We start from the raw sequence: 72089 nt of genomic DNA on the forward strand, positions 1-72089 counted from the left end.
TTTGGATCTACGCATATCATAAATCAGCATAGTTTAGTATCAAGCTTGATTCTGGATGACATGTCCTCGTGTGGACTGCAGTTTAGCACCAAGGCGAAATGTATTCTTATGCTGATGATGCATGGAAGTAAGCGGAAATCCTGACAGTGCTGAAGCTAAGGGCAAAATTATTTGGCTTCAGTCTATATTCCAGTTACAAAAAGATGAATTTAATCTCCTGCTAACTTCTAGGGGCTTGGGGTGCACATCCCCAGAGAGCACTTACTTGCTCTTCCCTGCTGACCGCCAGTGACTTCTTTCTGATTTTATTATTTTCTCTCTGTCATAGCTTAACATCTTTATGATGCCGTCCCACTCTCCATCTGTCAAGCACCAAGGATCTCTCTTTGTGTCATTCAAGCCTCTCTTTGGAACAACTTTTCTCTGTGCAGACCTCTCCTAGTAAAACTGCTTTTGTCTGTGGTCTTATGTTCATACTTCTTTGGGAACGAGGAGAGATTGCATGTTTTATCTAGTGAGTGAGATGTGACAGTAATTTAGACCATGGAGTCTTGAGGCATAAGTCTTTATCTTGCCTCCTGTTGAAATATTAGATACAATTACACTTCTCTGCTTTTAGTTCTTATTTCTTTGATTTTCCATAAAAATGTGATACCCTCAAGTATCAAATAATGATTCAAATGAACACATAGTGAATAAAAATATTATTCCAAGAAGGGGTTGATTTCCATTGTATTCAAAGCCAATTTTTTGCATGTAGAATGGGCACAAATCAAGATTCAGTGCTTTTATGATTTATAACCTTTTTAATAGCAATAGATTATGTCAAAAATACCATTTCATCCTTTATAACATTTTTTGTTTTTTTTTTTTTCTTTACCAGTACATGATGAAGATTGCAATATTGAAAACAACGTAAGCATAAAACTGAAAAAAAATCACGCTTTTGCACAATTCCTTCACTGGTCTTTCCCCAGTCTATTTATGTAAGAGCCTTATTGACGCTGTTGAGCAGGATGGGAACAGAGAACTCCAGATCAGAAGGTTAAGAAAATGAACTCTCTCTTCATTTCAAATGCACCGCTCTATTTATAGGGAACATCGAGAAGACTAATTTCATTGGTCTTAGAGTAAAAACGTCACACCATTGGTGTACAGTGAATGACGCACGGTAGCAGAACATATCTATAAACAATGTGAATAACAAGATAGATTAGAGAATTATTTACATTCTTTCCAAACTGTTTCCCAGGCTCTTGCCTGGTTAGAAAACCTTTCTCTTTCTCTCTGACTGAGCTGAGAATACCCACACCTTATCCTTTATCCTAAGGCAAAAAAATTAGGTATTTGTTATAACATGTCGCAGAAGATATATGATCTGTTACATCATTGATGACCATGCAAATAACTATTTCTACTCTCTAAATTGGTCTTCTTGATTATGGTAGTTAGGAAAACATCTGTTTCCATTTTCACATGTTCACTGTTTGGTTTTTTTTAATGATGAAGACCACTATTAATGTATACCAGAATTTGATTAGGTAGTGCATTGATGAAAACAAATCAATTTGCATGCAGATAAGTCTCACTGGCACTTGTTGAGGACCAGGATTTATTATTATGATGAAGACAGGGGGTGGGTCTGTTAGGTGAACAGATGTGAGTACAGGAGACCCTAAAGCTTTGGTTTGGCTATTTATTATGATTTATGTAATTTCACCAATCTGTATTTTAACATAGTTTGTTAAACTATAGTATATTTTATGCAAGTTATGTAATATAAATGTAAGCACAGTTTAAAAGCTGCACTTCAATAACAGTTGATACTGGTAAGCAAAGGGACAAGTTAAAATGAAGAAAAGCATTGCAACTTGCACATACAGAAGTAAAGTGATTTGGTAAATGATCAAAGAAATTATGGACATTTTAGGAAAGGGCTGTTGCCAAAAGAAAATTTAAGCAAACCAATAGACTCCAATAGTCTCAAGCCTAGGACTGACAGGGGAACTGCAGATTGTCTTCAAGTTTTCTCTGACTGTCTCTGTCTTCTACAAGCTCCCATTGTCTTCTGTCCTTCCCACAAACTGGGAATTACTAAGCACAGTATTATCTCACCCAAGGGAGAAGCAACCTGACATTACCTAAAACGAAGAAGAGGGGAGCCTGAACGAATTAACAGCGATGAGCTGAAGGCATGGTGCTTGCAGATGAGTTTAACAGTTGGGCTGGATGTTATTTATAGCAATGCAGGTAGAGGCATGATCACCCAGGGATTTCATGGGGTTTAACTCAGAGAAGCTTGCTGTGACCACAGGTTGGTCTGGATCAAGCATTTGTTTTGCAGGTAATACAGACTGTCACAGGTAACTCATTAGAGTGACAATGACCAGGATTGCTAGTTGGAGATAAAGTTCAGAATATGGTGAAGTGTGTGAAGGGTACAAATTGGCCATACTCCCATCTCATGGTACCCATCTCCATGCTTTCTGGTACCTTGCTGTGCTCCACTTAATATCCAGGAAAAGGCTAGTAGCTGACCATTATAGCTAAAATTAATATGGGATGAGAATAAACAATACACTGTGGGACTCATTATTTGTCTTCCAGATGCAGGGGGTGAGGAAAATATGGGAGTTACTGTTTACCTTACAGTGCTCGTATTCTGATGGCCACAGTCCAGGCCCTGACTAATGGTTTTGAAATGCTGAGGACAGAAGTTAAACAGGCATCTACATCCCAGACCCCACTTGGGAAACCCTGATTAGTGTGCAGAGGGTGAGAAGCAAGGGAAGCGCTGGAACTTGAAGCCTGGCCAGGAGCATAAAACCCACAGGGCTTGTGGCTATTGCAGGTAATAACAAAGGGACAGTGTCCATGGGAGGGAAAGAGAGACGGTTCAGGGAAGGGCAAATCAAGAAGGCAGAAGGCTGAGGAGCCAGATGGTCTCTGCTGCAAGTTTCAGTCATGGCTTAAGGAAGGCACAGCAGCTGAGCAATGGATCTGCAGTGAGACGTGCCCACAGGGGCGACTCAGTCCCCGCTGCGCAGGACCGTGCACAGGAACGAGGGTCGGGGCAAATGGAAGCTCTGAAGAGCCTCAAGTGCCTGTTGAGAGAGATAATGGGTAAGAACATTAGGAAACCTGGCAAGCACTGCTGGCAGTTTGTTTTTATAGCTTCTTTGGAAGAAGTTTCACAGGTTTCCAGAATGCTGCACTCTTCTCATACTGTCTGATTTCTCCTTATGTTACATAGATTATCTGGGTCTTGGTGTAATTATTCTGTTCAAAAATGTCCTAGAAAAATGACATGCAGGAGTTTGGGACAAATGGAAGTCTAGGTTGCTTTAGTTTTTAGGTTTTCAAGAAACAAAGTATTGTAGCTGTACTGTCTGAGTAGTGAAAAGAAATTCAAAAAGAAAAGGTGGTAAACTTCAGAAATTGAAGCATTTTATTAGGCCATGAGCAAAGAATTATAGCCTGTGCTATGAGTATAGACAACTCACCTATTTAAGTCAAATGACTAAAAATATAATTTTCGACTTAGTGAGACCATGGTACTTTCTGTCAGAGTGCAGCTTGAGAAAATATCTCATCATCATCAAAAATCCTGGTGAGGAAGTTTCCTTGCTTTTCTTCTTGCAGAGATTTTACCGATTGTGTTATTTATGAGGGACCAACCAAAACCAGGCACATTTTGTTGGACACGATACAAGGGGTAGGGTAAGAGACAATCTTCCTGCCTTGGAGAGTAGTATAGGAATAGACAAAAGGGGGAGAACAGTAATACATAGCTATTAATGTTGTGATGATAAATAGCATGTTAATTCTCCCTTTTTGGCAGAAGAATATTGTTTAGGGATTAGAAAGACAAGGAATAGGGGAAATTTGTAGTAAACAATAGGGAAAGAGAAGAAGATAAGGGCTGTGGAGCACTGCAGACGTGGAGGGACTGAGATGAGATTGGAACAAGCTTGGATCAAGCATCAAGAATGGCTTAAGCCCAGCCTGAATAGAGAGAATGTTTTCAGTTCCTGCTTTAGCTTTTTCTACAGCTTCTCTGCTGGTGTCAGTGCCTGGTTGTTGACTCCACAAAGTTCCTTTTGCAAAGCTTCTTTGGCTTGAGTCAGAGGAAATCCTGTCTGAGGGGAACATTCTGCCCTTAACAGAGGGTGTCCAAGCCCCTGGCACAGCGTGCTGCAGGTGGGGAATGGGCTGTGGCACCAGGACTCCCCCCCTCTCCTTTCCTCCAGACCGAGCCCTTGAGAAGCTGCTCTCCCAACCTGAGTCAGGCTTTTAAGCATGCAGAGTGTATCTTCCACTTCAGTAAGAAGTGTGGCATGATATGCAGGGTTTATAAGTGTTACAAAAGTAAATGGACTCTTTTTATACCCAGGTTATTAGAAGTTTATCAATAAGATTTAAATTCAAGTTGCAATTCTGAAGCTATATATCTGCTAATGATGCAACAGATACAAGGGTTGCAACAGCAATGTAACAATTACAGCAGTCATAAGAAAAAAAAAATTTAATGTACATTATTGAAGAATTCAGCTTAAAAGCCAGGACAATTACTAAAAGGTTAATGTTTCTGTAAGTGTCACTTAATTCATCATCTTCAGTTATCTTATTTAAAATGCCCCCCATCTCAGGACTGGTATCTTAGGACTTATGAATACTATATTAAGTGTTTTGTCTCTGCAAAACACTTATTTTGTAGAAACAAGTACTGGAAAGTTTGTTTGTTTTCCTAGAATTGTAAATGCAATTAAATCATTATAACCATTTAAAATGTGATCTCATTCAAAGAAAAGATTAGTTCAACTTACTGCCTATACAGAAAAAAAAAAAAAAAACACAGTAGAAATCCAGCTCTTGAATTTTTTTCTATAATATTAAAGTAATTTAAAAGCTTAAGCCTTTTTTATTAAGCTCAAAATACATAAATTAAATTGTTGGATCTGTGTTTTTAAACTCTGTCTAAGAACATGCCTTGCTTTAGAACAGCTAATTAGTGCAAATATCTTTCTTCACCCTCTTTATTGTCTAGTATATTCCAAACCCATTTTTACATATTGTGTTAAAGTGGCTGTCTTTCACCAATCAAATCCATTTCCAAAATACTGTTTCCCAATTTGTGTCTCCAAATACAGACTTTTTGAATTCGTCCTTGGTTTTCCTAGCTCAGATGTGTTTGAAATACAACTAAAAGGTCTCTGAGGGACAAAACTAATACAAGTAGAACTACACTATTTTTTGTTAGAAACATGATGTCAGTGTTTGAAAATATTTAAAAGAGGTTGATTTTTTTTTTTAATTATATAGAAACATGGTCCTTAAGGCTTGTTTTTTTTTTTTCCTAATAAAACCACAGGTGCACATGGCTTCTTCCTTTCCTGAGGAGACCCCTCCCCATGTGCTGTGTGATGGCTGGGTTGTGTCACTTTTCTCATCCCAGGGTGGCGTGAGCTGATGGCTCAGCTCACATGGTCACAGCAGTGTGCAAGCAGCTCCCTTGAGAGGCACTTGTCAGGAGGAAAGCAGGAATGCACCTCTCCAGCTTATTTCCACCTTGGGTCTCATTAGAGCAAAACTGAGACTGCCAGTTGGACTGAAGCTGAGAACTCGATGTCTCTGGGAAGAGGTCCAAGACCAGTGACCACTGAGTGTGCAGAGCCTTCACCAGAACATCACCAGGACAAGGTGGAGCTCCTTGGGCATGGCTGGGCTCTGACCAGGGTGCTTCAGGTGAAGGGTTACAGGGTTTGAAACTGCCTACACAAAGTGCCCTGTTCTTATCACCCTCCTGCTCCCAGTCAGTTCCTCCACCTGCTCAGCTGGCCAAAGCCAGCACCTGTCCTCACTTCTCCAATCAGGCTGTTTTTAATTCACAGCCCTGAAGTCTCCCTTCCATCCGTCCAGGGTTAAGTTGCTGTATTTTCCAGGCAATAGATAAAAAAATAAGATTGACGAATGAGTTTAGCATATGACCATCATGCATCAGGTATTAAAAAGAAAGAATAGCTGGAAGGTCCATCTACAGCTTGTTTGCCTTGTCCATATGGGAAATGGAATTTAAATTACCACATTGCTTGAGGAGCAGTTTGTAATCCCAGTATAGTGAAGTCATGTTTTTCATGGGATGGGAACAGCAGATAGTAAGAGTTTCTGCAGTTGGCATGATATCAAGTGTGATGGCAAGATATTTTTAAAGTATTTTTTGTTGTAGATGGAAATGTTCAGATGCAGAACCAGCAATTCTACCTCCCTGGGAGAAGACACTGAGGAACGGCCATCAGCTTGCTTGTGTTTGCATCATGTCTTCCAGAATAGCCACAGCTTGATTCACGTTCTTACTGAAAAGCTTCCTAGAGCTTGTATTAGGATCGCCTTTATGCAGAGTATGAGGTTTTCCTTTCTTTTTTTTTTTTTTAACAATACGTTTCTTGCCTTTTTTGGTTTGAAAACTCCTAATTCTTTTTCACCTTACTGACAACAGGCATACTTCCTACTTTAAGGTTTCTGAACATGGTGGGGGTCATGAAACAACTTGAAAATTGTTGCAGTGTGAGGCAGGACAATGCTGCGTATTCATTTGGCTCTAAGAATGGTTTACAGAATAATCCCATTTGAAATTTGTAGTAAATGTATATATATATAGTAGTAAAAATAAGGACGGTAATAGACTTTTGTCTGTGAATTTTTATGCTCTTGTGCTAAGTGCTATACAAATACAGAAGAAAAATTCAGCCCAGCACCAAAGGGTTTAGACTTCAGAGAGGTGGCTGCAGAGTGGTGGAGGAATAAGTAAAAACAAAACAACAGGGCCATGCTGGTGGTTCAGCTGATGTCAAAGATGCCTGTGGATATCCTGGTGTCTACAGGGAGTGCCTTCCAGAAACAAGGGGTTAATGAGAAGCAAAACTCTGGCTGAAAATTTAATGATTAGTTTGTGAGGAGAGCATCATCAGGCAGAGCCAGGAGGGAGGGATGCTCAGGAGGGCATGATAGATGTCCCTTGAAGGTCAAGGCAGCACTGTACTCTGTTAGAGGTTTGAAGAACAGATCAAGAACCAGATGCAATGAGAGGCAGTTTATAAAATATTCATTAGGTGGGTGCAAAAACTGCACCATGCTAATGTGAGATATGGGTAGGTTAAAATATAGATAATGATAGATCTTCAACTATTGATCTTAGGCAGTATTTGACCCACTCTTCCTGCTGTGCATACACTGCTTAAACCTTTCCCTTCTATGCACAAAGGGTACAATTCACATTCTCTGTTCCTTACTCATCTGAAAGCCACAGGTGTGGTATGAACTCAGTGTTGAAGCTCTCCCTCTACTCAGTGGAGAAACAGAGGCAAGCACCAAGCACCAGGCAGTCTTCTACAGAAGACGGCTCTCACACGGGGCAGTTGAATTATTTTTTCACTGTCTCTTGTCTGTATGACCTTGTCATGACACTTCTGACGATTAAAATTTGCTGAAAGGAATCCTGTGCCAGGTCTTCTCTTTGGCTAAATCCTTTATTAAGTCCTGTACATTTTTAAGCCTTAAAAATAACATATTTAAAAATGTAGTAAAATCTTCTAGCAAACTAGAAAAATATTATTATTACTGTTATTATGTTGTTGTTGTTTTTGTTATTTTTATTGTTAATACATTATACAAAAGTCTTCTAGTAAACTTTTTCACTAAAGTTCCCAGGGATAATCCAAACTACTTTTTCTAGAGAAAATGTGTTTTCCAATTCTTATATCAAACAGAAGGGAAATTACAATTAATTTCTCATTGCTAATATTTCCCTGCTAAGAACTGGAGACCATTCCTGTGACTTAGGGAGGCATGGAGTCTACATTTCTTGCTATCATGTAAGGAAACTTTCTAAATGTCAGTGTTGTAGTGGGCTGTTTGTTTGTTGCAAAAAAAGATGCAATATCAACATTAAACACTTGGTTAAGGATAAAATCAAAAAATTGTTTGGCTTGGAAGGGACTTTAGAGATCATCTAGTTCCAACTCCACTGCCACAGGCAAGGACACGTCCATGAATTCTGGTTGACCAAAGCCCCATCCAAGCTGATATTGAACACCTTCAGGGATGGGGCATCTACAACTTCTCTGGGCAAACCATTCCAGTGCTTCACCACCCTCATAAGAAGGGCTTTCTTCCTAATATCTAAACTAAACCTGCCCTCTTTCAGTTTAAAGCCATTCTCCCTTGTCCTGTCACTACCTGTCCCTGTAAAAAGTCCCTCTCCAGCTTTCCTGTAGTCCCCCTTCAGGCACTGGAAGGTGCTGTAAGGTCTCCCCAGAGCCTTCTCTTCTCCAGGCTAAACAATTCCAGCTCTCTCAACCTGTCTGCCGAGGAGAGGTGCTCCAGCCCTCTGAGCATTTTCATGGCCTCCACTGGACTGACTCCAACAGGTCCATGTGCTTCTTATGTTGAGGCCCCAGAGCAGGAAGGAGTACTCAAAAGGAATTTTTATCTAGAGCTATTCAAAAATAAAAATCACTAATAAAAAAACCTGCTTACTGCCTCAAATGGAACCAGTAAAAGAGTAAAAAAAAATTTTTTCCATAGATTTTGCCACAAGTTCTAGTTCTGATGAGCTTTAAACTACAGTATTTGAGTGTTTCCACAGTTATTAATGTGTCAATGAAGTTGATTTGAGCTGTTGATCACTTCAGCAGTTTCTGTGCATGTTTCAATAGTCTCACCAATTTCCCTAGATTAATTGAAATGTGAGTGGCTAGATGTGTCTTCTTCACCCAGACAAAAAAAAAAAAAAAAATCCAATTTCAACCATATGGGGATAGAACAGATGTATTTAAACATGAAACAAGCCACCTTATATCTTAGTGATTTCAAAGTGAAATAACTTTGAGGGAAATATTATTTGATATCATGTGTGAGCTGTGCTTTAGGACAGTATTCTTGACTGTTTAAATGGGCTAAGTAGGTAAAATAAAGTATCTCATTATGCACATGAGTATTATGATGAGATACTGCTTCTTTTTAACATGAAGAATTTTTAATTATTGCATCAGGTTACCTTCTTTCCACCTCTCATTACTTTATAGCATTTCATCATCATCTTCACAGTAATTTTCTTTCTAAAAAGTCAATAAACCCTCAACCCTTGAACCAAACCTCTTTATTCCCCTCCATGAATCTTCTCCCGCAACTAATTTCTGTTCCTGTAATGTTGTTATTCCTGATCACTGAAGGGAGGGAAAAGTTGCTAAATCAGCCTCTATATACTCTAAGTGTTTGTATATCAGATATGTATTTAAGGAAACACTCAGAATGTACTGAAATAAACAGGAATTCTAGCATTTATTTCAAGCTGTTGCAGGCTTCAATTCACATTTCCCTGACAGTTTGTCTACTTGATTTTTTTAGTGCTCACTAGAAATTAGAAATGATCATTCAGTTCTGCTTACTTCTACATTCCATGCAATTACTTTGATTTAAATTCTGAAACTGGGTCAGAGGTGGAATAAACCTGAAACAGTCTGAAAATTAGAACAGTTTATCTTTTTTAAAAAATGCAGATATGTGAATGTATAATCAAAAATAAAATTCGATTTGAGCTCAGATGAAAACTAATTTCCTGTGTTGTTTTTAGGACATGTAAAATTGCTCTGATAACACAGCTGAGAAGCTCATTAAATATGTTTGGTCATGTAAAAATGAACTTCTTTGTCCAGATGGGAAAGGCAACACCAAGGAAGTTGACTCTTATTATAGGTAAGTAATTACAGCTTTTGTTAAAATGAATGCATGCAAAGCAACATTTCTTCATATAAGTGTCTTCCTGATTGCCTAATTAGAGAGATTGTCACTAATGATAGTAATGACTGTCAACACACAAGTTTAATGGACAGGTTTATGGCACCAGGATGGGAATTGCCTGTTTACAACCAAATATTTTCAATAAGTAATTTCCACATGGGTGAAATCCTGTTACTGTAAATGCTGACAGGTATACAGCAGTGCAATGATTAGTTAGTGAGGGGGGCATGAAGATTAGTTATTACATATATATTATATATTTATATAGTTATATATTTATATTTATTTTTATATTATATTATGTATAATATTACAGTCTTGGTGCCACTCTAGCATTCAGGTGAGTTATGCTGACACACTTCTTCACTTCTCTATTTTTGGTTTGAATCATTAATGCAGTCCCTGTACAATACAAGCTGAGTGCTGAATAATTGCACTCTGTCATGGGTGACTTTTAGTTTTCAGCATCAGATGTGGAAAGAAAATTTTTTAATTTGATCTTTTCTGCTTTTTGAGTATGTACTTTGTGCATTGCACAATATGGTATTCAATCACATAAGGATATATTTCTACGAGAGCTTCTAACATGGGAATCTCAACACGTTTCAGACTTGGTAATTGAATAAATATAAGGAATTCTGCATTCTGCTCAAAGTTTCTGAACATTTTGGGTCTGAGTTTTGAGCTGCAAATCTCATGGAAACAAGTTCTGTAATGGCACTTATTATTGTGAGATTCTAAATGTTGTCAGGCTGGAGACAGTATGATAATTGTATTTTGGCACTTTCACATCTGACTCTGCCAAAACGCAAAATCCAGAGATGCACAGAAATCAAAATTAATCTGATGAATTCATAAGTTTTGATACGTTTTGAGTTCTCACTGGAAGCTGTGGTAGCAGAGGGAAGGCCTCTTGCTCCAGAGTTATTTACAGCCATCCTGATGAATTTCTAATGAAATTTCTATTTCTATTCATCTAATGAAATTAATCTATGACATGTAGAATGTTCCCTCCATAAGCATTGATCTCCACACAGCTCCTGGAAGGAGCTTCCTTCCTGGAAGGAAGCTCCAGGATGAAGAGCACTGGCTTTCAAGTAATTAAAAAGTCTTTATAGCTTAATCCAATAGATCTCCAAATGTACAGTATTACCAGCTGTCAGTGTGCTGCATTGGTAAGGACAGTTATCACCCCCTTCTGAACTTCACAGAATAGTGAAATGTTTCTTGAAACAGAAGAGTTAACTGCCCTTTGACAGGACATACATTAGGATTTTCTTTTAAGCACTGTTGCAATATCCCAAATTGCTTAGATATTGACAAAAAGACATCGCCCAAAAAACTTTGAGGTGGATTTTTCTGAAGCTTTGGGTGGTCACTGGATTCATTAGAGTGCTGCATTCCGAAATTCCTGGCAAATTTCTTCCAGAACTCATTGTGTCATTCAGTACTTTCAGTGTATCTATATACTTTGATGTATATATTACCTTCATTAAGGAAAGAAACAATTCTTGTGAGCCCTACAATTAAAATTGTACTGAATAATTAAATGTCTAATACTTGATTTAACAAAAAAAAAAGTTTGCAAGTTTGGGTGAATATTGCTGAATAAGATACTCTCAGAAATATATAACTTATGAGGAATAGAAAATTGGAATAACCATACCATAGCAACCACACTGGTATACAATTCTGTTTTGTTAACTACTCTTCATCCAACTGATAACAGCAGTGGACAATTAGAGTACAAACTTTGCCAAAGACCCTAAAACTACTAATTGTGTCAAGAAATCTTTGTGTGTTAATGGCGTTTCTTCTTTTATTTCTAAATATTTTTTTTTTTTCCTAAAAAGGAAAGAAAAAAATTAAACAAAACCCACCCCTGTGCTTATTAAAATCTTAGTTTCCTCTAAAAGATTATTTCCTCTGCTTCAGGAAGTTGGCAGGCAGCAAACCACTTCTAAATCAAGCTGCAAGCTGGTACTGCAAAGAGCAGAGTTTATTGGTACCAGACATTTGTAAATAAGTAATTGACACTCATGCTATAACAATAAGCAATTAAAAAAAAAAAAAAAAAAAAAAAAAAAAACAACAAAAAAAAAAAAAAAAACAGGGAGCTGCCAGAACAAACAAATTTGCAATGAGCTCTATCCAATGCTATATATCCATCAGGGTCAGTGGTGGTCAAAATAATAGCTCCAGGACCAGCTGGAGCTCTGTAAAGAGCAGTTGTCTCCTGCTTTTGCCTCTTCCTTCCTTCTGCACAGACTTAAAGTGGAATCCCTAGGCTCAGGCAGACTCTGAGCTATAGCAGTGTTATCCAAACAATGTGCCTGAATCCAAAGCCTCTGTAATTCCCAGGATCTGGATACACAGAAGACCAAGGTGAGAGGCATACTACTTCCAGGGGAAATAGGCTCAACACTTTAGCTTTTGAGGGACCTGAGTCATGCCTCCACTCTTTGGATCAGTATTGCGGGGTCATGGCTCAGGAACCAAGAGAGGACATTTGCCTTTCCCTGCTCTTAATTATGGTGTGGGATACCATTAATGTTCACAGTGTTTGCAACAGCCTCTAACTACTTTTTGAGGTAGCTTGCCCCCTGTACCCAGCGTTTCAAGCTTTGGGCTGGCTCCCTCCCTTGCTACCTCCAGCTTTTTCAGTGGCTTCCCCTTACCTCCCACATTTCTGCCACAAAGCAGAGCTGTGTAAAGCTGGCAGAGCAGTGAGAGTGGGCTGCAGCAGACATCTAGGGCTTCTCAGTAACTCATAGAAGCCAGGTAAAGTTAAACATAAACAAATGGTAAGAATGGATACAGGGTCTGTGTTGTACTGTAAGCACTCTTTGGTAGTGATGAGTATGTGAAAAACCGTATTAGCTGATAAGGCACTTGAGCTGAAAGTCTTTATTTATTTCAGTGAAACATTGGGATTTAAATGAGGGAGCACAGACCTTGAAGCTAAGGCTGTTTCTTCACTCCTGTCTAATGCAGCAAAAGAGAGATATCATACCTCAGACTGGTAAGCAAGGTAAGAAACCATAAATTTATTATAAAACAAAATTAATGATTCCTTTGTGTACACTGTGCCCAGAGCAAAAGAAATACAAAACAACTGCTTTCCCTTTGTCAGGGACTACAGGTAAGGTTGCCTGGGTGAAGAGGAAGTGTTTGCTTTTACTCCACCACTGTGGGCAGTTATTTCCAGAACATGTGAGTGACAATCCAAAGAACAAGGTTTCTTTATTTTTTTATATACGTGGTCATGATATTACATAATTCTCCTAGCAATTAAGTTTTTGAAAGTTAGAGGATAGATCTCAAAACTTCTAAAAGCCTGAGCTTAGAGCCTCTGTTGTATGAGTTTCTGTGGGTTTGACCTTTGGGATCTCTTTATTAAATGGCTTTCCTAGAAGGAAAGCAAACTGGAAGGGATGAAAAATACAAATTTTCTTTGATAACACTTACTTTTTCTAGTGGGGGTGATGATGCAGAGCTCTAAAGTGAAAGCAGAGAGGGAAGGAATAGTTTAGGAATGTCTCTTCTCAGCCTCTGCCCAAGATATTTTATGGTGTTTGGTGAGGACTATTTTGCTGTTGCTGAGACAATGAGCTGGAAAGTCAGAATGTGCAGAAGATGGCTTAAATTTCAGTGAATTCTAATTTAGGTGGCAGATGCTGGATGTATGCTGTTGAAAGTGTTGTTATAGAAGCAGATAAATAATTTTAATTGTTTTCATTAAAAAATGTTTAAAATCATAAATACTATAGGTTGAAAACAAAATGATACAAAGCAAATAGTACAGTAATAGTTACACACCCACATTTATACTGTAAATCAAATATACGTAGTTATAAAGTAGAAATCCATTATTTTTAGGAAAGTTAGTAAGTATTTCCAAAGAGATGTTGCATTGCTGAGGCTATTCTAGGCTAATAGGGAAATTATTTGAATTGTTCAGCAATAACATCTTGTGTACTTCTGTCATGACAGCAGATTTCTGAAATGTTTCTGAACCAAACTCATTCTTAATTCCCATGATGAGTGACAGAGCGAGTGAGAGCAATTATCCCAAAATTTAGCTGTTCTTTTATTCTCAAACTGATGTATATTTCCACAAAACATTGACTGACTGTCTTCCAAACAACCAAAGTTCAGTCTTTTGAAACTGCTTGCATGCTACTCCATTCAGCTATGTGGCTCAGCATTTGTGGCATGCAAGGAACTGCCTGTGCCTATTGTTGTTGTTCCCAGATCAAATCTCTGAAGACTTTGGCAGTCTTTGTTGAAGTCATTGGGCACTGAAAATGCTCACAACTTTATTGTGTTGATGTTAAAAGTGTTGGAATTTTCAAAGGCCTACCAACCAAATATTGTAAATGACAGTAGCTAAACCTTTTCATTTTATACAATCAGCTGTGTGACTTGGAGATCGTTCCATCCCCCATTGCTGTTGGAGCAAACGGTTACCAGAAACAACTAACAGGGATATCAAGACCATTGCTCAATAACCACAGGCATTATTTTGCAATATTTATTGTCCTCGGCAGGAGTTTTCCTGGGATCAAAACCTGGCTGGTTTTATTAACGGTATTCACAGTTGTGTCACATGGATTGTTTCATGTTATTAGAGCTGATGTTGTAAGTTGGCATTTCAGAATTGCTTGTTATAGATTTTGCAGGAGTGCATTTGCACGCTCTAGCCTCTAACAAAATGCTATGTAATTTGAATACCACTTTTATCCAGCATGAGTCCCTCTGGTATGTATCACTATCCAGGAAATGTGTCTGGATACCTTTCCTACTTAACCTGGTTGATTCTACAATACACAACCAGGTGCATTATTTTCAAAATGCATTCTTGAGTGTTTAGGGTTAAAGCAACCCAAGAGAAGCATACAGGTAGTTGTCACTTAAACCAGTTTTGTAGAAATGATGTTTGGGGATTTTAAGATGACCTTCATGTTCTTTACCAGAACTCAGCCTACACACAGACACAAGTACAATCAGATGTTTTTACTTGCATAGCTAAGATACAAGATTGTTTTCTCAATTGATTTGCTTGTCTTTCTGTAAAGTACTATTCTTCTTAAGCAGCAAGTAAGGAAAAGAATATGGGTAACATACTTGGGGAGGAATGTGAAAAGAAATTTAATATATTTAATCTTATTATACATTTTTCTACATTAAATTCAACAGGCTGCAAATATATTTTGCTACAAAGCTTTGTGTAAGAAATATCTCTATAAGAAAATACATCTCATTAAACATTTCCTGTAAATAAATTATCCCAAATAACTGTGTTTTGCAAGAGCAAAATGGCGGGTAGGCCAATAAGAAGAGCTAAAAAATGCTGGGACTCCATTTCTGAAAACCACCTGCTCATTTTCTTTCATATGTAATGAGCACTTAAGCAATGAGGGCACTTGAGTTCCTCTTCTGAGTATGTGTTGCATCCGTGTAAATAAAACTTGTAAAATTGGTTTCTGGACTTTTTTAGTATTTTGCAGTTTCTGAGCCTTATTCCTGTTTCAGTGATATTGGAAAATGCTAGAGTAAGAAGAGTTGTTTCCAGTAGGGAAGGAGGTGTGTGAAATACTCTTCTGCTTTAGACTCTTGTGAAAGATAAGGGCACTGAAGATGAGGTCTGTGTTCTAATTAGGAAGGCTGAGTCAAGTAGTGTAGCTAAGCTAATGCTTTAAAGCTTCCCACTGGTGGAAAAATGTGTCAGGTAATGGCAATGTGGTCTTCAAAGTAAAACTACATACTGGCCTACCCATGTTGTGCAGAACTGAATAAACAGAAAAGTATCTTTTTATCTTTGTACCATAGAACATGAAAATGGGTAATTATAAATGGGTAATTACAACATAGCAGTAGGTCAATTATAGAATTAGACTTCTTTAAAGTAATATCAGTTTCTTTACCAAAGTTTATACAAAGGAATATTTGAAAATAAGTAAAATTTTTAAAGTTTGAAAAGACCTGTGAGACAAGACACAGGAGAGAGGCTGTCCTTTTTTTAACCAGTACACAAACAACGTAGGGTTGGCAGCTGTTTCCACAGTCTATATATTTCTGTCATTCCTGGCAGAACACTCCAGAGTGACAGGACATCAGTTTCAGGCTGAATACATGCTAGAGGCTGGTATGCTGTGACATCACATGATGTTTAACAAGTCATTTGTGGTCATGCCATCTTCTTACATCCTCTTCTGCAGGAGAGGAGATGCTCACAAGACTCAACTCCTCTTTCTCTGCTGTCTCGAGAACAAATCCATTATACTGCTGTAGAGTACCATAAGATGTAAAAATTTGAGTTTGTAGCAGTATGCTTGAAACACCTCAAAAAATGTTGAGGTGTTGAATATATTATATTATAACAGCAATAGAGAAACAACTTCAAAGCTCTTTGTGTTAAGCACTTCAACACTCTGCTATTTCTTTTGGAAATGTCTATAATGCAAGAATGCTTAGGCAAGTAAAGTATATTTAGGACTAATGAGGAACTGCCTGTATATAATTCTGGATTCAGCATGCACACATATTTGCTTCATCTGTTCAACCCAACGTATATTAGCAGTAAACTGAGAAAAATACAAGTAATTAAGTGCCTTACTATGACATTGAACTACATAAAGCATTTCAATTTACCCATGTATAGGAAACAAAACTCTTTTTAAATGCTTCCTCTTAGATAAACTGCTGCTCTCTTGAAATTTTGGGATGGCCAGTTTTCACCTTCATAAGGGCCTGCAAAACATAGCACTCTTGTCCTGCAGGAGTGCTTCCTTGCTGAATGTCAGCCCTGAATAACGAGGGCATGTAGACATTCACAGTAATTTTATTTCAATTTCTCACACCTGCAATGATGTGTTGACAGATGAGTCTTCCTGGCGTGCACTGCTTCCTATAGGAGTACAATGTATACAATTTCTGTAGAAAATGCTTACCACACTGTAGACCCACTGTAGCCCTAACACTGAACCCCTGAAACATCATGGGACAACACAGCAAGGTAAGTGACATTCATTTCCACTCTACTTGTTTGCATACTAGCATTTCCCACAAACTGTAGAATTATTTACAGGAAAACCACGTGGTAGGTGAACTCCAGCTACACTTGTGTTTACCACGAGCTCAAAAAGAAATGCATTTGGTGTGACTTGTACTCATACTCTGTTACTTTAGCCATTCCACTTTCATTTGCAGTCCCCTTTTTCTGCCATGCCATAATGCATTAAGCACATAAAGCCACAGTCACTTAACAATATCTTCCCAATCCTCACTCAGATCTTCTGGCACACATGAAGTCTTGATTTAGAAGAGGAGGTGGCATCTTTCCATACTTTACAAGACAAACCCTTGGCACAGTCACATCGTTGGAAAATCTCCAGTCCATGGGACCCTTTCTTGCGCTGTTTGGTGCACACCTCCCCCTGATGCAACACAGGCTTGCAAATTTTGGTCCAGAAGTGGCGAGCACAGCAGTGTCCCTCAATGCAGTCTGATGACCGTAGGCAGGGATCGCCTTCATGTCCTAAAAAGAGCAACCAAATTATTTTATTTCATGGAAAAATGTGAAAGTACAGATTCAGTGCAGACTTATGCAAATGGAACTGAGAAAAAGGAGAGGTGATATTTCCACCTGTGGCTATTTGAAGGATGTAAACACAAGAGAAATTCTTAATTAGGAAGGTTCAAGGGGGTAATTCATGAGACCTGCCATAAGAAGAGAAGAAAGGAGAAAGTAAGAAGAGAAGTAAGGAGAAATTCAGCTACAGGATTGTAAGCAGAATTAGAAGTGTTCAACTACATGGCTATTACAAGAGGAGGATGTCTGCAGTCTTGCACAACTGATAACATGATTGTCAGTCCACATCTGATACAGAGAAGAAAGCAGATGCTGTTTCAATCACAGGAACTGTCAGTTGACATTACATCACTTTCTGAGTCATGCTGTGATCTCACAATAGACATTCACTCCCTGTGAAATTACTGCCTATTTCTGGTTTCCACTGCTGTATCTTAACAGCAATAACATGATTCATGACATGAAGGAACAGAGCAGTCCAGTCCAAATGTGATCTTACCCTTTATGTGTGACAGCTTGGATCGGGGCCTCCCCAGGTTGTGCCATCCCAAATCCTTGCTCGCATAATGACCATTCTTCTTGTTGCGTGGCCCTTCTAGAGCAGGGATGTGAGGAGTAAGGATGCTTTCAGTTATTGGTATGCAAATACCTGCAAGGAAAAGACAGCCACTCAAAGATTTGAATAAGAGGAAAAGCAGCCGAGAGGCATGCACTGACCAGGTCAGGACGATGAAAGCACTGGGGTTTGGCCTTAGTGAAGCTCTGCTCTAATGACACATTCACCTCTGGCTCCTGGCACTTAGCCTCACCACAGCTCTGCTTCACTCACTGTCAGACAGTCTCTCACTTTGGCTTTATGGTCTGAGCCCCTGGAGAGCTCCTTACAGACATCTCTCTCCAGTCTCCATGGAAATGCGGACAGTATGGTTATAAATCTCCTCAGGGAGAGTAGATTCAAGATTCATTAAGTCTCCTTTGCTTTCTTAAAATATGACTTCTGTGCAGTCTTCCAATGAATCAAAGCTACACTAAATGTAGAGTGATTTTAGGCAGCATTTTTGTGTTTCTCCACCACAAAATACAAGAAAATACTGGTAGTACCTCCTGAACCCTAAACATAGAAATACTATTGAAGAAAATTAGGCAGAGTGGAACAAAGTAGACAATTAAGTTTTCTTGGCTTAGAAAAAGAAGAGCTATCACCCAGGAAAAAATACTGTTGCTAGGAACACTCATAGAAACAGATGATGTCAAGAAGGCTGATGTTCTGCAGAAAAGCCCAGAGCTGGCAGCCGTACCGTTGTTGCAGCGGTTCCCGGGGCAGCACATCCCGTCCCGGTGGCAGCGCTTCTTCTTCCTCCGGCACATCATGCACGCAGACGTGGCTTGGTGAGGGCTGTGGCAGTACCGGCCAACTTCGCATTCCTTGTCGTTAGTGCAAGGATAGGCCTGGTGGGGAAGAGAAAGTTTATAGTGAGGCACTCCTTTGCACAAGGAATGAATGCAGCCCATTAAAAAAAAAAAAAAAACAAAAAAACAAAAAAAAAAAAAAAAAAAAAAAAAAAAAAAAAAACAAAAAAAAAAACAAAACACCCACAATACAAAACAAGCAAACAAACAAAAAACAAGAAAACAAACTACCACTTAAACCTCCGAAATAAAACAATAGCTGAGGTAACAATTCACTGGGCTAGGAGATGCAACTAGGGGTGCTCCACTGCAGTCACACAGCAATCTTTAAGCTCACACAACTGCTGGTCATTGCTTAAAGAATAAGAGATAGAACCTGTTTGCTCATGGTTTCAACTTTCCTTATTTCAAACGTATGTGGGCACAAGAGAATTCATGTTTTTGTGGATTCACAGGCAAGAGCTCAAAACTCCACAATGAACAATCAAAACAGCCATGAAAGCCAGTAACAATACTGAAACACACCCTCCAATAGGTAACATTTCAGTTTCAACTCTGAGGAGGCATTCTTCCTTTGACAGTTGTCAAACACACTGGTTTATTATCAATAAGTTCAGTGTTGTCATCATGACTATCTGCATCACACTCATTCAAATGTCTGTAACTTCACCATTCATCCCTGGCCCACACCGGTGGGACTCCTTTGAAGTGAACAAACATCACTGGTCAGCATTTCACTTTGATAACCTTTCATTCACTTCTGGTCTCAGTATACTCCTTATACTTGCCACCTGCTAAACAACACCCTATGGTATGCAGCATGGAATGTATTATAGAGTACAAAATATCTTGCACATATCATCCCCTGCAAGCAGATACATGGGTATACAATTCTTCTCTATTCATCAAAGCCAGCATTACCTCACAGGAAAACAGACTTTAAAAAGAAAAAGAAGAAAAAAAGCAAAAGCACTGCATTCTCCCATCAAGACAAAGAAAACTTTATTCCTACAAAAGGAAAAGAGAGGATTCTTGAAAGAAATATAACACACACTGCCACATTCCAGGATGCTTTCTGCTGACTCTTACACAGTTACAACTATGCTATCTGTTTGAATCTAATTTTACTGCCTGTAAAATTAATTACAGATTTTTTTTCCATTCCTCAAAATTATTCTTGAGGAATTTGTTTAAATAAAAAAATATGACAATAAATTTTGTGCACTTCCTGGAAAATTATGCTTACATTTCCTCAACTAATTTTTTCCAGTATTTCAAATAAATAAAACCATTGTTTTTCAAAATTATTTTTTAATTAATTGTTCACACACCCCCCCAAAAAAGCTCAACTGACTAATTTCCAGTGTAGAATTATTACTTTTCTGTAATTATTTTTGAAATCAAGAGACATATTTTTTTTCTCAGAAAAGAAAAACTTCCAAATCTTTAAGAATTCACTTTGAAAGTTGTTTCTTTAGGTGGAGAAGCCCTTGTTTATCTATCTTCATGCGATTCTGTTGAGAATCACATAAGAAACAAGAGGTCTTCAAAGAAAACCTAACAAATTTCTCTCATGTCAGTAGTGGGAGGGGAAACAATGCCATTTCTCATGTGACTTCATGAGTTGGTTGTCAAAATTTACTTTACAGTACCAAAAGTGCTGGCTGGATATTTCCCAAGTGCTGTTGCCTTATTATTTCTGCCCTCTGAATATGTGCCTTTGAGAATTTTTCCAGGGTGCAGCTGTTTGGAGTAATCCAAACTGTGTGGAAGTCTTTTAGCCTTAAGAATGGACATTTCCTCAAGAGGATGAAATCAAAGAAGGACAGATCTTTTAAGCTAGAAGTACCAATAAGCGACAAATAGAAATACCTTTTTTGGTACTCTTAAGGCATAAGCAGATTCTACTTATTTTAGCAAAGTGGAGCGAAAGTGCTCTTTCCTTAATCCCATCACTCTTTTCCCTCATTTTTCCAAAACTAATAAATAAAACTGACTTAAAATTTATTACATAGTTACCATAAACTTTCCTAATTTAAATTATACCTTACTAACCTATGGATGTTACAAAGCAAAAAAAAAAAAAAACAATTTTATATAGAGTTGTGCATGGTTATACTGAATTTGGAAAATACTAACTCTGCTAGCTGGAGGAAATGCAAATAAAAAACAGATGGACTGGCTAAAACCTGGAGATGAAGGCATTTTAGACCCTTGTCTGTCATCAAGACCTTCATAACTGCATCTTTTTTCCAATATGGGCATGTGGCATACACCTGCAACTTGTCAGCAAGAAGCCTACTTGCAGTTTTATTTTGGTTCCTCAAATATCTTCTTAAAAAAAAAAAGAGTTCCCTGATCCTGAATGGTGCTAATGAATGCTCTTACATACCATATCTAGTGATTGTTTTACTTTTGGCTTTTAAGCTGAGTGACATGGAAAATATATTTTAAGATACGCATCTAATTGTCAGCTTTACTCTCTGTCCTTGACAGATGGTAAAAGTAACAAAAGACAACTTCAAAAATTGCTAGGAAAATCAAAAGAACCCTGCCTTTCTTCCCAATCTAGAGCCCATTCCTAAATAAAAATGATACTTCTGAATTACAATAAGCCAAAACTGACCTACCTAAGGCAAATGACTGCAGCGCATCAAAAAATAAGTCTGTTACATGTAGCTTAGATAATAACTAACAGGTCCACTCAAAAGACCAGCTACCAGCCAGCCATACAAGAAACCCTCTTGCAAATGCCTGCTGCCACCAACCATTTTGATCTGCCAAAATCACTATCCATTTATAGCCTGGCTATCAATCACCAGGACCTTAAAACAAAAATGCCTATATAGCCTTGTGTCTGTTTCCTAGTCACTAGATATTCATTAGAATAGACATAATTCCTGTTCTCAGCAGAGTAATTTCTATTGCTGTGTAGCATTCATTATAGAAACAGAAAAATAAAACAAAATAATATATTGTGTACTTAGCCTTGGCTAGCAGGAGGAAAATGCATCCATAATTATTCCTTTGTTGTCACTTGAGTCAATCTAGGTATACTTCTTTAAAATACAGGGTAAAGAAAACATACTTCTAAAAATGTGCATGTTAACTATTATCTATGCATAAGTCAAGGTTTCCAAAATCTCCTGCACCACAGTGCCTGGAACAGAGTCTTTACATTCAGAGAACTGTAGAGAACATTTCCTATATACAACACAAAGACACAGATCAGTCCCAGATGGAGAGGGAAGAAGCAAGCTGTAAACCAGCTCTACTTCCCCAGCAATGATAACTAATTCTATAAGGCACATCATCCCTTCACATTCTTCAGCTACACATATCATTTTCTGGTTGTAAATCTCCATCCACTAAACACAGCTTTGATATTATGGGAAACCAGATGAAACTGAGATAAAATACATAGCACTCCCTGAAGCTGCATTTAAACAATCTTATTTTTTTATCCCGCTTACAGACAATCAAGTCACCCGTAGCATGACATGAACTAGATTTGCCTGTGATAATGAGTCACATTTTCAGAATGTGTTATCTGATTACGAGCATTGTTTACTGACATGGTTTTTCCTCAGCCATTCCAATTAGCCATTACAATCCTTGTATAAATGATACTGTTGATTACTTGTCCAAAACTGTACAGCAAAGAGATTTTCACAATGTTGGAGGATTCAGGCTAGATGTTGAAATGAGTGTTGCTTGTGCTGTGCCAAAATGTCACCTGCATCAGTCCACCAAGACTAATCTTTACCAGTCAGGTCACAACAACACAGAGATGTTAAACTTTTCTCTTGGAGAAAGAGAATATTCCTTTCCATCTGAATTTATATTCAAAATTTCATGAATGCATGATAGAAATACTCAAGGAAAATTATGCAGAGGATAGAGGACAAAAGTTGGTGATTTTTATAGTTGAACAAGTCGTTCCAAGCACTAAGATCTTCCTTTTTATATTAACTTCCCAGGAACACTGCATAAGGAACTGACTGTCTTCATTTTGTGGCTATTGTGGGTAATGTCCTTCCCATTGTTTGAGAATCATGCAGCAGTGATGTTTATGTTTACCTTTGTCTTCCCCTTTTGACAGAGGAGCTCTTAGCCCCTTTTCTCAATGCAATGACATTTTCTTGATATTTTTGCTGGAGTCATTTGCTATCACACATATTTTATAGGCACCACAGAGTTTCACTGCAAGCTGTAACAATATTAAGTGGTGAGACTGTTGTGCTAAGAAGTCAAACAGTTTGAGTCTCTCTGTCTTGTACTATAAAACGTAATGGAGAAGCACTCCAGGGGGAGACTCAGACAGATGCTGCAATGTGCTGAAGGGTGAGAGACTGATGGCAAACATACTTTATTGAGCTTTGGGAGATAAGGTCTTGAATTTCAGCATGGCCTCCAGCAAATACTTGAAGACAATATTCCCAGCCAGTGCCTTAGTCACCAGGCTCTCATCTGCTTGTATTATGATGTCTCATTTGTTTTTATGCTGAAGTACTCCACACTGTACTAGCTAATCAAGGCAGTTAAAGGCAGGAAGAGCCACTGGCATTTTTACCTAGACTGTGTCATCACTTATCCAGCACAAGCAGTTGAGACACTGCTGGCTTCAGACCCACCTTCAACACTGAGAGGAGCTGTGCCCAAATAGGTGTTTTGATGTAACAGATATCAGTAGTGATTCCCCCAGAAGCAATTAACTTTTTTTAAAAATACATCATAAAATCCAAGTGCAGAGTCAGTCCTGGCAGAAAATCACAGCTACTACCCCTCCCAGCAGAAGAAACAGCATGGAGGTTGTCCATTAGCCTTTCACTGCAGATGCCAAGCAGCACTCAGCAGGTCAGATGAAGTTTCACGTGCCACAGAAATGACAGTACCACTGTACTTACTGTTCTGCATACTCTGCCAGATTTGGTCCATACAATCATCCCCTGATGATAGTGGGGACTGAGCAGAAGAGGAGAAAAGCTACAACCAGTTGTACAGCCAAAAAGTGAGAGCTCTCCAGAGCTACCAGGTCAGTCCTTCATCATCCTCTCTCACTTGGCAAAGAGGCAGTAGCTATATTGCAAAGGTGAGACAAGGGACTCAAGGAAATGGACACATACATTAACCCAGGAATGGCCTTGCTTCCTAGGTACCCACCCATATGTCAGAAAATGAATTCAGGCTCTTACTCAGTCTTGTATATACTATCCCTATTTATTAATATCCTGTGCAAACACCTGTGCCACTAGGCTGTGCTACCACATACTACAGACACCCTCTGCTGTCAAAATCTCTTCTATATCACATCTACACAATCTTTTATATTCATGCAATGTCTGTGAGACAGGTTATCACAAATGAATTGGTACTGTAACTCAGTTTATTACTTGCTTGTTACTTAAGGAAAAGAAGTTATTTTCTCTATTTCAATTAATCATACTTCTGTAAATTTTAAAATAATGACTGTGAAGGAGGTGGAAGCTGACCTCTCTGTAGCCAGTATGCTGGCTAGATGATCAAAACTGTCCTGAACTATAGGCAAGAGGACAGAGTTCCCAACCTCCATTTGAGAGATGAACAAAAGAGCTTGTTTGCCTTTAGTCTTGGGCATATTGCTTAATATTCCAAAGCCATCAGGCACAATGAAGCAACCAACTGGCTCAATCATGGTGAGAGTCTCTCCTTCCCATCCTGCTTTGGACAGGACAGAACTATCTTTCAGAGCAAGGACTTGATCCCCACAGAGCAAACATATGAAATAGCCACAGGGGTGCCATGTTTTCTTTTTCTTTTCTCTTTCTCTGAAGAATTAGTAATCCAAATTAAAAGCATGCCAATAAATTAGGAAATGCAAACATATGCTTTAACCAAGTAGCCTGCTGTCAAGACTAACTACAAAGAATGCAAGTCATTGTTTGGCTCCCCAGTTGGGCCTGATTCTGAGTTGGGTCTCAAATTTGTTTTGGCTTTTAACATATCAACATTGGTGGGACAGTTGTATGCAACATGTGGCCTGTAGAGCTAAATGAATACATCACATGTGGGATTCGTCTCACTCGCCTCTTTGGAGACAGAGTGAAGCTTCTCTCAGAAGTCTGAGAGAAATCCTAACATGATCTCACAGGATACAAACCTTAGTAACAATGGAAATAATAGTTCTTTATTCAGCAGCACATGAATGTGATAAAGCAGAATGGAAGGGGTAAGAGGGGAATTCAAAGCCTTTTAATAACTAACAAACAAAGAAAACTCCCAGCTCTTTGTGGGTTGTCTTTTTCCCTACAAGGCAACTAAACTATTTATTGATAGCTTCTCAGGTGTATCCAGAAAAATCCACCTTTGACAGACTTCAGCCTAACTTTCTCCTAGCTGCTAAGCAGACATGTAGGTTAAGATGTGGATGAGAAATTACTATTATTTACTATTTTATTATTAATCCCAAACAAGAAAAATGTTTATCAGCAGCCATCTGGAGTCATGTATTTTTCCCACAGCACTGCTGATGTTGCTTTTTTCTATTCTTAGCTCAGCACAGGCACAGATGATAGTGAGGGATCTCACTGTGTGCAAGCACAAAGCCATGGTTAATTTATCCCACAGAGGAAATCATGCTGTGCTCTCAGACAGCTCCAGACATGGATCCTGTCTCAGACTGAGAAACCAGAAACTCTCAACTCTCAGTGACTGCTGTGGCACAGATCCTTTCTAAAAGAAAAACTTAACAGCAAAGAAACAGTTTTACTTCTTTCAGTTGCCATAGCAAGTTTAATGATTCAATTTTTTCTCGACAAACCTCCTTTTTGTTAAAATATTATAACTCTGACCCATTTCTCTGCCAGACCTAAAGAGAAAAGTGCCATATTCAGCCTCTAGATTCAGTACAAGCACTTTCTTCTAGAGATAATTTATTTTTAACTCTTCTATTTAACACAACATTGCTGTTACATGAGGTCTGATTCACAGAGTGCTACATCATGGGTACATATACTGCAGCTTCCAAAGATCATTCCTTCAAACTGTGTGGATAATGGTCCCAGAAGCCTGCATTATTAAACAATATTCATTTTCAAAGGAATTCTCAATCCACTGCTAGACCACCAGGGAAAGAACATTTCTACAACCTGCAGTAGTCCAGCTCTCATGATTTGCTGGAGCCAAAGAAAACTCAGATCTTAACAACCAGAAAACAAACCTCACTGAGGTCCTTCTGAACCAACTTAGGCAAGAGTCGCAGGGGTCCTCTCATATGTTTTCCTTGTCCAAAAAATAATGCCACGGAAAACAACATCCTGTTCTTCAAGCACTAGGAAGTTGTGGAGGGAGCTGTGCTCAGGGGGAGTGTGTAGCTGCATCTGGTGGAAAGAGAGTCAAACACCTCCAAATAAACAGGGGAGCTGTGCTGCCTATTTCACACAGCACTAGTCAGTGTTAGCAGTGACTCTCCCAGCGCAGACATAAACCTCCAAGGATTTTCCTGAATATCTCACTCACATGTGACCCTATGCATCTCTCAGCCCACCTAATGAATTTCAACAAGCATTTTAGGCCTAGACTATCTAGATCACTCCAACCTGTTATTCTACAGCTTATAAATCTCTTACAGAACTACCTACATTTTGTGTCCTACTGGGAGGAGGTAGTGTCTATTTAAAGCTGGCCTTGGCTTCAGAAGGACATATGGAAGAAGGTAATCTGAAAGACTGCAGGTGGATCAGCAAAATTTCTGGGAGGATACTATTATCTCAGTTAAACCTGCCATAATTTAGTGCATTTTACATGTGTCACAAAAGTATAAACCCAAATGTTTAACATAGAATAATCCACCTTAAAATTTTATTGAATTTAATTCACCTTCAATTCCTCATTTAGATAAAACCAGAAATTAGTTACATTTTCAAGTAACTTAAAGGGCAGCACAGTATGCCCAAAATATGCACAGATATGTGCATTGTTTATCACAGAATAGCATCAAACTTGCTCCAGAATACAGCATATACATTATTGTCCCTGAGGCAGCACAGCTATGAGTTTTCCTATTCTATCCCATCTTTAAGACAAATTATCACCCTTAGGTCCATATTGGCATCACTCTGCTGAATCCTGTCTTCTCAAAGGAAGCAAACTATGTTTCCTGCCCCACGCACAGTGTACATATTAAGGTGCTCAGCTTTTCCCTGTCTACCTGGTATTATGACCATGATTATTTCATAGCAGTGTTTCCTCCTCAACATTTGGAGAGATCACAAGCCACCTACTCTGCTTGATTTTGAAGATGGCTTCCTGCACTGTAGAACTGGGACCTTACAGAAGACATGATTAAAGAAGGTACAAAAATCTGGGGAACATTCAGTTTGACCCCAAATCTTATAGGCTCTGTCTCAATGTGTCTGATTCATATTGTTTGGTGAACTACCGGCAGCAGCATCACAACAGAACATCAAAACAATGTTAGGTAATCTTTGAAGTCATCAGTGTAGTTCTAAATCAATATGACAGGAAGCCTCCAAGTCTTGATTTTATGTCATTTTCAAATGCATCACCAAAGACTGCTCAAAGAATTAAGGTTTGTTAACATGTGCTTTGTTCTATGTCCAGTCTTTTCAGCATACTGTTCTTGCCCTTTTATCTCTGCCTTTTCCCCACTCATTTTCTGATAGTTTTTCTTTTTAGTTTTGTCTCCAATTGGCTATTTATCATCCGTTTCAGCATGAGAGTCTTCTGACTTTTTGATCAACGTGTTTACTGCAATGGATGAGCAGTTGGAATACTAAGAATACTATCCAGATTAAAACAGCTAGCAGACCCTATGGCTCCTAAAGTACCAGACATTAAACCAGAGGGAAATACTCAGATGATGTGGTTGGGTGTAGAATAACACTGCTGGAAACTGGCAGCGAGTTACTGTTTAACACCTGGGTTTGAACATCTACAGATCATGGCACACTGTCAAGGCGGAGCTTTTATTGGAAGCCATCTCTGCAAGCATGTATACAGAGCAAAAAAAATGAGATAACAGCTTTACCTTCTGTAGTATTCCTGCTAAGTGAGTAAACTGCCTTTGCTTTCAAACATTCACAAATTCTAGAAAAACGAGGGGGAAAACCTGTCTTATAGAAGTCAGTGCAAAAAATCTCCTTTGTCTGCTACACTGCCTGGAGAGAGAATGATTTCAGGTTATAAACATTTGTGCAGCATCTGCAATCCTCACCCTGGAAATTACTTTGGTATTCCTTACAGAATACACTTTGCATTGCAGAATACAAAGCATTTAAGTCACCATTTTTCAAAATGCACTCTCTCTGATTTTCATATTTAAAAGGGCAGCCCTGAAAACATGAGTTTGTGGCAGCTGGAAAGACAGCCAGATGCCATATGTCTGAGAAGGATGAACTGCAGTCTCCACCTCAGCAGACTGCTGACCACAATCTAACATCATTACTGAATGTCAGCATTATTGTCTCCTTCCCTGATGGTCATCTGTGCGGGAACACCTGGCTCATATGCCTCTTCCAACCCCCAGTTCTTTCTCTATGCATCAGAAACCACCATTGTCATCTGATATTCTGAACACCTTCCCTCTTTCCCTGTTCTGCGTGAGCCCCGCTGCAACATGATGGCTGCAACTGCTCCACTGCAGGGAGAATTGAGAATGCCAAAGCACCTACAGAGAATTGAAATCAGACGTCAAAATTCCATCAGTCCAGCTTTAATGTCAGAACAACCAACCAACTCTGGGGTACCTGCACCAGCTCCCACTCTCCAATCTCTTGTACCACAGATGATTCAGAGGCATTACCACAGAAGTCCATGAGTTTTAAGGAAAAAGAACGAAACAAAAAAAGTTAGTATTTCTTCAGTTTTTACAATCGGTCTGCACGAGTGAGACTGAGAAACAGGACAAGTCAATAATGCAGCTTGGGGCTTTCCTTTTCATAGCAACAGGAAAAATTACAGTATGAGAGTGTAGCTCCTCATCCTGACTCATTCTAGGAGCAGTTGTGCTTGGATGAGGAGCCAGCAGTGCTCATGCAGTGGGACTACCTGCAGAAAACCAGCTGTCCTGGGAAAACACTTGGTCACAGCCCCCTGAGGGCACAAGCAACCTCTGTGAAGTGCTTAGACTCATACTGCTGCTCAGCTGACTCCTCAGTAAAATGAAAAATTGTTATACTAGGCTATTAAGGCAAATTATCACAGTTTACTCAAAGAAGGCCAAAGATGACAAAGGGAAAGGGTTCCTAAAAGCTCCATTAAAAATGTCATTGTACTCTTATTATATGATTAAGTTGGAACTGCCTACCACTTCAGCCTGTGGTAAATAACGTAGCAATCAAGGTTTCAACACTATTCACCCTTTTCCCCCCTTTTCTTTTAAAATGCTCCTGGTTAATTTTGCACAAACAAGAAAACAGGAACAGCACAGCAAGGCAAGAATAGCTTGTGAGTAAAACCAGATGAAGACTAACATATTTACATAGTGTAATGACTTCACTATTAATTCAAACAAACCCAGACCCCAATTCTCAGAAGAGAAAGCGAGCACATGCAGTCCAGGAGGCAAGAACAGGGTGGCTTCAGACTACATTTATGTCTGCAGCCCCTGAGTTAGGAGAGACTGCTCTTAGTTTCAGTCTGCAATAGTCACTCGGGGACCATCTTTCATTCCAGACACCGAACTCCGACTACACCCACTTCTCAATCTTATGGGCCCCTTTCCATTTTCAAGCAAGACGTCCTTCAGTGCAAGGGACCATAACAAAAAGAGACAGAACAGTAGGATTTCAAAAAATATCTAATTTGTAGGGAAAAAATCCCCACCTAATCTAAGAGAAATGAAAGAAAAAAGAGAGGAAAAGAAAGGAAAGAAAGGAAGGAAAGGAAGGAAGGAAAGGAAGCGAGGAAAGGAAGCGAGGAAAGGAAGCGAGGAAAGGAAGCGAGGAAAGGAAGCGAGGAAAGGAAGCGAGGAAAGGAAGCGAGGAAAGGAAGGAAAGGAAGGAAAAGGAAGGAAAAGGAAGGAAAAGGAAGGAAAAGGAAGGAAAAGGAAGGAAAAGGAAGGAAAAGGAAGGAAAAGGAAGGAAAAGGAAGGAAAAGGAAGGAAAAGGAAGGAAAGAAAGGAAAGAAAGGAAAGAAAGGAAAGAAAGGAAAGGAAGGAAAGGAAGGAAAGGAAGGAAAGGAAGGAAAGGAAAGAAAGGAAAGAAAGGAAAGAAAGGAAGAAGAATAATTTCTGAATCAAGCCAAAATGGACATTGTCCTATTCTAGTCATTCTTAGCAAGCAATTATCTAGAATTCTGGCATTTTACATGGAATTAGCTCTAAATCTGTTCTCCACCCTCAAAATAAACAGTTCTTCTGCTGAGACATGCATTTATCTTTTTCCCTGCCACCTTTTATCCTATCTTCTGAACTTATGTTTTCAAGCACTTTCTTCTTGTCTGAATATTCTTTATGTGGAGTTACAGCATCTCTTTTGTTCCTCGATGTCTTGGATGTTGGTCAACAAAAAGTCATTAAAAAGTTTAATCCCCTGTGTTTGGCACTACATCAGACTGAGAGCAATTTCTTTGTAACAGCCTTTGGAATAAATAAGCATTAAAGGGGGGGGTGCTTTTTCCTTATACTGGTCACCCACACTTTATAGTGGGTGGCCCTTTTATTTATCCCATTACTATATTTCCACTTCTAAAGCTAAGCCAGATGCAGGAACCTGATACTACTTTTTAGTTCTCACAACTTTATTGTAGTGAAAACTTCCGTGTGTATCTGATTCTTGTTAGAATAGGCAAAGAAGCAGGAACCATGGTAATATTGCACCACCTTCTTGACAACTTCTATTCTGCATGAATTGCACTCCCTAGGGTACTGCATCCTTTGTTAGCAGGCATTTTTCACATTTACATGCCCGGGATTGCAAACACAGAGTCATCCTGTATCTGGCCTCCTCTTGCTGGCATCGCAACCTTGCCCAGAGGCAGGGTCTAGGTGCTGTGCTTTCTTAAAATTGTACATGACCAGTTCTTTACCTGCTAGATAGCCTACACAGCAAAACCAACAAGGGCAGAAAATATTTCAAGTGCTTTATTTCATTGGTTTTGTCTGCCTTTTCTTTTTTCTTTCTTCTTTCTTTTAAGCAGATGGACCCAAGGTAGTGGGGTATAAATGGCATGCTGTGCCAAGGCCATATAAGAAGTACACAGAACAGAAATAATCCATTTAACTGTATGATTATTTCTTTTTTTCCTGAATTTGTACCCTTCTTTTTAGATGTGGTAAATATAAGCAATAATGACTGTAACAATTCTCTCCTTTACAGAGGGACAAACACAAATCAAAACAGCCACATTTACCAGCCAAGTGGGAAAAAACGTATCCTACTTTTGAGTGATACCCATGGAAGCATATTTTAGAAAAATAACTTGATTTTTAAAAGCATATTTTAAAGAAAAATTCAGTCTATTTAACAACTGGCAAGAATCTTTTAGAGCATGGCTATGTGCAGGGTTCTCCTTAAATTTCATGCTGAAATCAAACATTGACGAAGGCTATGTAATTATGACAAAAGAAGATTTCTTTCCTTACTTTTTGCTACAGTGTTTGCTGGAAGATATGGAGATATGACTTACTGTTTCTCCATACTTCACATGACACTCCAGGGAAAAAAAAATAATTTTAGTTAGACAGATAAAACTAGTTATAACTAAGTCTTGGGTAGTTCAACTAGCAGTATTGATGTTATTCAGATCCTTGATGTTATTTATATATTTCTATTTCTGACAATATATGCACATTTGTAATAGTTTGCTGTACACAAAGTGTGATTCACCTATTGGGCAACAGATTATTTTCCTACAAGACAAGGAGGCAGAAAAACAGACCAGGCTGACATGAATTAAAAGTACTTCATGACAGAAAAGTAATGAACACTAGGTGGTTTTCCTTAGTCATAAGAAGGGTATTTCCCAAGTCAAGCAATTCCCTTCTAGTTTCCTGCTCTTCCAAATCTCCAGGAGACAGGATTGCTCAGAATATACTGGAATTAAAACAAGACAGCACATTTCCCTTTGGGCCATGTCTTTAGCTCTGATGAGCAATTGGCCCTGAGGATCTCTTTCCACCTGCACTGAACCAACTCTTACATCAGTGGTGGTTACACACCTGCTCTGCTGGAAGAGCTGCAAAACCCACTAGGCAGTTCTTGGCATAGCCAAGTGACTAAATTCACCTGTTTGCATATTTTCTAAAAAAACACAGGAAAAAAAAAAAAAAACAAACAAAACAAAACAGAAAATGATCCCTGTTCCACAGACTACTCATTCTCACAAGAGGCACAATTCCCATTGTCCTAAGAAGTTTCTCCCAAGTAGGAAAATCAGCCCATAAAGTAACTAAGTACCACTGTTTAAAAGTTAGAGTGCTTCCTAAATCTGGTGGATTTTCCTTGAAACCAACTCAAAGGTTTATACCAGATAGGAGCAATCAGCACTTTGCCTACTCAGAGGATCTCTCTAAACTGAGGCACTGGGGCACAGCCTTGCTGCTACTTTCTGCCTGAAAACCCGTAATTGGTCCTTTTGGTGCACTATTCTCATTTTAATCAAAAGACCCTCACTTAAGCACATCTCTTCAGGACTTGGCCCGAAGGCAAGTCAGTGCTTATCTTAAAGGGTTAACAGCCAGGAGATAATATATTTTAGAGGGGTAAACTTTGTCAGTATAAATAAATGATCAGTCAAAATTCTTGGTTTGAGGGTGTCAGACTATCTTCAGCTGCAGCAATAGGGTATATTAATTACTCAGTACTTAGCTCAAGCTTTAGATAGCACATAGTGTACTTTCAAAGATTTAATCTAATGTAAGTATATTCATCCAGGTTTATTCAATAAAAGAGATTTTTTTTTCTCAGTTAAACCAATGCAATCAGGCTGAAGCCTACAGGTGGACTATGTCAAAGAGCATGAGCATGGATACTGAGTAGTCCCTCAGAAACTTGTCATAAGTGCACTATCAGTTAGGCCCGTGTATACTTCAGAATATTTCTTTAACATAAAATACAACTACATTGCTATTTTGATGTTTTTCTAACACATTCTGAGAGAACATAATCATTCTGCTCCAAAACATCCCTTTCCAAATATTTTCTTATTTTTCCTTATCTTGCATTAACAAGACTTACCATGATCATGAGACCTGGAAAAAAAAAAGGAAGAAGTGCATCCTAGTGCAGTTAGTCAATTTTCTTTAAACCGAGGACAAAGTTGGTCTACACACACCCCCTTACAATCACTGACCTATTCCTCTGCTGTAGTTTTAAGTTGTCATTATAAAACTCAGTGAAGCAAGATGGAAGGCACTGACAAATATCAGCATTAGCAGCAGTGAAACAATTTGTCACACCACTAAGACCCAGCCATTTGTAGAATGATGGGGTAGGGAGTGCATGCTAAGAGCAAAATACAAATGCCTGGATCCTCCCCAGCACCTCTTTCAGCTATTTATACAAACATTTGCTGACTTTCTTCCCTAGTTTATTTTCAGTGTCAGCTGCTTTTTACCCATGGCTAAGCCACAGTTGTTTACAATGCACCAAAAATCCAAGTTAATGATCTTAGAGTCTTCAAGTCAAAGTACATCTGGTCTGGAAACAAGACCCTGTCTTAGGCCCAACTTCCATGTAAATACAAACACATCTAAGTGGAAAAACACCCTGTGTGTTACAGATTTGCTGAGGAACGTGCAGCAGTACCCTTATCATTCCTATCGAGTGTAACTCAAGAAAGACTTTCGAAAAGTTCAAAAGAAAAGCAGCAAGCCACAGTTTAAATGAGACTCCATTAGGCAGAACTCTGCTCATGACTCTCCCAGATCACTGTTTTTATTAGCAAGCTACATGGATAACAGTAAAACTACAGTGCTTAGCAGGCTGGGTGCAGGCACCCATCCTGCCAGAGAGCTTTTAGATGTTGAATCCAGCACTGCTGTTATCTGCTCTGTGTGAAAAAAAAACTGATGTAAACAAATGGAAATTTTGTGTCTGGCCAAAAAAGGGGCTTTCCCAGCCAAAATCAGAATGAGGTTTTAAAGTTATTTAGTAAAGCAAAAGGCTAAAAAGCCATGATCTTGTAATTTCTCCCTAACGTGAGTAGTCCTCATAGTGATCCCATGGTTTCACTGAGCTTCAAAATAGATTTACTCATTACAGACATAGCTCATGATAAAAGATTTGAAGAGCTGGTCATCAATACATGACAGAAGAAAAATTATGAAATGTAAATTTTCTGCTGGTTGGAAGCATTCACTTTCAGTTATTTTAAAGCAGCTTGGACACACTTTTGAAAAGAGGCATAGAAAATGCTTTGTTCTGATCACAGAAAAGCTAAGATCATGGCTGTCAATTTTTCAGAAACACCACATTCAGTCATCTATGTACTGAGTAATGTCATGGCCTGACAATGTCCACCAAAATCCATTTGGTACATCTAAAATGAAGCTCTTAAAAGCTTAAATAATCTGATTTGCAGACAAATCTAGTCCCTGAATATGTCATTAGAGCAGTACTTCATTCAGAAAAAGCAGCTATAGAGCACTTCATAAATCTATTTCTGCTTCCTCTGTGCAAAACCTCAGTTTCAGAGTTAAGAATCCGGTCCAATACTACAGAACAAACACATCTGAGAGAATAAACCAGATCAAAGGCTTGATCCTAAGTCTTTTCCATTGGTAATTATGGCTGAGACAGTACTTCCATTTAGGCTGCCTCATACAGCCACCAAACCTAGGCCAGAAAATTACTTTTAGTAGCTACAAAGTGTCCCACACACATGACCCCATTAATTTTGATGGGATTACTGACTGAAGGGTTTGTCTCACAAGCACAAACACAGCAAAGAAACACTGCTAATAACACCTCATCTCCCCAAATGTGCAAGAAGTAGGTAAAGTCACCCTTAATTTGCTGCCATTCAATGAACTGCTGAACCTTGTTTGCAAAAATCAGGAAATAACACACCTCAAAAAGTATGCTATATCTCAAAAACCCCACCATTTTTTACTGAAGAGTTTGCAAGAAGCAAGATTATTCAAAGGCTACCAGCAGTCTGACATGGATTAGCAGAGAAGAATCACCAAGCAATACAAACAGCAAAAGACTTCTTTAAAAAAAAATGCTACTTTATTTAGAATGGTCTTAGGAATAAGATATTAGCAAAAGGAAAAACAGCTACAAGAAGTGCTAAGAAGCAGATATATAGATAGAATTTAGAGGCTGGTCTGCACCTAAAAGCAGGACTGGTGAGTACCCTGAGCAGGCCAGGCTATCAGAGGGTCTACATGAATGCTGACATGTTCAGGAGTCCAAGGGAGAGAGACATACACATGCTTCCATGCTTCAAAAATATACTGCCTACACGTGCATACTAACACCTATAAGAAAAGCAGTGATGAGCTCATTTTAAACATTCCTTCACTTACCTAGCTACATGTCACATGACCATATAGCAGAGATATAACATGGGACCACGCTGGTGTATGGCAAATGATAAAAAATGTAACAAACTACTTAACTTGCAAGCATCATTATAACCATGCCATATCTGCTTATAATTTTTTCTGCTGACGGGCAGTAGAGAAACCTTGGTTAGAGATGAGACCTGCATCATTTAAAGCAAAGCAGAAATAGGAATTCAGTGCAAATGCCAAAAAGGTTCAAATCTAGCTCAAAAGGGAATTCGCAAAGAGATGAATGCAAGTCCAAAGCCTTTTAGGATATGACAACAAATCAAATTGAAAACACAGCTATTCCAACAAGCAATCTGCATGTACTTACATATTGCATATTGGTATACCTGCCGCAGAAGAATTTGGGTTAGCTATCCTAGTTAGGAAACTGAATTTAAGTTTTATTTGCTTCTCCCTTTTGAAAACAGCATACTATTTTCCTCTTGTTCTTTTATGGGCCACCAAATAACATGTGACCAAATGTACCTATTTAGTGAAAATTAGTTCCATTAGTATGTAATCTTATACTTGCATTGTTTTCTTCTGAAGGAAAATAATGGGGAACAGGTGGTGATGCTTAGCATCAGGCTCCTGTTTCTAGAATTACAATCTACTGGGAGCCACCAGCAATCTCTGAAAGCTGTCATAAGTGCTCAGAACTAGTAAGATCCAGAGCACACTCAATACATTAAAGCTTCTTTTTGAAAATTTAAGTAGGTGTGACAGGAGAAAACTGGCTGAATGGTGCAGGGATTCTAACATGTCCCTGCAAAGGGTCGTGATTTCCTTCTGCATCCCACAATAAATAACTCAAGCTGGCCTCCATTTCCACAGCAAAAATTAGACATTTAAAAAATTCAAATAGGTACCATATGCACTATAAACCTTTCTGGTTTAGCATTCAAATGCAGACTCATTCACATTGTTGGAAAATATGGGATTTAAATTCTCCTAGAAGAACTTCAAACAGCTGTTCCTTTACACTTATTTATTCTTTTCTCAGTGCCACAGAAACAGCGGTGCCAATAAATATCTCCTTGATGTTGTTTGAAAACCTACTGGAGTCACACAACATAAATAGTTTTACCCACTGAGTCACAAAACCACACATCAAATGAACACTTCTTTGTTTTATCAATCCCATCCTTACCTTACCAAGTAGGAAGTGATTTAGAAATAATTTGATAAAACCAAGTTTTCCAACGAGTTTTCATGATAAACACAAGACAGAAACACCAGCTAACAGATTTATCTATACAAGCAAAAAGGCATTATAGCCATGTTTTAAAACGTGTCTCTGAAGCTGAGGGGTAGGACAAAGACAACGCAGATTTGTAGGGCAGTTTCAATGACATACAACTTTATAAAAACAGACATGGAAGGCTGGCTGGCATTCCTAACTACTGCTACATGTCAGAGATGCCAAGATGCACACTTATAAGGAAAGAATTAATGCAGGCTTTTTTGTGCCATTGTGATTTAAAATGATAGGAATTAAAAGAATATGAAGTTATTGACAGAGCCAGATTTGCTGTTGGTAGAAATTCGTAATCTCCCACTAATTTCCACAGGAATATGACAAGTAGTACCAAGGAATCACATTGCAGTTAACAATGCACATTTCTTGCACATCTATATGAGACCAATGTTACATTTATTATTACTGTGGTTATTTTTTGTGGGGGGACCCTAGTCAAAGCAGTGCCTTCAAGTAGAAATTAATTTATGCTTCAACCATGTCTCTTTAACCACAGAAACACTAGCTTTGTGCTACAAATGTCCTAATTAGTCTTTCTACCCAAAATCAGGTTGCTGAAGTAAGGGATAATGTTAAATTGTGCCATCAGATCCATCTAAAATCAGTTGTTTTCTGAATTTCCTTAACACAGTAAATATTTCCCCTCATTTATCACACCTATTAACCTGAATCTAGACATTAATCTTCTCTAGCATGTGCATAAACAGCAAAGTTCTTGACCAAAAGCAATCACAAAATTATTACTATTGGTAATGAGTGAACCAGAAAAAGTGCACAGCCTGATATCAGGAAAGGTTTAATCTCCAAGAGATAGAATAATTCTCATCCCATTTGTGAACTGACTTAATTTAAACTTTGGAAAACAATACACATGAAAGCACATTATGCCATTTTTAAAGCAACCTGTTTTATAATAATTTTACTTTATTTCCAGACTCCAACCTTATCTTCAAAACTATTTAGAAAAGGAAACTTGCTATGCTTTGAGCATTTAGTAGGACTGAATAATTAATTTTAGAATCATTAATAATTTAATTTTCAAAAGACCTAATTTCTTTAAGGATTTTTTTCCCTAACAAGAACTGAAGGTTTGGGGTCTTTATTAATACTTCTTGAACTTCTTTTATGGCATTTTTCCTTTTCCTGATGCTAGAGATTGCAAAAGCAATGAAAAAAAAAAAAAAAAAAAGGCAAAAATAACAACACAGAATTGGAAAAAAGAAAAACCCAGAAAGTAAATTATAAACTTCCTGCTTAATCCACATATGATAAATGGTCTTAGTATATATCCATATATGTACAGATATATAAGTCATATATAATATAAAAAATATCAAATTAGCATATGCTATTACAGCAGGAAAATGATAGATATTGTCTCTACTATACCACCCCTAAAATTATGTCCTTGGCTAAAATTTTGTAAGTATTTTAAAGGTAGAAATTCTTTAGTTACCTTCTTAAAATCTTTTTCTGACTGATCACTTGCTAAACCAATTTAAGCACAAATTCACCTTAGCCTGAAGCACAAAGATACTGGATTTAGCTCTTATAAGTATCACAAACTTACAATTACTGTATTGTTTAAATTTACTTTCAATTCAGATGACTTGCACAGGTGGAAAAAAACAAGTGCAACTCAGGAAAAATGAGATTTTCTAAGTTATGATTGCTTACAGTGATTTTTCTTTTCAGAAAAGAACTCTTAGATTTCAAATTCACATGGCTGTTTGAAGAGGCAGCCAAGTTATAATATTTCATTTTGACAGGATAACTGGCCCTTAAGTCCTTACATTACTTTTCCTCCCTCCATCCTCAATAAGATACTACTACTACTACTACTACTAAAGGTAGCTCCATGGAAGAAGTGAATTCTTTTCCTTGCAAAAATAAAACAAGGCAGCAATGATTACTTTACCAAGAAACTACAATATTAGAGCAAAATATAAACATGGAACTATGTGTCTGACCTTCCTAAAAGACTCATTTTTGTTTGCCTTTCAGACATAATGATTTTACCATCTTTCTTCAAAGAATAAAAATCTACACTTTTTAAAACAAAGTGTTGAAAGATGAATCTGTCCTGAATTGCATCGTTCTGAACTAGCTGGTGGATGGTCCATACACATTAGCCATTTATAATTCGTGAGGGATAACGTTCATGGTACCACAATTTCAACAGTTTGCTATCAAACAAACAGTTTAATTTTTGCCCAGGTTGCTTTTCCCCATAAGCAGAACATCAGTACCCTGTGGCAGCACACTGCAGACAAACTGCATTGCATCACATATGACACAGTTGCTCACCCTTCTCAGTTTGTAGAGTCTGGATCCAATTTTCAAATGAAAGATCACTTTGCTGAACATTTATTTTTCCTGTGGAATTACTGTTTGGTGAATAGGCTGCTTTCAGCCTTGGGGGTTATTTATTTAGATTTTCATTCTCTTCAAAATGTTGGTGGAAAATGTTTGTCTGCTGGAGGGGTACCATATGCTTCTGATCTGAAGACTGACTGACTCCTACTGTGTAAAAAGTGAGTGAGCAAGTAGAAACACAGAAGATTCAATGATCATTAAGTATCTAAATGAACTGGGAATTAAAGTCCCAGTTTCCAAAGTCTGTCAGATGAATTGAGTTCCAGTCTAATTCAGAGTCCTGGGAACCTAAATTTCTATACACTCAAGAGTTTAATATAGTATCAGAAAGAGATGGATGAGAGAGCATGAAAACTGAGAAGGATACAAAATGAATGCAGCATAACCTGCTGATTCAAGAGCAAATGCAGGTTCTCAAAACAAATATTCTTCCTTTCTACAATAAATTATTATATTGTTCTGCTTAGAATCTGTACCAGTTATGAAAATGGCACCTTTTTTTTTACATTTAACAACTAAACAGAAAAAAACAGCTTCTTTGTGTTCCAAGAATTTTTTATGTTAGGTATGCATCTTTAAAAATAAAAATATTCCAAGGCAAGTTTAGAAAAACTACTGTTTAAAAGCATATTGACTTAAGCAGGATCGTATTCAGCCTGTGCACTTCCTATTAAACTTTAGAGAAACTGTGTTTCTCTTCTCTAAAAATACTCCCCACTGCATAAATGTTTGGATTGGTCATCTATGTCATCATCTTCCAAACGTTTTTAGTTCCTTAAAATATCATATATTTGTTTCAAATAGGAGCATTTTACATGATGGGGAAAATCAGATGGCATACACTGACAGGTTTTTGGAATCCATGCCATAGAAATTTAGCATAGCTGATGACTGAGCCAAAATATTATGCTTGAAGTCCAACTAACAAAGCATTTGTGGCCCTTGTAAATACTATTTCACAGAGCCTCTGCTCAGATAGCTAATACACCATATGCACAAAAACAGCAGAATGAACAAATACACACCATTAGCTGGGATTTTTTTTTTTTTACCAGCAAAAATGTGTCAGAGATTTTAGCAAGCAGACAAGTTCAGGATAGCAAGTTCCTTTCCATGTCTACTTTAGAGAAGGGAGCAGACTGGACTTGGTCCCATCTACCAAAATTCATGTACTGCATTACCCATAAATGCATCAAGTATCTTCACATCAATCAACTGGTCACAAGATGTCACACATTGCTGTTAAGCATAATGGAGAGGCAGCAGCCCTGCCAAGGCTTTTACTGAACCTGCATGGCTGGAATCCAAGTTTGAATGCCAAAGTATTTAAAAATGTGTGTTAACCATGACTTTTAACTCTTTTGGAGTTTGCAGGTGGAAGAGAAGATCAAAGGATGGTTTAATTTTTTTTTTTTTTTAATACAATCAATACTCATTAAGTCAGAGATGGTGACCAGAGACTGCTTCAAGGGAAAAACAACAGAGGGAACACAATATTTTGTGAACTCCAACTTTTGCCTGATGCAGAGAAGGATCTAGTGAAAGCAGGGAAAGACATGCACACAAACACACACACACCAGCACTTATAACACCATGAATTCTATTCAGGCTCCTAAAATCTCTGGTCAAATTGACTTCAAAGATAAAACAGGAGATTATTGGAGTTTGACTATAATCCTGAGTTATTCTTTGTCCTCAGCTTTTTTTTATCTATTTGTAGACAGAGCCAAACAACCCTGTACTTCCCTGGCATCAGAGTAGTTTCCATCAAAGCTGTAACAACTTTGGAAACACTGGAATTTTCAAAACTTTCAAGATACTCAGCCTTGTGTATAATGATAATTTGCAAGGGGAGGATTTACTCTTTAGCAACATTCTTGAGGAAATTAGAAAGAAAAGCAAAAAGACACCCTCCTAACCCCAAAAATCTTCATTCTGAGTAATGAATGACTTGAAAGTCTTACCCTTTTTGGAAAGTATTTACTTCTGTAGCTGACTAAATTTTAGCAAAAATCTTTGAAAAGTCTCCCCTGACTTGTGTATCCTGCATACTTTGTAAATCTATTCTAAGCCTCTTTGCCTCTTTCTTCTTTTTTTTCCCATTTCCTTTTCATTGTAGTCATGTTTTCCGTTTGCTGCAGCAATCTCTTTGGACTATTTAACATTTTGACAAAATATGTGGATAACAAAGCCACACTGGTATTCATGGGAGTGTTAACACTGATGTCCATGGGCATTGGAGAGGATAAGAAAATCAGTGCCCACTGTCATAGACCCAAGGATTGGGTTCAGCTCAGTAGTTCAGTTTTTGCATAATTGTATATGCACATCCTCACAGAAGTACACAAAACACAAATGCTCACATTGAACCAGAAATGCTTAAGTTTCCTGATAAATTAAGGCAACAAGCTGGGCTACTTATGATACTGATAAAAAAAAATTATTGATTTTTATGTTGATAAAAATTATTAACTGCATACGTACACAAAAGTAGCCATAACCTATCAGAGAAAAGTGGCCAGGCCAGCATCCAGCTAGATGCAAATACTCAGATGAATAAGATTATAGGCAAGCACAGAAGGATTTCTTCCAGTTGCATTCTCCCAGCTTCAGCCAACAGCCACTTAGACATATCTGAGGCTGGAAGTTCAGTACTTACCACTGCCATCTCTCGTCTCTATGCCTGTCTCCTCTCCATGTGAGCAGCTCCCATACATGGCTCTCACAGCATCATGTGACAGTGAGCTCCACAACATGAAAAAGTAGCTCCTGGCTGTCTGATAATTTCACACTGTCTGCTCTTGGCTCTTCTTCTACAGCAAACACTGAGTAATTGATCCCCACTCACCTTCTTCTGACTCTTCAGTACTTTATTTCTCTCCGTCCTGTTCTCCCATGGGCATCCCTTTTCCAAACTGGGTCTTTGCATTCTATTTACTTTCTCCTGTGTTTAAGCAGCTCTGGTGTTATGATCATACCTGCTGTCCTCCTCCATTTAATCCTGATTGTTTTTATATCTTTTAGCAGTTACTCAGCGCCATGAGATTAGAACCAATTTAAAAATGCCCTCTGGATTTTTTTCACTCCCTGATATTCTACATGGATTTTTTTAATATGTTTTTAGTAATTAATTTTTGTCTCTCTGCCGCTGCTTCACCATGAAAGATAGCTAAATTGACTGTAAATTACAGGTTATCACTTATGTGCCAAATTGCCATCTCATGGTGCCATATTATATTGTTTTACACTATTAGAAATGGAATTTTACCCATGGGATTTTTCTCTCAGGTGGTCAGTATACTGGTATTTACTGCAACTCTGTGGTCCACTTAAGTTTCTACTGTTGTGAATAAATTTTCGTAAAAATTTCTGTGCCCATTTTCCAGAACATTTGCCAGTAAGTTGAACAGCTTCAGTTCTGAAAGGTTTATGTGAAGCTTTGCTCATAGTCTCCCTGTATAGTGAAATGGGGCAGTTTAATCCTGCTTATTTTTGATCAAATATCAGTTATTCTAATCAGTTACAAAATGGGTTATACCTTGGCAATTCCGTTTCTTTAAAGTTTTTGTACTTGAGCTATAGCTCCATTGGCACAAGTATTTGAAGCACAAAGGTGGGGTAATTTGATTTTGATCTGTCATTACTATGGTAAAAAATGCTGTTTTGAAATATTAACTTTGACATTTTACTTGCAAATATGATTAAGGCTGTGTATTGAGAGAGTGAGAGAGTGAGGTAGGCTGGGAGGAAGAAGGAAACCTCAGCCTCACATATGTTGTCAGGACAGAAGAGCATTAGAGATTTTTTTGTTCTGAAAAATATTCAGGTGAAACATACCATTAAAATGAACTTCAGAAGATGCAAATGTTCTCAAAATGTCCTCTAGTAGCTACTCTTTAAATTGATTTCCTGACAATAGGGTCATTTAGGACAGAAGGGGATCAAAAGTAAAAGCAGTGACCATTTTACTAACAAATGGTCAAAGCATACAAGAACAAATACTTCCAGTAGTCAAGAGCATCAGCAGCAGCCGAGCTCCCCATACTACAGGGACAGAGATGTGCATTATTCCACTGACACGACATGAACTTTGTCCACAACTGCTCTTGTCTGCTCAGATTGTTCAGCAGCGTGGATCACCCTTGAATTTCACCCCTGCGCCACCTCAGCATCCTTCAAGCTGCTGTCTCACAGAAACCGGCGTGCCCTTTGATCAAGGGGTAAAATTCAAATTTAAAGGGCTACATTGCAAAAATAAAACAACAACCCCAGAAAAAAATTGAAACAAAAAAAAACCAGTCACACACACAACACACAAACTCTACAACTTCAGAACCAAATACTGACCAGCTGACAGAAGGAGCACTGGAGGTCAAACCAAGGAGAGAGAGAAAATCAAATCCAGAAACTGTCAGTCTGTGTTGTGCAATCTGTTTTCACAGAATCAGTTAAATCTGTACTCGTGAATTCCACTTCAGCTTTTGCTCCTACCGGCCCTATATCCACAGTATCTGGGAAATGACTTAAACACGACTCTGGAGAACAGCATGGGACCAGTGCTTCCAGAAGGCCAAAGTCAAAACGTTCACATATCAGAGATATATGCCAGGGTAGCCGTCCCAGCTGCACAACACATGATGTGTCAACTGCTTTACACAGGGTGGGTCAGGAAGAGGCTCATTAAAGACAAGCACTACAGCTCTCCTTGCAACATCTCTGCATCCATGTTCAGTTTTACAGGAAAAAAAAAAAAAACAAAAAAACAAAAAAAAAAAAAAAAACCAAAAAAAAAAAAAAAAAAAAAAACAAAAAAAAAAAAAAAAAAAAAAAAAAAAAAAAAAAACAAAAACCAAGCTGGTTTAAGAAAAAAGTTACTCTGGATAAAGCCTGTAACCCAGAGAGAAGGGCTGGCATAACCATGTCTGCCACATTAGATATGATCTATAAGTGATTTTTTATATAATTATTTCATCATTGAGGGAACAGCATAAATTTTTCTGATTAAACTTTTCTGTAATAATAGTTATAACAAATTATTCTGATGACCAAACTTGGACTACCTTACATAAGTGATGCAAGAGAAGAGAGGTCCTTGTCCCTGAGCATGCCTTGCACCGAGTCTCAGACAGACGACTTCCTCTGAATTTCTCTTGTGCATGGAAAAGATCATGACTACACTCCGTAAATGCATGCAGAACCTAATTCCCGCTGAAAACATTCAGGGAGTTAGGTACATAAATACATTTCAGACTCATCCTATCAGTAAACAGGGCCAAACCTTTGAGATGGCTTTCTGTGCAGAAGTATGTGGCACTTTTTGGATAAGAAGGGCAATAAAGCAGTTTATTTTGCAGAGCAAAGAGCTGAAGTGTAGCATTTCTGGCAGCATGAACTTGTGTCTTTGGCCAAATTTTCTGGTGCATCTGCTGGAAAACAGTGCTGGAGGGGAGTGAGTTACAACACTTTTGTTTGGGTACTGAATGGTCACCACCATGCTACCCTCAGTGTACCTGAAAGCTGTTCCAAACAAATTAAGATATCCTCACATGGCTGTTAAAGTAATGTGTTTTCTCTCATTTTAGCCATCCTTGACCCTTCTGACCCTTTAACAGTAAAATAGACTTCAACCCCACCAAACTTAAAAGTGACAAGGGCACCCAGATCTGGAACTCACACCCCACTATCACATCTTTCATGCAATGTCACTGACTTCTAGTCATCTAAAACCTTTAAAACAGAGTTAAGGCAGTGCTATCCTGCTCACTTGTGTATGATTATTGGAAGATGATTTTGTGGGAAACTCTCCAAGACAAGAGCCTGACAGTGGATACCCCCTCCACTGTCATCTTGGCTAACTGGGACTGTCTGTGGCACAAGCCTATCAAGAGATTTTCAGAGTGGTAATCCCTCTTACACAGACAATCTGCAGCCCATTTGCAGCTCTGTTTTGGCTTTATTTTTTAACAGGGCCTTAAAACATATTTTTCCTTAAAATGACAACGTTCTTTTCTGCCCTCTTTGTTCATGGGGCTTTGTGCACTCATAAACAGTTTAAGAGTTCCCTTCACACCTGGAGTGCACATGTGTGCCTGAAATAAAGATTCTCTTATCTATTCTTCACTGATAACTTGAGAGGATAGTGCTTAAGAAAAGGCATCATTTAAAAGGCATTGGACAAAACCAAACCCAAGCCCCAAAGCTACAGCAGTGGCAGTGAGGCCAGCATATCTGGGGAAGGAGGGATCCTCAAAGTTGGAGCAGAGAGACTGAGAGGAGGGCAAGCAGATCTGCACCTCCTTTCCACGTGGCAAATCCCGCTCAAGGACACAAGCATGCCTCCTGTACCATCTCAAGGTTTTGCTCCACCCTTTACTGACCTTCCTGGGCTCTGTGTTGCTTATTTGGAAAATCATGCCAAAAATGCTTCCTAGTTAGCATAATCTGAGCTATGCTGAAGCTGTGCTGCTACTCAAAACCCTCATGCTAAGGAAATGCTCCCCATGGACTTGTTTCCTCAGCAGGAGGTAGACCAACGTGCAATGGATTGCAGTGCTGTGACTTCTCAGCTGCCTCATGCTGTTGTAGCTCTGCTTGCGCTGACATCACTGACCAGCCCCAGCAGAGGAAAACCCTAAGCCAGCCTAACCACAGAACAGTTTGGGACTGGCAGGACTTTCTCACCCTCTTGCAGCTTAAGCATCAGTACAAAGTCTGAGAGAAATTTTTCTCCACAGAGAAAACCTTAATCTTCTGGTTGGACAAGATCACACACTAGAATTCGATACTTAATAAACTGTCGTGAAGCTATAATACAAGTATTCACTTGGTCACTTATTCTTTTAGCAATAAAAAACAATTGGGACTGAAGTTCAGTGGCAATTTGTTGCAGCTGCTGTGGCCAGGACCCTCTCAGAAAGTAATTTCCAGAGTATTCTTCTTGTTAAAAAGCCATTTTCCTGGCGAGGAGTGGGATGTCTGGAAGATAGCAACGGGGACAAATCCAAGCACAGAAGTTTACAAGCATTCCTAAAGAGCATTTTAAAAACTCTGTATTTATTTAAACAATTACAAAACATTGTATGCAGCTAAGCAGTTTAGTACTACCACCAAACTATAAAGTAGACTTCCAAGCCTAGGCAGTTTTTCTCTTTACCTGTAAGATGACATGAGGCAACATCAACATTTGGCTCCATATGGAGAAAGTGTGGAGAGAGGATGGCAACCTCCTGTTTTCATGGTCCTTCCTTGGTTCCCAAAATTTCCATTCCTGAATTCTGACCTACACCCTCACTCTCTCACCCTACCACAGGAATTGGTTATGAATAATATACAAATGGAAATTTAGCATTGTTGGGAGTAAAAGCAACTGAACAGGTCTAAAAGAACAACTTTCAGTCTTGCTGAGCAACCCCATAGTGTTCAGTTCACACAGAGTGGTTGGTTATGTGAGCCAGATGGTGTCATTATTGCTACCTCAGTGGATGATAAACTGAAATTTAAGAATGGCAGGTCGGGTAAAACATGACCATTTGATATGTACTGTCTTCCCTCCCTCCTGAAGAATGACAGGGAGATGATGTTTGAAAAAGAAAGAAAGGAAGTACACACACAATACTCCTATCAAAGGGAGACTGAAGTACTCATAGCTCAGTCACTGTATGGGCAACCTAAAACCCCAGAAGATAGAAAGAAACACAAACTTTTGGGTTTTGAGTAAAAAACAGCATCCTGAGTCCATAACAAACTGGGTGGGAGGGCTCTGGGCTCTCATTTTCAAGCCAAAAGGAAAGAAACAAAGAAATATGGCAAATACACTGCAGTATGTACGAATCCTGACAGGTCAGGCCACAGCAGAATGTCCAGTTTGGTATCTTTTCAGACTGCCAAGAAGAGGTGCACCATTTTCTGTAGGAACATATAGCAAAAACCCCTAAAAATGAACCCAATTCCAAAAGCTACCTTGCTCTGTGCAAAAGGAAAAGTAAAGGACATCTTCCCCCACCAGATGCATTACTTTCCCTGATGCTGTTCCAGTTAAGATTGAGATTCCAAGAATAAAAGTTTCCTGCTGCAACATCAACGCATTGTGTTCGCAGTTCCTTTAAGAGATCTCCACTGTAATCATTTCAGATTGCAGAGAGGAGATCATGCTGACAGCAAGTCACTGCTTTACTCAAGGCAAGCTGCCAAAACACATAGAACTGAACCCTGTCCTCTCATTCACTGGACCGATAAATATGCTTTTAAAAGCATGCACAGCCTGGTTCACACTTACATGATGCACAGAGAATGAGGCAGAGGGCTTGCAGAGTGAAGCAACACCTCATTCCCAAGCATGTGCAGAGCAGTCTGCCTTTGCTTACTGCTAAAAATGCTAAACCAGTGCCATTTGCACTACACATGTGCAACATGCATGTCTCAAAGATTCATTACTATGCATATGAAAATTCAATCATATCAAAGCTTAGCTTTAAGAAAGTCCCAAGGGGCTGAACTGTGTGCTTATGTGCTTTGAGAGGGGGAAACCCAACAACTTTTAAGCTTTTTTTTTCTTTTTTGTAGCAATGCTCTGCTCTTTCCGTTAGTAAGATCAAAATAGCTGCTGAATGAGTGAACTCCATGTTCCCACTGTGTGTTTGTATTCCATTTATTTTCATAACTCAAGTTCTGTTTGTGTGAACACAAATGTATAAATCATAGACAGATTTAAGACCTATCCCCAAAAAACTGTAACCAAGATGAACAAAACTCATTATTTTATTTGAAGATTGCTGTGATTTAGTATTATGCTGTTCTTTAGTGTAAACATATGAATCCTTTTAAGCCATGCTGCTTACTCTCTAACACTATTTTCTGTAGCCCATTCTAGAGCAAAGGATTCTGCAATTAGCTTGGAAATACCAAAAATAATCTATTTCCACATTTCATTACAATTTGAAAATTGCTTGATGTTCATTACAATTTCCATTAGAATAAATTTGACCTTCAGCCAAAAAGGAAAAAAGTTACACTGAAGAAAATTGATGTTTTGGGGACACACACTGCCAGTGCACATCCTATACTTGGTGAAAAAAAAGACAAGATGAAATTCATGGTCTCTAATGAAAATAAAAACTTTTGCAGGCAAAACTCATTTTAAAAGAGTAGCAAAGCAAACCTTCTGATCTTCTTGGCTTTTCTACTGGCCTTTCACATCCATGGACATTAAGCTTATAGAAGCTTCCTATAGGTTTCAACCTAACAGTACCAGAAACACCACCTAGAACACAGCAGTAAAAGACAAAGATTTCAAAAGAATTATCTTCAGTTCACTAAAATAAGGAATAAATGTAAAATTCTTAATACACTTGGAATTTTACCAGTGCAGGAAGAGCAGAATGGTGGCTTCTGCCTTTCTCCACAAAGTCTGCGGTGTCATACAGACTTCAGCTCCTTAAATCCATCTCAAACATTCATGACTGCAGTGCTGAAACCAACACAAAACTCCACAGGACACGGTGACAAGCCCCATGGCAATGATGGGCCAAGCAGGGGCTGCTGGCTCCAGGTGTGTCCTACCACACCCTGATTCCTGCCAGCCACAACCACTGTGTGCTACTAATCAATGTTCACTGTACGAACTCAGTAGGGACCTTGGCAAGCACATGCAGGAGGGGAAGCTCTCTGTTTTGAAGGTGTTCTCCAAATTCACATTTTTACATATATCTAAAACTTGTTTGGATATACTTAAAAAATAAGCAGATATACAAAACCTGGAAAGGAAAGCCATGCTGGAAAACCAAACAGAAGCAGAAGCTTCATGGGGCTCCTCCTTTGCAGAGCTAAATTCCTCCTGAACGACATTTCCAGGGTGAGGCATTTGTAAGTACAAGTGTAAAAGGACCAAAGGCTCTATTGACAAGCCATGAGATACGAAGTGCTTGCAAGATACATCCGGTGTTGAGATAATTAAGATCAAAATTAAACTTGTGCTATATTTGCATCTGCAAAGCATCAGTTAATCGAACATAATGAGTTAATCAGACTCACTTTCCTGAGGGGAAAATGTAATCATGCTTCATCATCTTCTGTGTTGTCATTAAGCTTTGACAGACTTTCCATACAGAAACTGACTCTTCCTAAGTACTTGCACACCCAGCAGCACATCAGAGTTCTAGAAATTTTCTAAGCATTTTTGCAAAGCTAATAGGAAATACTTGTTGTAAAGCTGCTTTACAGGAGCTTTTGCTCTATATTATGACAATAACAATTTGAAGGAGACACCAAGCATGACCCAGGAAGGAGATAATACTCTGCACCCCATTTTTTGCAATTAAGAGGGAAGCCAGTATGTTATTTAGCAAGACTGCTGCCAGTAAACCAATAAATCACCCAGATTTCTAACACCAAACAGCAAGAGCAAAGAATTAATTCTCTGGTGGCCTCTGCAGATTTAGCAATTCTGTATTTTTTTTAATTAAAAAAAAAAAAAAAGCAGCTATTGCTGGATGTAATTTCTAGCTATTTTAATTAATTTATTTTTAATCCCATGAAGAAATATTTTTTACTGTCTTGGTTGCTAGCTATTTAAGATATTGTGGTTACATTTTTGGTGTCTTTGGTACATTTTATTGTAACATTGTCAGGGCACTGCATTCAATTACTACATCTCATGCTGTTTTACTTGCTACAAAGCATCATCCAAATATTTTCTAGCAAGTCCTTGTGGGTAACTATGTCCTGTCCAAGAAACACATGTATGTCCACGCGTTAATAGGTATGAGATCAGTATCAAATTAGTCATTTGAATAAATGCCTCTTTGGTTTGGCTCCTGTGGTCTCAAATATCTTATCTCAAACTGCAATAGAATTTTCTAAAAAATAAACACATCTTAACATTAAACCGAGTGCATTTGTAATACTAAGGCTTATCTGATAGCTGTCTGTTGTGCCTCTGCAGCACTAAAACTTGTCCCAGCTTTTCAGTCCTCTCTCCCTTTTCCAGAACTCATTATCTCTTAGTCAGTCCCACAGATGTGCCAGTTTCCTCTACTGGATGTCCCAGTTCTTCCCTTCATTGCTACTGTTCCCATTATGTTCCTGGGGAAGGGAAAGTCTCAATGGGAAGCACAAACCCAAACAGCTATGTAGCAGCAAAGGGACAAAGGGAATGAGACACACATTTTCCTGGGGAATAAGCTGAAATGACAGCTAGTGGCCAGGAGGTGGGAAGGGAAGAAGATAATAGCACCCATAGATTAAAGAAGGAAAACAGCTGGAAATAAAGCCTGGTAGGTCACAGCCTACCAGATCATTGCAGGTGATTGAGTGCGAAGGCGTGCAAACCCCAACATTGACAGAGGGGACAGGTCTCAGAGAAGAGAGGGGACTAAAACCCAGAGGCAAGAAGTCTAAAAGATGGTGAAATTAATTAAAGAGGCTACAAAGTCATCAACCAGGAATCTGTGGAATGGCTATGCCTTTCAAGTACCGTACAGTATGTTCTATTTTTCCTTTGAGGTTGCATCTCTATAGTTGAGCTAAAGCACTCACGTGGGAGACCTTACGCAAACACAGTGGAAGCTATAGCTAAAACACAGAAAAACTAATCTATCTTCACTGTCAATTATGACCTGTTCACTGTATCATATTTTCATAGAGAGAGGATATATCCTGAACGCTTTCACAGACAGGTCATGGAACTGAGGTGTTGGATGTCCCTAGAAGCATTTTTCTAAATCAAGTTTTGAAAGGAAATAAATAGCTGACAGTATATAATCCAGACCCCCCCAAAGTAATCTAGATTAGCTTGCATTGTACAGTACTATTTTTGAGCATATTTTTCCCTTGTGCAAATGCTGTAGACACTTTCTGATTCTCTGTGAAATTGAGGAAACGTTAACAGATTGTAGAAAAGGAAAAGCAGCAGTGACAGTAAAGAACAGTGAAGAGAATGAAATCTCACTGATTTAGCACATCAGTGCTTCTCATTCTCTGCTGATCCAAGGCAGTAAAGGGAATAAGACTAGAAAATAAATAATATTCCTCAGAAAGACATAAAAATGTTAAGTCTTACTAAAATTCACATTTGCCCTGCCAGTGTCTCTGCAAGCTGGATCAACTTGCTTTGCTCATGTGAATATTTTCATTAATTTAAACTGGAACTTTGCCTGACAAAAGAGTGCTGGATCTTCCCTTTCTGGGTAGAAGCACTGTAACTACCAGCTGAAAAACATCAACACTCCAGATAAGCCATGAACTATCGTATCAGTTGATTTATTGCTGATTAAACACTCCCAAGTTGCTCCTAGCCCTGAGCATTAACATAATTGAAAAGCAAATAGGTTGTAGGCTGATGGTCCTTTCATCAGTTTTGGTGATTTCCACCACGTGTATGTGCAGACCTGAAAGCACAGTTCAGAGACCTCACAACAGCAAAATTCTATTAATATTTCTTTAACATATATATCCTTGGTCCTTATTAAAACTATTTCCTAGTTGTAAACAAGACACTCAACTCACCATCTAATGTTGCCAAGATATAAAAGATACTCTTACTTTTGAGACATTACAAATTCCACTAATTCAACAGATTGTTTTAGAAAGAAATGCATAGGCCTGCTCTTTTGCAAGTGGCATGGTAAACTTCAGTGCAAACTCCCATAATCTAAACAAATTAAGTACTAACCTAATAAGAGAGTACTTCAAAAAAGTTTATGAAAATGTCATGTCTTAATTGGTTGATATGTGTGACACCGCTGTTAAAAAACGCAGCGGCTTACCAGCCCTACAGCTGGAAGTATCACCAAAGAGAAAACATTTTCACAAAAGATACTATTTTTCTCTTCTCTTTTCTTTTCTTTTTTCTCTTTCCTTTTTTTCTTTCCTCTCATTTTCTTTTTCTTGTCTTTTCCCTTTTTTTCTTTTTTTTATTGCAGTTCTGCATTAACTGTGTTGCTTCAGGCAGATGGCCAAAAGTAGCATCCAGAATTATTGCGAGCAAATCTGTGTCATTTTCACATACATCTGTGTGAGGCCATGCAGGATCTGGGGACAGAATCTCAGGGAGAGAGGGTAAATTCAGTGCTGACAGCCCTTGATGGGAGGTCAGGCTTCACTCCCTGGGAGTCACAGCCATCAATTCTCTGGGGGTCTTTCCTTATGCTACAAACATGAAACCTTAATATTCATGACGTCTCTTCTACCACTACAGGTACTTACAGTGCTGTTTCTCACTTGAAGTGTGCCTTGTGATTTCATGCCAGTAACTAGAAGCACCCAGAAATCCCAGTCCAGGCTGGCAAGTTAGGGGCAAATCTTGCAAATACAACCAGTGGGTAGCACAAATCATTTTTCAGGAACTGGATGAATTATAATCAATTATTCTCAGCATTGCGCTGAATACACAGTGAAGCGCTAAGGATGTTGTACACAGGGGAAGGTGGCAAGACTTCTCCAAAAGGCAAAAGCTGGGCAGCACAGACTCACAAAACTCATGAGACTGCTAACACTCAGCGGGAAAATAGGACCTGTATTTGGACATTTTGTGAATATGTTGAAAACAAAAGAAAATCCAAGGAGAATGTAAAAGAAGATGCAGTGGGCACCTCTATCTCCTCAAAGTGATTCAACATAGTAATGTAATTGTAATTAGTAAAATGTGAACTAGAGAAGAGCACAGTACTTTAGTAATATGAAACCTCATCACAGCATCTCTTGCTAAACTTTGCTTAGAGGTAAGGAGAGGCAACCAAATTCTGGGTAAATTATAAAGCAGTTGAGTGGCTAGGGAAAGAAAGCTTTGAAATTCCTCACATACAAAAACCAAAACTACCACTATTGTTACTATGCCTGCACACAAAACCAAATTATGACATGCAATTATTAGGAAGCTGATGTGAAACATTTTAGCAAATTCAGTGGATTACTTGAATTCTCAGCTTCTCTGCTGCTATAAGGAAAAATTAAGCAAGTACAGACCCTTCAGTCAGTGAGTATTTTGCCTTTTTAGTGCTGAATGTTGGCAGCTCTCTTGCTGTTACACTGTTGCTTATGAAAAGCAGCTGTATTTAGAGATACTAATAATACCCAATAAAACCTACATTTTCTGAAGAAGTCCACCTTTCAACATCACAACATGCAACATTCATACCATCCAAGTTAAGACTTGAGAGGGAAGAACAAGACCAATGACTTAAAATGCTGCTTTAGAGTTTAGCGCAAAGACAGTTGAATGAAGATTATTGTCTGTCAGACTCGCAAGTTTCCAGGCAGGGTAGAGAGGAAAGAAGACTGCACAAGCAAGTCAGGGTGTTGGGTTTTTTTCCCCTTAACCTTCTTTTCTTTTTCTATAACCTTTTCTATATTCTTTACATTCAAACTCTCATAACCAAACAAAACTTCCACAATCACTGGAGCATATTCTGAACAAGGAACCTAGAATTTGTTTTCTGTCTTACTAATCAAAAGACTGTACCTTAAAGTATACCACAGGCATAGCATGCTTTTTTATTCTCACCAAGGATAAATGTACCAGAAATCAACTTGCCAGGTGCGATTTCTAAAACCAAGTTTGTTACACTGCTGTGAATTTTTACTTCATGTTCAAATTTTCCTCACCTATTCAAATTCAACTCATTTACTGTCTTGAGAGTTAACAAGAAATTTCCTCCTTTGCTTCTGGCAGCCTTTTGAAGGAGTCAAAAAAAGAAATGCTGAAGATGATAGGTTTTTAGATTGCTCTTTCTTCAATCAGTTATTAACCATACAGAGAAAGATGAATGGTTTAAACCTCCCACTTGCACAGCTCTTAACATCTATTATGAGATTATATTGTCCCAGGAAAGCCCAGTGAAGTAAATTAATTAATTTAGCACATTAAAGCTCTGAAAAGAATGTGAAGGGGGAGACTAGCAATTATTTACATACAGTACATGGACAGACACTCGAGCAATGAAGCGATGTCCTACCTCTCCTTGCCGGTGATAGTGCTTGGAAGGTTTTCCCATCTGCTCTAGCATTTTGCCCTTCTTACTGCTAGCAAGCATCAGTCCCTGGTGGATGCCTGCAGATCTGTTGGTTGCCTGAGTGGGAGCCTCCCCCATCAGGGTGGACTTGATGGAGTTCACCTTGGAGCTGGAGCTGTCTAGCTGGGAGCTCTCCACGATCAGGACCGCGGCTAGTAAGAGGAGACAGCAGGAGCACTTATTCCACATCAGCATGATCATCTCCCCTCCCCCAAAAGGATTATCTTTTTTCTCCTTTTTTCTTTTCTTTTTTTTTTTTTTTTTTTTTTTTTGGCTATGAAAACAGAAGAGAGGGGGGAAAAGTTTTTAAAAATATTTCCCAAAGTTGTTAAGGAAGCAATGGATTTCAGAGCCACCCAAGGAGCTGCTGTTCTGAGACACGGGAGAAAAATATTTTTAAAAAAGAATCCCCTATGAAAAAAAAAAAAAAAAAAAAAAAAAAGTGACAAGTCTATAGGCAGTGAGCAACTGTCAGGTCTGTGATGCGTTTTTCCTCCAGGTCCTCGAGAAGTCCAGGCAGTTCTCTAGAAACTGAGAGCAATAAGCTGCGAGGAAACCACCCCGGCAGCTCCCCACCAGCACAGGCACCAGCACGTTTGCTAAAGCTTCAGAGGAAGAGTGAGCGAGTTACTTCCCCCACTCCTCCTTCTCTTGCTGCTCAAGCCAGCAGAGAGGAAACTCAAACCAGATCCAATCCAAGCAGCACCGGCAAAAGCTGGGCTTAGTTTTCTTTCACTCTCTCTCCCCCCTCTTTACTTTTTATTCCCCTCCTCCTTTTTCTGCCTTTTGCCTCAGCAGTCAGCAGGAGTGAAAGCGCCCGGTCTCCTCCTACTCTTCCTCCTCCTCCTCCTCCTCTCCTCCTCCTCCTGCAGCTCGGCCGGTGCGGGGCGAGGGGTTATGGGCATCCGGCGGCGGGGCAGCCCCGGGACCAGTCCCACTCGCGGCGGGAGCGCCGGGACCCGGGAGGGGAGGCAGAGCCCCCGTCGGGCTTCCTGCGCTGCTGCCCCTCGCACTCGGTGGTCTCGAAGTCTCTCGCTGGCCCCTCCGCAGCCCGCAATCCCCATCCCCGGAGGAGACACGCAGCGCAGTGCCTTCCGTCTCCCCTTTCCCCGAGCCTGGCGGGTTCCCCCTCTCTGCGGCGGGGTCAACCCGGGCCGGGTGTGCCCCGCTCCCGGCTGCGGCTCCTGCCGCGCCCAGCCCCGCCGGGGGTTCAGCCCCGCCGAGCCTCCTCCCCGACACCGGGCTGCCGCACTGGGACGTGTGTCGAGGTGCCCCAGCTCTCCGAAACGCTCGGACGCGCAAAGCCCGTCATACACGCAGAGCTGGGAGGGCGCGGGGCCGGCAAGCGAATCCTGCCGAACCTGCTGCCCGAGCCAGCGATGTCCAAGTTAAGGGCGCGTCCATCCGAGAAGCTGCACTCTTCCACACCTACCCCTTCTCAGAACCACAGTGCCAACATCAACCTAAGACACTTTCTTCGTATCCACCTTCTCCATTTCCTTTGCATTCGCACACATCCGATTGTAATAAAAAATCCAGTGCTACGAACTACACCCACCTTGCTGCAGCACTAAAACAGCATATTTCAGAAACAGGGAGGTATACAGGGAAACAGAGTATCAAATTAGCAGAACAGTACAGCTCTTAACTTCTCACTGCAAAAGATCTAGAACGCAGCAGAGAACATCACCATGAGGCACTCAGTTACTGCCATGGAACAGCTACAAGCCCTTGTCCTTCCCCTGGGCACACGAAAGTGGGGTGGAGGGAACAAAAGATGGTGAAGGGAATAACATTCTTGCTGTCCCACATGTTCTTGTATGAACATTACCTTATCTGGAAACAGTGGAGAGAATTGTCATGTTTTTCCCCTCTTCTGGAGGGTCCCTCCTCTAATCCATCAATCATATCCTCTTACTGTAGCCCTTTACATAGCAGAAGGGGGGGAACAAGAAATGTGGGGTTTGAAATCTCATTTATTCTAAATTAACCGCTGTGCAAACAGCAGTTGCCAAAGCAAGAAAAACCAGAAAGGAGCCAGGCACCGTTTTGGCCTCCAGTACTGCTGCTCCCTTGCAGTGAGCAGAAGCCCTGCTGGGGACTTGGGAGCTCTCTGCAGGAATGCCCCAGGAACCACACCACCTTGGATAAGGTTTGTCAAATGTTGTCTAGGTAGTGTCATGTAACTGCTAGCAATGTGTCCTAACCTCATGGGCTGCATTATATTAAACAGAGCACCTTGTGAAGAATGGAGTAATTTCTGTCTTTAGCCACAGCTCAAACCTTAGAATTGTTTGAGAGAATTTAAATCCATCTCCTGGGACAGTTTTGGGATATTTTATCTTTCTTATCAAATGATCTCTTCAGGGGATTACTACTATTTCTTTTTTTTTTTTTTTTTTTTTTAAGGAACAACTGAAATGACATGTCAGTGCCAAGACTGAGTTTTAAATTCTTCTGCAGAGTATGGCACTTGCTCTGACTCAGGTTTCAGATGAGTTTGTGTTTACTGGGTTTGAAACTGGAAGAAATTTTATTGGACTTGATTTCAAAAACTTAGGTTCAAAATTAAAATTTAATATTTTTTTTTTTGTACTTAGCTTGGCAAAGAGCAAAGAATGAAAAAAAAAACTCACAAGTTTCTCTACTTCATAGCATTTCCTTTTTTTTCTTTGTGCAGCTTCAAATAAACTAAAATTACCTTTCTGACTTAATCCTCGGTAATGCTTGAAGACATTTTTAAGGAAATGTTTCTGAAAAATCAGAAAGGAATTTGCTACTTCATAGGAGAGAGATCTAAGCCAGTCTTTTTTGATTGTTTTTGACTTGGCTTTTGACACCCAGGCCTCATGGTGCTTCAGCCCTCCCAAACCCAAAAGCAAACAACTATCCATGCCCACAGGAAAAGCTCTAATAGGTAATGTCATGGAAAATTCTTATCTCACCTGTGCTTCTCTTACCCAGGAATTAACACAAATTTTTAAGTCAGTGGTAGAATTTTATCCACTGGAGTTTCTTTTTCTAGAGTATTTCTACCAGAGAACAAAATAACTTGATGAGACAGGCAAAGAGAATTCATGACAGTAAAAACACAATACAATGACCTCATGCAAATATCATACTGCTCTTCTTGAAATAAATGGACATGGGCAGTATTAAAAGAGGCACACAGCACCTAAAGGATCAGACAGTAAGTAGAGTTTGTCTAAATTGATTAAATATATGTCTATTAATACCTTACTAAAATTTTTACTTACATTAATAAATGGAAAATGCAAGCCACATTACAAGTCTTTAGATCTAAATAACAAAGTCCTTGCATATCCATAACATTTAGAAATTTGAAGAAAACTGGGAAGGAATGATCAAAGCTTTTCAGCTATCTCAGAACAGGTGCCCCAAACTCATTTTGTCAATCAGTCCAGATTCACTGAAGTATGAAGTTCATCAATCAGTTGTATTCAACTAAGTTTCCGGGCACAAATTTAAATTTAGTGGGAATGGAAATGGGTAACTTTACAACAGGGCAAGATCTATCTTGTGACTCATTGTTTCAAAGGGAAGATATTTTGCAACATCTCTGAGGAAATGGGAACAGGTTTACCTTTATTACCCTGACAGACATTTCCCTCCAGAGGAAGCAACAACCCACTTCACTGCAGGGCAGCTGCTGCCAGACCAACAGGATGCTCAAGACCACAGAAAGCAGAAGTATATGGGCAGGACACTAAATCTGTGTTAGGGAGGAGCTTTTGTTTTTCTCCCCTTAACAAAAGTGTGATACTTGTAGAGAAACAAGCTATTTGGTAGTCTGATGGGGAGTTTTTTTGTTTTGCTTTTTCCTCCCCATTCAACTAGCATTCAACCCATGCATTTCCTACTTCAAACCAGTCAAATACAGACTTCCAAACTGATGTGTACATTTCCTGTGCTCCTCATTTCAGCAGCCCTGATGTACCTCAGAGTCTGTACACACTTATTTCACAATATCCACTTAAATAAGACAGTATGGAGGCAAAAATATCAAGAAGCATCTCTGCTTTTCAGATTTATGACTATGCCACTGCTGCTTAGGTTTTGAGAAACATCAAGAACTCATCCAGAGCAATTCAGTATTTTGTGCCCAAAATACACTTTGCAAGTAACCATATAGAATAATGGAAGCAGCACTACCACAAAAAAAAACAGAGTCAATGGCAAATTCTACATCATATGTGGGAAGGTCACAATAAATCTCTCATCAAGTACCATCCTGCAGGGACTGAATCTGCTCTTCACCATTGCATACATAGCCACAAATCTTCCTGGGATCCTCCAGAGGTGGGACTTATCCCTCAACTCAGGGTATGTTCCACATTAACTGCTGTTTCTTCCTGAAGAATTCCAGTAGGCAGAAGGAGAGAGAGGCTGAGCTGGTTACAACCCAGGCACAGAAGCCTGACAGCCAAGAGGGCCACGCTCATTAAATGCCAGTGAGACCTCCAGTGCAAACACTGAGAACTACATCAGCAGGCCACAAGTGTTCAGTTCGCCTTTCATTATAAAAACCATATTTATTGCAATACAGAAGTCTGCATTTTGTATCTCTTTCGAGCTAAACTAACATGCTTTATGTAAGAAACATAGGGTTTTTCATTTGTCTCACTTGCACCCATAGAGAGGAGACACACCACAGAGATTCTCTTTATTTCTAAACCTGGTATTCATTCCCTGATCAAATGTTGGAGGTTTAAATGGTTCAAACACATACTTCTATTTCACAAATGCTTTAGTGTTTCTTTTAATTAAATTTGTTTATAAATTTGATGAGAGAATTGAGTGACCTTAAGCAAACAAAAGTTTTGTACAATTCTTCCAGTTATTCAACTTATTCTTGACAAAAAGGCATAAAATTTATTTAAATCTGGGGTATTTTCATTTAAAAATACCAATATTTTAACTCCTTTTCTACTGTCTCTTTGTTTTTCTTTGCCAGGGAGTTCCATTAAGTTAATTGTAGGCCTTTTTTCTTTTTTTGTGGGAGGAGAATAGGATTTGGTGGGGGGAAGGTGTCAGGAGAAACATGGAAAAGAAAAGCAACCTTTTGTCCCCTTCCCCCTCCTTTGACTCTGAAAGTTTTAAAAGATTAAATATTTGGAAAGGGCAGAATCTAGCAGAAGTCAAGACAAAAGCAAGAAATGAAGGCATGGAAGAAATTAATAAGTCCAATTTAAAGACAAAAGGGAAATAGGATGTAATGAGGAGATCCTTTACCTGATGTGCTCCAAAGGGGCAAAATTACACATTGTAAATGTAAAATATTATGGGCCCGATTACAATCCTGTGTATTTTACAGCATCTATATTTTAAGCCATGTGACTTCAGCTGAACCCTTTTTGATTTACACCAGCTTTAGTTAACTCTAATGTCTTATGTTTTTCTTTCCCTTAAACAAACAAAATTACCTGTTCTTCAAATTAAATCTGTTTTAAATTCTATATAAAGCATTTAGGAATACTTGTCATACGAAAGACATTCCATTACACAGAGGTGTATTGTTTTTGTTATTGTTTTTTAGGTTTACCAGCTGCACTGAATTTCCATTGCCCCTCACATAAACTCTAACAATCTGGATATGGCCAAATCTCTCCTAGTACTGCTCCTGGGGCCTACTCTGTTTTTTATTTAAGTTCTGACAAAAAAATTCAATCAGGATCATCAAACAATAACTAGTTTTTGCTAAGACTACAGCTCAACAATATTATTTTTTTAAGTACATTAAGGATCTCTTCCTTTCTCCTCTGTCTTCCTTCTCTCCTTGGGGATGACTTTTGGGTTCATTGATTTCCTTTTTTCACTATTTTTATATTTAGCTCACAACCAAACCCTCTCAACAGAAAAGGCTTTGCACAGCAGCAGAAGGGCAAGAGCATGCAGGCACTGGGTGGAATGGGGACCAAGGGCAACAGGATGCCCCCAGTCCAGCACTTCCATGAAATATCTCATGGTCTGGGACTGTGGCCCCAGCAAAGCCCTCGGAGGACAAGCTGGGGCCTGAAGCCATGACGTGGGTGTCCAGAAATCCACAGCAATGCAACCCATGGCCACCACAAACCCCTCCTCCACAGGTAACATTTCTATATTACCATCCAGGCAACCCCTCATTAGAGCTTATGCCACGTTGCACTGAAGTCCATAGCTGGGACTCCTGCCCCAGGCACTGTGTCCCCGCTCCTCCTCCTCTTTCCCTCTTGACAGATGGTGTGTGAAAGCCGCAGCCATAACCCTGCGAGCCAAGAGCGCCGTGGAGACCCTGCTGCAGATGCTGGGACAGACGGCCAGAAGAGGACAGACTCCTCCTCCGCCTTCATCCCTTGCGACGCAGCGCGGTGGGACACGCTGTCGGTGCCCTGCAGGGTGGCGCAGGGAGGTGCTGGCGGCGGTGGCACTGCCAGCTCGGAGAGCAGGCCAGCCAGCGCTCGCTGGCTGCCACCACAACAGCCCTGGCGGGAGCTCGGCTGCGGAGCATTCCCCCGCTGACGTCGTGCCTGGCCACATCAAGCAGCCCCAGCTCACCTCTTCCTCTCCAAAGGTTCCCCTCGCCCCAAAACTGTCAGCAAGCACAGCCACTGGTGTAATTGCCGCCTGACCCGGCTGAGTCGCGACGGGAGGCTCCAGCTGCAGCCCGAGCAGAAGGCACAACCGCAGCCTGGAGAGAGGCAGGCTCACAGCGTGCAACCCCGAGCACGGAAACAGGAGGAGAAATATCACGTCCTTTGATTTCTGTATTTTTGGGTCTAATTCCTAACACCATGCGCCTCGTGAGCAGGAAGGCAAATGATGCAATAAAACTGTTTTGAAACCCTTATTTATATTTTTTCTCCCGCTGATATTTTTTGAAAAAGATGAGTACTGAATGTTACAGTTATTCCTCATAAATAACTCCTTTTCCTGATTAAAACAGTCCAGGATGGTGTCAGAGTTAATTCACAACACAGTGTGCTGTGACTAGACTAGCTTGGTTGCTCACTGTCCAGGATTTCAATCAGCCTCTCTGACAACAATTAACCCTTTGGAGCAGGAATAACCAACTTCTTGGAAGGATGACAAAACACTCCCAGCCATCAAAATTAATAACCATTGATAAACATTGCTTCAAAAGCCAATGCAATAATAGGTCATCTTAATTAATTCAAGCCATTTCCTTATTTTCTCCAAAACACCTTCACCATGTCAGTGAACTAAATGCCACCTGACCACACTCCCAAAGCCACATGTATTTTAGCACTGATCAGACAAAGAGGTTCTTTCCAAAAGGAAAGTTTCAGCCAAACACAATGAAGGGGCAGGTCCCACCCCTGGGAGACTACAAGCTAAACCCCCCAGTCTTCCTGACAGGAGCTGATGGGGGCCAGCCACATGTGCAGAGCAAGAGGAGCAGCAATGACCAGGCAGCATTTCCCGTGTGAGCAGGAATGCTGCTGGCCCCACCAGAGCTTTCCCCGGCACCAAGAGCCGTGGGGAGGATGTATGTGAGCTACACTGGGAATACTCAGCACGTGGTTTTCCAGAGGATCACAACTCACAAACCAAAACATGAATCCGCAGTAGCTCAGAAAGGCGGCTGGCTTGATATGGAAATAGCTGAAATTTCAGCCTCTCTCCCGCCCCAACTGCATATGTTGAAGAGTTATTAAAACAAGAAAAATATCTATAATTAGCAAACCTACATACACCCATTCTCTTTGAAATATTTTTAGCAATATTGAGCCAAGTTACTCAAATTTTCCAAAGAAAAATAACTGTAAGGAAAACTCCCTCCTCTGAAATGAAAGCAGTAGAAAATTATGAATTTAAAAAGGGTTAGAATGGAAACCGTTGTGCAACCTTAGCTGTAATAAGGACTGAAAAAACTGATTGTGGTTTATTACATTTATTTCATGTTGTCTGATAAACAGATTTCATGTTGTCTTCAGCAGTCACAGCTGAAGACTGTATAAAAGACCAAATGTAAAAATATCTTCATTCATATGCTTTGGCTTTCAAACCTACCTTATATATGGGTTTGGAGCTAGGATGGTGTATCTAGAGGCTGTAATAATCCCACTCTCAGGTAACAGCAGACCCTCTGCTTTGTAAATAATTGAGGTTGCTTTCTTCTCTGTATGACTATTCAATTTTTGCCCTGTCTTTATTTTAAAAAATACCTAAAAATAAGGAGATAAATATTTTTAAATAAACCTCTTTATACCCCCCTCCCACTCCACCTCCCCCTCCCCACCCCAGTTTTTGTACCACAAGCATATTGCTTTTGAATCAGGAGATAATATGACAGGGTAAAAATTCCTTTTCCACAATATAAGAATTTATGCTGAATGGTTAGTTCATTAACCAGACTGAAAATCTGTTCTACTAACAGGTTAATACAACTCTATTTGATTTTTCTGCTTGCATAGCAGAGAAAAAAGAACCTCAAGGTAGCAACAAAGATACCAATTTCTTTGATCTGTCACTGAAAGTGGACAGCAAAAAAATAAGGAGTTCAGTCCATATTGTTTTAAAGATATTGTCTACATAGCTGCTAAATAAAGTAGGAGCAAAATGCAGGATTATGGTAGATTTTTCTCCCTAATATCTTTGAAGAAGGTAAAATTAGGATAGTCATTTAGTGAACTATGCAGGGTTCATTCCTGGCTTAATGCAGAGGTGATGGAGAGCAACTGTGAAGCTCAATGGTTACAGGTCAGAACAACATGCTGCAGTTTTCCTCTTGCCAGTGTATATTTATGCACAGCTCCCTGGCTGTAGGTATTTCCCCATTTTACTCCCAGTGTAGGAAAATGACAAATAAAGGTGAAAAGAGGATGAAAAGGGAGGCTCTCCTCTTTGGTGTGCAGCCCAGTTTGCTAGTGAGAAGGGAGCTTGCTTCACTGCCTAAAGGACAAATAATCCTGGAAGCATCTAAATTTACTCCCATTCTGGCATTTGGTAACCCAGCTTCACTCCGGCCTTTGGTAATTCAAAGACAATGACTATGTAAACCTCAGCCTTAGCTTCCTTCCAAGGCTCAGCTCCTTCTATCACTGTGCTCCAGAGCCTGCTCTGTCCCAGAGTTTTCCAGCTGAAAGGGTTAATTGAACCCTTTTGCCAGCCTTGCTCAGCATAATTTCTCTGGGTCTTAGAAGAAGTTAGCACTTGAACCTCAGCGGGTGACTCAGAGACCTCTGCTAAATGAATTCCTGGTTTAAGTGCATTGACACTGATGGAGTTACACGAGGAACAAAACTGGTCCTTTGCCTTATTTGCTGTTATCCACAATAGGCAGCTCTATTTTTCTACATAACAAGTACCAGAATGCTGAGTATATTAGCTGCCAAGAAATGCAGAACAAACAGACTTACATGTTTTTCCCTTTATTTCCATCATTTGACCTTTGCTTTTTATGTCTTAGGAGCAAGTTGCAACTTTATTTACATGTATAATCTAGATGAAATGCTAGTTTGTGTGTAGAAAGCTATGTGGACTTTGGTCTTTGAATTTGACTTTGCTTTTTTTTTTTCAGAGCACAACATAATGAATTAATGGAAACATGGAAATGTTAGGTTTTAGAATGATTCTCATTTCAAGTTTCTGATTCTTTCAGCCCAGACTTGATCCTTTATTCTTCCCTAGAGGTTTGAAGCATTAGTTCATAGTCAAAAATATACTTGTGTCCTCACACAAAAGGTACTAAAATCACTCATATTACCCAGTTCAATAATAATAGCTTTGGAATCCCCATGAAATGATTGACTGTAACTAAAGGTGCTAGTAGCCATCTCAATTTTGCATAAAGTATCAGTTGAGAGAAAATGAATTATTAAAACAGTGGAATTCAAATTCTTAGGAAGAGAGAAAAATCTAAGAAACTGAGTAAATACTAAGAGAGTCAACATAAAAAGTAAACCAGGCAATAATCTAGGTATGACTTATGAGGGGGTGAGAAGAGTTTAAATAGAATTGCAGAATCACAGACTGGTTTGGGCTGAGCAATCCCAATTCTCTCATCCTTTCCTCATAGAGAAGTGCTCCATCCCTCCAATCAACTTTGTGGCCTCTCCTTTGGACTCACTCCAACAGGTCTATGTCCTTCCTGTGGTGGGGACCCTAGAGATGGACACAGCACTGCAGGTGGTGTCCCCAAGGTTTCAGACCTGCAGCTGAATACATTGACTCTGGTTTTCTTCACCAGCTGGTCAACTTTGGACATTTAACTTATATTTTCCAAATCTCCAATTTTTTACTATTATATATCTGCCTAGACTTGGCTCTGATTGCTAGTGAGAAAGAATATCTCACTTCTACCCCATACTCTATGTCTAGGCTATGCAATCTTCCCAATTTTATAAACCAAATGAAAAACAATATGGTACTGATACATGCTAAATCTTAGTCTTCCTTGGTTAGGAATTTTTCACAAAACAACAGTAAGTAGCCTGCAACATTGAAACAAGGGGAATGATGAATAAAAAAAAAATAAAGTGCTAACTTCTACTTATAGTTCTTATTAAAGCAAAGCATCAATTCTGACAGAAATACTTTAATTCTGTATATGTTTACTGAAAAATTCTTTTATATCCATGCCTCCATACATCAGAAGAACACTATTGTGATAAAACCACTTTATCTAAAACTGAATAAGAGAAGGTTCTTCACAGGGATTCTGTGCATGATCAAAGAAAAAATAATTTAGGTTTACTGATGTACCTGCTTTATTATTTTTTTTTAACATTAACATTTAACATTCACATGGTTCTATTATGTTGGGTTTTTTTTTATCTCTGTCCCCACCAGTTTACAGATGATCATCAACTCAGTATCTCTGGGGCAGGAGCTGGGAGTTTCTCTGTGGAAAAAACACCCTTCCAAATTGCATGGTACTATTTATTATTTAATGGCTAAGAGACTTGATTTTTTTTATTTGCTACCACACAACCCACATGGTCAGCAAGAAACCATCAAAGCAGTCCAGATGGTTATTCCCAAAGTTAGGTATTTTTCAGACAGGGATGTAAAAAGTCTAACAAACCAAAGGAGCGAGAATGTAAGGCACTTTTGAGGGGACACCATTACCAAACTTAAGAGCAACAGTGACATTAACTGTAAGGCACAATCTCAGCATGAAGCATCTGGGTGATGGAGCTCTGCTGCTCCAATGAAAGCCACTGTTACCATGCTTTCATTATCAGAGAGAAAAATCCCTCCCAAAAAATAATAATAAAAAATCAATCAAGATGATTAAAACTTACTCACATGAAACATCTCTCTGACTTTGACATTGTTACCTCTCTGCTCCTAAACACTAAATTTACAAGTGACCAGCTAATCACAGTAGCTTTTGATAGCTTTTTCATTCTCCAGCAACAATGCCACCCCAGTTTTGACTTCGAGGTTGTATTATTTTTTGATTGCATTGATTAAAATGAGAAGAAATTTAACCTACTCTAGTTCTAATTCTTCATATGATCACAGGAAATAGGACCATATTTTCAATACCATATTTAAAAATAGCTCTAGAAAACATATATTCCTATAGGCCCAGTGCTTTTCTCAAGGTGGGAAAGATGAGTAATGCTTGCAGAAGACAAGTACAGTAGCTGGGGATGTGGTACAGCAAACTTGGTTAAAGTCAGTTAAATTCAGAAGTTCAGAAAATTTTGTTTCAAAATGTTCCTGGGAGGATAAATGCAGTCTCAAAAAGCAGTTCCCCATCAAAACTGGCACAGTTCCTGTAGGAACTGTTGAGCAGACCTCCCATCAGCCTGTCAGATACTGAACCTCCCAAGACAAATGAAACTATCTCAGTTTCACAAGACTTGTAAAGCAAGAACGTATGTAACCTGCTTTTTCAAAACACGCATGCTGCAAACACAGATACTGACTGTACTGACATTTCTCCATTACAGCTTAAAATAACATCCTGTGTGATGCCTATATGCTGAGCTGTTAGCTCAGTTTTGGATTTTCTAAACACTGAGTTTGCTTTCAAAGAAAAACACTCCAGTTTCTGTACAATACATGAGAGCACACTGGCTCTTCAGCTGGGAAACAAAGTTAAGAATGTGTGGGCTTTGGCTTCAAAATTAACCATGCTTTAGTAATCTAGCATACTAAACTGTTTCTTATTAATGTATCATGCAAATACTCTCCAGTCCTCCCACAAGTCTGACACTTTCCCAACATATCAATAGCAAATGTTCTGTGAAATGCAACTTTTCTGATGTAGGCCACCCTGACTTTCAGTGTGATCTTAACCCACCATCCAAATCTTCATGGCAGATGTAGAATGGGTTCTTTAGTAAGGGAAACAATATAGGGAAAAAAAAAAAGTTTTGTTGCTACTTTGATACATCAAATTAATTTTCTTCAACAGAGAGACTGCTTTTGTTTACTCTTTTTTTCTTAATTATGGCTGAACAGCATCAGGTTTGCTGTGTTCTCAGAGTGAGAATGTAAGGTAATGTCAGGAGATGGTTGGTACCAGCCCTTCATTAGTGCAACTAACTGATTTTGCATACAGTTTTGAAGTGCCTCAGCTTAACCCCAGCTGTTTTCTGTCTTAATGCAGATGAGATGGAGAATATACCCAGAGACTTTTCTTACAAGACAAATATGCTCTGCAGAGGCTCTGCCACCACTGTCCCATCTCCCAGAGCAGATTTTTATTTGACATTGCTGTTGCCAAGCCACCTGCCAGCTTCATATCCCTTCTCCAGGTGGCAGATGTGATAAAGTGAGCACAGGGCAATGTCTCATTAACCAACAAGAGCTATTTGTGAGCAGGCTGGCTGCTGTTGGCTGCTGCAGAAAGCAGGTGGACCTGCCCTGCTAGCCAAAAGGCTTTGTGGTTTGCCCCAACAGCTGCCCCACCTCGGTTGCTTAGCAGCACCAGTGTGACCCTTACCTCGCTGTTTCAAATCCACCAGCCTGCAGTCCAGGGGTCACCACAGGTTGTGGCCCAAACAGGAGGCCATTCAAAATGAAGGGTATGAGAGGAGTATATAGCCACTGATATTTGGTTTTCATATGTTTGTGCTTTCCATCTTTTTAAGCTACAATTAAAGCCACAGTGTGATCTACTCTCCTCTGACTCAGCCATGGCATCTTTCAGGCATCCATCACCTTTCTGCTGAAAGGCAGAAAGGCACTGCTGAAATAGAGAACTTTGAGAAATGATAAAGGAGGGTAATGTATTCTAATTTTTAGCTTTTTATCTCCCTTCTGCTATTAACATTCTCTGCTCAGATGCACTATGGTTTTCCCCCATGAAATCCAGAGCTATTCCTTCACAAAGGTTACATTAACAGTGCAGGAGACAAAAGCCATGTGAGCTGTGCGAAGGCAGATCTGGGGTGACGCAGTGGCTGAGCAGAGGAGTGAGCTCAGAAAAATAACAGTGCATACATCAGGGGTGGAAGGCAAATTAAAGAGCTTTGGAAACTTAGGTGGGGCTGGATGCTAACCAGACACTAGTACCCAGCGCACACAAAAAAAACAGAGAAGTGCCATGATAGTGACATGGGTCAGGGAGAAAAAATTAACAGCTGTGTTTCAACTGAACTGCATTTCAGAGGGAAGCTGACAGGTTCCAGTGGCCACTCATGGACCACACAAACATTTCAACACCTGCCTCTTTAGACATGGATGGGAGATGCAACAAAAAACCTCAGCAAACAATAGAGTCTCTCCAAAATGCTTTTCACTGCCTAGACCTATAGAATCCCTGGACTTTTTTTTTTTTTTTCTTTCTTTGCTCCTTTCTAGATCTAGGTCGGTCTTAGGAGATGATGAGGAACAAAACACAGGCAACTGCGTTGGCAAAACACAAGCCACTGCTCAACTAAGTTCTGTTTGCACTAGTAAGAGTTTGAGCTAAAACAAAAGCAAGTGAAGTAGTCCAGAATTTGGCCCAAGGGTCCCAAAGCAATGTCCTCTGCCATATTTCATTCTGCATCCATACTGTGCCCTCTTACTTCAGCAAATGCAAACTCGCCACACTTGTAAAGGACAAAGAGCTTTGCACTCAGGCTTACCACAAGACACAACAGAAAAATGAGGGGGAAACTGGTTCTGCTAGACTTATTTGGATTATGCCTTTTTTTACACCCAAAACTGAAAACAACTGGAAATACTTAGGAAATTCAGGAGATTTAGGGGTTGTTTATACAGAAAATGAAAACAACTGACCCAAATGCCTCTATATTTTAAAGCTCCAAGGTAGGGGCATATTAAAAATAACCAGGTCCTCTAGTTTCTATTGCCTAAAGAAAACTTAAATCTAAAATAATTGTTTTTAAAACTTGATTTCCTTTAACATGTGTACAAGATTAAGTGGTTACAAATAAAAATGCTAGATATTCTGAAATATTTATGGCAAATATCTGAGTTGCTTTTTCTGGCAGCTTCCATAAGAAGGGATCATTATGGTATCTACATTTTTTCTCCCAGAGAAACAGCAGGAAAAAATAGCAAGAAAAAATAATAGTATAAAATGAATTCAGAGTAAATTGCAGCACATACCTCTGCTTCCGTTCCCTGGTAAAGAAAAGCCATTATATGCATGCTGCAAGACTAATCTAAACTTATTTTCCAAACAATGTACTCAAATGAGTAATTGAAATAAGTGAGTGCAATTCTTAACATTTTCTGCTTTCAGTGGAGCAATATCTAGTTCATATATTTTTTCTCCCCCACTCCTCCCACCCCATTTAATAAGAATTTCTTTATCTTCAGGATTATAAAGCACGGCCACATGCCCTCTAGTGAGCGACACAACAACTGCATCTCGGTAGGTGAAGATGGGTCACCTCGTTTAAGAGATTCTTCTTTACACGACCATGTGCTGCACAAAGGTATTCGTCGTGTTTTATGCTCAAGCTTTCTGCACCTTCTAGTTTTCTGAGAGTTCCTTTTTTGAGTCCAGGAAAGGAAATGTTCTGAATTAGGGAATAGAAATACTTCGTCCAGTGAGCATCATTTAAAGCAAAGCTAGACTTGGAAGCTACTGAAGCCCTGTTGATTCAGCTAAGTATCAAAGGTACAGCATATCAAGAACATTTTCATAAGTATTTTCAGATTTCTGGAAAAAAAATATTTCTAACCTAATAAGTAAATGCCCAGAAGCTGTAAGAAATGTACTAATATACACAGTACCATCCTGGCTTGGACATGCTCTTCCCTGTTTTTGAAAGAAAAAAAACCCTCCTTTGGAAAGAAAAAAAACCTCCCTCCTTACATACCACTGAGTGAAGTGGATGGAGGCATGTCTCTGAACGTCTTCCAACATGAGGACCTGGGGAAAGATCTTCCATATCATGTCCTTCTAGGAGGACTCATCCATCCCCTTTTAGGCAGTAGCTATCTGGAAATGGAGCCCTGCTGGTGCTGAGGAAATGGTGCTTGCAGCAAGCAGGTTTGTCCCATGCTAATGCTTGACCAGAAGATATTCAGCCACCTTCTTCAGGGGGCTCTCAGATATGTGGAGATTTTTCACAGGTCACATGTGCCTCCTATGCCACAGGCTGGCAGCTCCCCCTTAAAGCCATGCTCTTGTTCTAGATAGATAATTCAGCTCTTATTCTTTATCTTCAGATAAAGCAGCTGCACCATTCACATGAGCAAAGTTTAACATGTGCTGGAAACTTTAGAGGATTGGATTAAAAAACAGGGCTACCCAACGTATACTGCAGTTTCTTTTTTGCTTATTTGTGCCCCTGCAATTACCCACATGCTTAAAGAGTCTTACTCTGTCATAATCCATAATAATTGGCCTGATGCTAATAAAGCTTGATTCATATGAAAAGAATAAGAATTGCTGTTGCTACTGCCAATTGTAATAATGAAGTATATCCTATTCCCATGATACAAATTAGAGATGCACAGAATATGGTATTCCTATTTTATGATCATCATTCTCCAAAATTAATAAAAAATGCAGTACAGTTATACCAAAAGCAGCAACGAATAAAAAGAGGGAAATTTCAAATTAATCCTATTTCTCTAGATATGCTCAAAAATGGCATAATACATCTGAAAACTGAACTTCTGACTTACAGATAATATATTACATTTGGAATCCCAGTCTCATCTGAAAAGTATAAAATGCCTTTTTGAAATGTTAATTTAATTTTTCATGTGACAAATGAGGAACTGTTGTATCCAGTTATGCAACTCGAGTTACTGTTACTCCCTCCTTTGCCATTTTACCAGCTTCATACCAAAAAGCAGCATAGCAAATGTCCTTTCTAATTGTTAGACTTTGGCATATTTTCCAGCTCTTAACTTGTGACCCATACATTTACCCCGAGTCCTCCTTCAGCTGTGCACTTAGCTTGAATGTATTTCAGTCTAATATTATGGGCTCAGCAACCAAAAGAGAGGCATCAGTCCTAAAATCCCCTTTCCACAGGGAATATCTGCAGATTATAAATATGATTTTAATATGAGTCTATATCCTTTATGTAAAAGTTTACTTAGAAGCTATTACCGCTGTCTGAAAATCTTGTCATCCCAACTGGAGTAGGAGCTGGAATTTCTCCATGTTGGGCAACAATAAATGTTCGTCATACGAAGATGTTTATCTGGATGCAGCAAGGCAGTTATTCCAGGGGAAATTATGGCTGACAGCATAAAAAAAGTCTGGTTAGTAATCCAAGTGACATCTTAGGATATGTAAAAGATTAAGTAACAATGTCTGGAATGGACTAGATCAAGACAAATCCAAGTTCAATGGGAACTTAAGCAACTAAAAGAGCACTAAATAATCTCAGGAATCCATCTAAAGATTCAAGATGAAAACAACTCCATTCCTTCGCTTATATTCCCTTGGTCTGGTTCACAGTTTTGTTGTTGATGGATGCCTATCTCTTTAGTCAATGTCTAGCCTGTCTCTTTAGCCAATACTTTATAGCAATAAGACACATTATTTATATGAATAAAATTTGCTAGCAACAAAGCCTGATCCTTACCAAATATGGTCTACTTTCTTTGTGTAGCCCATCATGGTTCATAACCAAAGGGATAAAAACCCACAAAGTTTTACTGTTCATATTAGAAGCCTTCAGAAGAGATGAATGTTTCTTTCCAAAGCAGAAATCAGAATGTGTTCAGGAGAAAGTACAACTACGCTTACACCTGATAGGAAAGAAAAGCTTCTCTCCTGTATTAAAAATTGTCGATTAAATTTTCCTGTCTACTACTTATCCCTACTAAACTAGAAAGTTCATGATCCTGAGAGAACCCAGGGACTTGGGAATCTCAAGAGAGCCCTGACCTGGTGTTTTCACACATAATTTTCACAAATACCTTTTCATTTTTAATAACAGTTTTGTCGTTTCACCTTCCTACCTAAGCAACAAGCCTGCCTATTAAATTTGTGTGAAAACGTTATTTTCACATTTAAAATTTCACCTAAACCTGCAGACAGGCAACATAATATGGCAAAATAATTAATTTATAAACTGCTAAATAATACAGCCCATCCCTCCCCATCTGAAACCATGTATCCCAGCCCTTCTCATAAATTCAATATTTAGTTATCTTCTAGAACCATCTCCCCACAGTTGTAAAACACTTATGGGGATGATAATTAAAACAACCTGAGCCTATTAAGCATAATCAAATTGGTTACTGAGATAACTCAGTCTCAGCTTCTAAAATAAACTAAATAAGCTGTCTAAAATAAAATAAACAAGCCAGGAAGTTGTATTTGGAATCCCAGTAGAAGACACGATTTACAGCTCATCCTCTCCTCCCAAGAGGACTAAATTATGTTATTCTTTGTGTTCAAGTGTGTATATAATTCAACTGCTTGAAGGTAAATAGAATCTTGGGGGGTCTTATGGACATCACCTGGTCCATAAAAAAGACTTTTCTGAAAAATTGTTATAACATTTCTCGCCTCTACCAACTGTTTCAGGAACTCCTGAACTGATTAGAGATGATGCTGGCACAGGCTTACGTGGTGCCCTCGAAATATGAGAGATCGTAAGAGTAGATCATAAGAGCAGATCCTGCATTTCCATGTTACGTCCCAATAACATTCCTGCCTAAGCCTTATGGTGTAGGGCAGGAAAATCTCTGAAAACACCCTCCCAGGCCATAAAGGATAATGAAACGTGCTTCAAAAGAAG

The 72089-nt window shown here is 39.2% G+C and overlaps 1 protein-coding gene across 1 annotated transcript; it reads right to left on the reverse strand.

Moving 5' to 3' along the window:
* Positions 1–16695: 16695 nt before the first annotated feature.
* On the reverse strand, positions 16696–54184 carry DKK2 (dickkopf WNT signaling pathway inhibitor 2). Its single transcript, XM_053976635.1, has 4 exons — positions 53884–54184; positions 18691–18841; positions 17892–18041; positions 16696–17338 (listed from the first exon to the last, which is right to left on the reverse strand). The coding sequence occupies exons 1-4, from the start codon at positions 54139–54141 to the stop codon at positions 17088–17090; spliced, it is 810 nt and encodes a 269-aa protein (XP_053832610.1). The 5' UTR covers positions 54142–54184; the 3' UTR covers positions 16696–17087.
* Between the last annotated feature and the right edge of the window lie 17905 nt (positions 54185–72089).

The sequence above is a fragment of the Vidua macroura genome, chromosome 4 (assembly GCF_024509145.1).
Source record: "Vidua macroura isolate BioBank_ID:100142 chromosome 4, ASM2450914v1, whole genome shotgun sequence".
NCBI classification, from domain to species: Eukaryota; Metazoa; Chordata; class Aves; order Passeriformes; family Viduidae; genus Vidua; species Vidua macroura.

Coding starts and splice junctions, on each gene's coding strand:
- DKK2 (XM_053976635.1), bottom strand. CDS start 54,141: ATGATCATGCTGATGTGGAATAAGTGCTCCTGCTGTCTCCTCTTACTA. Junction 18,842..53,883: donor ACTATCACCGGCAAGGAGAG/GTAGGACATCGC, acceptor CTTCCCCACCAG/GCCTATCCTTGCACTAACGA. Junction 18,042..18,690: donor CGGGAACCGCTGCAACAACG/GTACGGCTGCCA, acceptor TTTTCCTTGCAG/GTATTTGCATACCAATAACT.